At 28.7% G+C, this 68208-nt stretch overlaps 7 protein-coding genes and 1 pseudogene across 10 annotated transcripts; 2 read left to right on the top strand and 6 right to left on the bottom strand.

The window, feature by feature from the left end:
- Positions 1-8485: 8485 nt before the first annotated feature.
- On the top strand, positions 8486-9257 carry LOC114176500 (putative lipid-binding protein AIR1). The gene has a single exon (XM_028061562.2). It carries the CDS (start codon positions 8602-8604, stop codon positions 9001-9003), a length of 402 nt encoding a protein of 133 aa, XP_027917363.1. The 5' UTR covers positions 8486-8601; the 3' UTR covers positions 9004-9257.
- A 6008-nt stretch (positions 9258-15265) lies between these two features.
- LOC114177399 (cortical cell-delineating protein-like) lies at positions 15266-16075 on the bottom strand. Its single transcript, XM_028062724.2, has one exon. It carries the CDS (start codon positions 15997-15999, stop codon positions 15481-15483), a length of 519 nt encoding a protein of 172 aa, XP_027918525.1. The 5' UTR covers positions 16000-16075; the 3' UTR covers positions 15266-15480.
- An 8910-nt stretch (positions 16076-24985) lies between these two features.
- Positions 24986-25730, bottom strand: LOC114176532 (putative lipid-binding protein AIR1). Its single transcript, XM_028061603.2, has one exon. It carries the CDS (start codon positions 25637-25639, stop codon positions 25235-25237), a length of 405 nt encoding a protein of 134 aa, XP_027917404.1. The 5' UTR covers positions 25640-25730; the 3' UTR covers positions 24986-25234.
- Positions 25731-33588: 7858 nt separating this feature from the next.
- On the bottom strand, positions 33589-34343 carry LOC114175593 (putative lipid-binding protein AIR1 pseudogene; annotated as a pseudogene).
- Positions 34344-46753: 12410 nt separating this feature from the next.
- On the bottom strand, positions 46754-50579 carry LOC114176158 (NADH dehydrogenase ubiquinone 1 beta subcomplex subunit). Its single transcript, XM_028061101.2, has 4 exons — positions 50350-50579; positions 50175-50261; positions 49973-50068; positions 46754-47055 (listed from the first exon to the last, which is right to left on the bottom strand). Exons 1-4 carry the CDS (start codon positions 50485-50487, stop codon positions 46999-47001), a joined length of 378 nt encoding a protein of 125 aa, XP_027916902.1. The 5' UTR covers positions 50488-50579; the 3' UTR covers positions 46754-46998.
- A 2030-nt stretch (positions 50580-52609) lies between these two features.
- LOC114178483 (L-lactate dehydrogenase A-like) lies at positions 52610-54800 on the bottom strand. The gene is made up of 2 exons (XM_028064416.2): positions 53903-54800; positions 52610-53319 (listed from the first exon to the last, which is right to left on the bottom strand). Exons 1-2 carry the CDS (start codon positions 54509-54511, stop codon positions 52879-52881), a joined length of 1050 nt encoding a protein of 349 aa, XP_027920217.2. The 5' UTR covers positions 54512-54800; the 3' UTR covers positions 52610-52878.
- A 2762-nt stretch (positions 54801-57562) lies between these two features.
- On the top strand, positions 57563-61781 carry LOC114178263 (YbaK/aminoacyl-tRNA synthetase-associated domain-containing protein). Its single transcript, XM_028064070.2, has 4 exons — positions 57563-58035; positions 58112-58196; positions 59561-59649; positions 61506-61781. Exons 1-4 carry the CDS (start codon positions 57673-57675, stop codon positions 61647-61649), a joined length of 681 nt encoding a protein of 226 aa, XP_027919871.1. The 5' UTR covers positions 57563-57672; the 3' UTR covers positions 61650-61781.
- A 1364-nt stretch (positions 61782-63145) lies between these two features.
- On the bottom strand, positions 63146-66490 carry LOC114178264 (autophagy-related protein 8f-like). 4 transcript variants are annotated; one of them, XM_028064071.2, is made up of 6 exons: positions 66332-66490; positions 65748-65792; positions 65593-65648; positions 64602-64654; positions 63538-63656; positions 63146-63422 (listed from the first exon to the last, which is right to left on the bottom strand). In XM_028064071.2, exons 2-6 carry the CDS (start codon positions 65785-65787, stop codon positions 63319-63321), a joined length of 372 nt encoding a protein of 123 aa, XP_027919872.1. In that variant the 5' UTR covers positions 65788-65792; positions 66332-66490; the 3' UTR covers positions 63146-63318. The 4 variants fall into 4 exon arrangements, with proteins under 4 accessions (XP_027919872.1, XP_027919874.1, XP_027919873.1 ...); XM_028064073.2 differs by having other exon boundaries at positions 66141-66468; XM_028064072.2 differs by having other exon boundaries at positions 66165-66468.
- Between the last annotated feature and the right edge of the window lie 1718 nt (positions 66491-68208).

The following is a 68208-nucleotide window of genomic DNA, read 5'->3' as shown; positions in this document are numbered from 1 at the left end:
TTTAATATACCATAAGTAACAAATACCCACGGATGTCAATTATCTGTCGCGAATTTTATCCACAGATACCTACGTACATGAATATTTGTGTCATTCATATATATATATATATATATATATATATATATATATATATGTAATTGCAAAAACGTCTTATATAATTAACTTAGGGATTTGGTAAAAAGTCAAAAGGACAAGGTCTGGCCATATGCTTAATTTGTGACTATGGCTTGCTTTTATGGTTGACAAGTAACATATTTCTTTGTTTGTTTTTTCCCTTCAACATTTTTTTTAAATGCATTTTTTTACTTAGATGTCAATTATATTAAGAATTTAACACTAACGTGTATACAAGTTCGGATATCTTTTGATCTCTATTACATCCATGTTTAATTTTCATGTATCGTTAATGTAAAATGTCATTGTGCTGTTAATTATTTAAAAGTTACCTTAGATTTAACTTTAAAATAATTTTTACATACTTAATTTGATCGATAACATCAAATAAGGAGTAAAAAATATATTTTATCCACCCAACAATTTAGTATTTCTTTTATCTTTCTAAAATTTAAACACATTTTTTCGATTTCTCTATAATATTTAAGCATATTTTTTCAGATCTCTGTGAATTATAATTATAGATGAAAAACTTATCTCAATGATTGTCTTAACCTAATATTAATTATATATTTAATCAAAACTGTTTTAAACTACTAACTTTACGTGTTAAAATCAACACCACATCAATTTTTCATATGTGGACGTCGTTATAAAAAGACCTTTTTTTCAAAAAAAAAGAAAAAAGTTCAGAACATTCCAGCGGCCAAAACGCGTGGAAAAAATTAGATCTTAATATTGATTCTTAATCACAATTTAAGTCAATAATTACGGACTAGTTCACACAAAATTAATATGTAAAAGAACTTATCTTGAAATGAGTAGTTTAATAAGAAGCGTTAGCCAATTAGCAAGAGCGAATGTGAGGATATGATTAAAAACATAATGATAGGTATAAGCCTATTATCCAGTGGTAATGTGGGGATTTGATAGGGTGTCGGATTCACATTTTTCTTCTTTTAGAAGTTATCGGTGGACTCTGGAACTTCCAAATTTAAGACAAAGACAATTTTATCCTTTATTATCATAATCTGAATCACCATCACGAGCCACAACCATCCAAAACCTCAACATATTCAATTACTTAACGATACTATATTCTTTTTTTCTTTCTGAATGCAAGTGTTTAAAACTCTATCTATAAAAAAAAAATTAAAATATAAATATGCTTTTTGAAGTATTTAATAAAAGTGAATATATTGGTTTGAACCGAAGTATTATAGAAATAAAGGTGAAATTTATATTATATAAATAGACGTAAATCTGAATTTATAAATTAATTTTGTAAGATTAAGTTAAATTAAAAATTCTTTTATATACAAAAATTTATTATTTTATTGGATTATTTTTTTAATGGTTATTGAAGTGTCTATTAATATTCGATTTCAGATTAGATATGGATATGTCACCACATGAATAGAAATAACAAATAAAGATGTTTATTGAATCTGTTACCGATTTGACAAAATTTGATGCATTGACTTAATATAGAAATATATAATTCTAAATTATTTTAATTGGGTACGAAGATATAGATATTTGTCCCATTCTCATAGTTGTCATATACTCGTTTTTATTATATCATTTTATTTATATAAGTAGCTGCAAATTTTAGTTATAATCTAATTTAAAATTTATCTCTTAACAAATTTTAATTATTATTTTATAAAATATGTTGTAAGAAAATAAACTTTGGTTATATTTTATTATTATTATTATATATATATATATATATATAAATTAAAGTTTCTTGATAGTTCATATTAAGCTAGCATTAGTTAAATAATAAAAGCTATTGACTGAAAAGCGTTTGTATGGTTAACATTTAATTTGGTGTGTTTAAGATTTTTTACAAGACTTATTATGTTGTTTTAATTTTTTTTTCTGAATTACATTATTTTTTTTATAAATTTTACTCTAATTAAAGAGTTTCATAAGATTTAAATTTTAAATTAATATTTTATTTAGTTTTTGAATTTTTTTCAAATTCAAAATTTAATTAATAAATATTTTATTTTATTATTGATAATTTTAAGAAAAAAGTAACATTTTATTTTTAGAATTAAGATTTTATTTAAAATTTAAAGTGTTAAATTTTATGTGATATTAATATACTGTAATTAAAATGTCTTAAAATATACATTTTAAATTTGTAATTACGTGCAATTTTATGATAGAAAGGTTCTAATTATATTCAAATATTCTGAAGGAAAAAAAAGAGGTTAAGAAGAGAAAATTTATTTACAAGTTCTAGTTAAGTTGAAAGATAAAGATTAATCTTTAGTAAAATTGGTAAATGTTTAGTACTAATAATATAATTATGAAAAAAAGTATTAAATAGTCAATGATTCGTCCTATATCATATTTTAAGTTTCAGCAGTACATCTATTAAAGAACGCTATTTTTTTTTTTAATTTCATATATATAATTTCATAATATGTTTTTCCGTTTCTCTAATTTATCATTCACTTATTTTTATTGTCCAATACTCTTGCTAAGAAAACTCAGAAAACATTGGTATACAGTTTTTATTTTCTTTTTATTGATAATAATTACAATTCTTTCATAATCAAGTAGATTAAAAAATCTTCCGTAAATGTCATAGTGTCAAGTCTTATTTCTGTGTTATGTAAAAGTTTTCAATAAGTACTAATGAAAGTACCAACAATTGTTGAAAAACAAAATGTAAAGTTCACATTATAGTTGAGAGAATTTTCAAATAAAGCTCGTGCTGTAGTGATCATTCAATTTTAACATCTCGGTTATGTCTAAAATTCAACAATAGACATTACAGAAAAAAAATATTAAAAAAAATAAAAATAAAACAAAACATAGAAAACCATACCAAATCTATAATATAAAAAATACATCTCACAACACATACACAAATAAAATATATTATAAATAAATACATAGAAGTTACTTATAGGATTTCTAATGAATAACATTTAACCTGTCTACTAATTTATTCACGTAATATGAGCAACATGTAACTTAACATTATTGATCATAATAATAAATGAAATAAATCGGTCAATAATATAAAATATTTGAAAATTTACTCAGACACTCTACTAAAATTCATTAGTGTTTAATAGGAGTCTATGCTATAAAGGATTTAATATTAACTTTAGTGATTTATCCTTATGAAATTTTCTAATAGTTTGAACTGATTCTTCAACCGTTTCAACATCATAATCCTTTCTATCATAAATGATATGAATTCATTTAAAAAATAATTTGAATTCTTTAAGAAAAACACAATCTTCCTTGGACATGAAAAACAAAATTCTCATTTCAACACACAAATAAAATGTCAACAATACAATAATGTAACAATTATACAAGAAAATGTAAAAAAAAAATGAATGAAATTATTAATAATTAAAGAAAAAAGAGAACAATGATAGTTATATAATAATTAAGATATGAATTTTGTTAACTTGTTATAGTTTCACGAGTGTACCAATGATTAATTATAAAATTAAAATGAACTAAGTTTAAAAATAATTGATTACAAAGGAAAACTTTTAATTATAAAATTAAAATGAACTAAGTTTAAAAATAATTGATTACAAAGGAAAACTTTTAATCACTATAAGAATTGATTTCACATTTGTTTTTATATAATCTTATCCTTTTCTCTTGACGTTGTTTACTCAATTTTTTTAGGCAGTAAAAATCTTCACTGAACCTAAATCCCCAATCCTTTAACTAATTTAAGAAATTTAAATATAATTGCTAAGCACAATAACTATCGTAAATGAAAAAAAAAAAACAAATTAAGCACGTCTAATTTTCTAATTATGATAAAATTTCATTTGTTCTATCTCTAATAGTAAATAGTTTCAACTTCTCAAATGTCAAATTATTCAAAGATAATAGAAAAGTTTAACAAAGATAAAAATTTGTGAATACTTAGAATAACTTAGCGTCAACACAAAAATTCAAACATATAATTCAAAATACTATATCAATCTTTTAACTACAAAAATATCTAACAGTTCCTAGTATAAAAAAATAAAAAACAACAATTCCTGGTATAAAACTAAATAAAAATATATAATTTTCCTTATTCCATGTCCAGTATTGATCTCATTACTCATTGCATTCGATTGAATAAATGTTTTGAATTTGATAAAGTTGTTGATTTAGTTATTTTTGGTTTGAAACACTAGTGGTGCTTTAAGTTATTAGGCAAGAACAAAATTAAAATATGATCAAAATTTGGCCATGAGTCCTCATGTCATTAGATTTATCAAGAAATATAATCCATACAAAACTAATTTAAATTATTCACGGATATAATTTCCACCTTACATCTTAGTAATTAATTACCAAATATGTAACTGCCAAATGTGTCAAATGTGTCCGTTACATTACATGTGGACTGTATATGTCGATTGTAAACTCACGTTAAAATAAAAAATTAATAAAATTATATAAATTATTATATGTTAATTAAATTAACGTTCACTCAATGGTAATTTTAATATATAATAAATTAATCAACCCTAATTTTAATTTTATATTATTTAAATTAATATATTAGTTTTTTTTTATTTTCAATATCTGATTAAATTTATATTAATTCCTATTTAGTTTTATTATCTATCTAACTTGGGTTGAGAATATTAATGTTTAACTTTATATGTATAAATGATACTTTGGACTCAAATTTTATTTATTTATATTAATGTTAATTTAATTAATTCTAATTTAATTTTTTTATTATTTATTTAAATTACTGTTGATTTTTTTTTAAAATTTAAGATTTACATTGAGTTAACATTAGTTTGATTGCTATTAGTTGTATTTATTTAAATTAATATTAATCAATTGATATTTATGAGATTTTTTTTTAGTTTTGTAATTGCTAATTTTAGTTACTCGTGGTTTAAAATATGAAAAAGATTTCAACAAACATCTGTTATAATTAACATAAATACGGCTGGATCAATGTTTGTGCTCATGTTCTTAGACGTGTTTATTTAATGATGCAGAGTACGTTTGGTTTATTATTATGTATAAATAGGGTTAATTCTTTAGGCATCGTATCTAACTCTATTCATTTTGAGGTTTGACGATATCTGTTTCATGTACTTCTGTCTCAAACTTGTGAATGTGATTCTCTTATGAAATTGCATATTTTAAATAAAAACTTGTGTTTTCTCCTTTGTTATATCATTTAAGATCATGATATCGCATTCAAGCATGATACAACTTTTCCACATGCTAATATCACGTAATTGCTTTCATTGATCAAACATAAAGATAGATCGTAATTAAGTCAAAACTCTAATTAAGACATTGATATGTACCATGTGTTTCGGTTATCATACGGTAGTTATATGAATTAAGATATAAAAAAAAAAGAAATAACTGAGTAAGGTAATTAATAATGCATGAATAATAAACTGCGTGTGTATTATACGTATCTAATACGAGACTTGCTTCACATGAGATTAAGAAGGAAGCACTAAATGTACAATCCCACTTAATTAAAGGTCACATAAATACTGAAAAAAAATCCAAAATACTTTAATTTGCTGTAATAGATTTTTTTTTTTTGCTTATTAATGGAAAAAATAGAAAGTAGAATTAATTCGGCAGGGTATAGTGTTACCACATAATAAATTATACATGCATACGCGTACCGTGTATACAATAAATTAATGATGTACACAGTAATTTCTATATTAAAAAGGTATCTCTTAACACGATGTATTGTATTACTTGTTTACATATTAAAAAAAAAAGAATAAAAAACTTATAAATATAGTACGCTAACATGTTGTTGAGTTTATTTTTTAGGTAAGGTTATTTTAACGAAGAACTCTTTGTTTTTATTCAAATAACTTAGGTAGACTTTAGAAATAAAATTCTAATCCCGAATTTAAAACAATATTTAAGAAACTATGTAAGTTTCCTTCAACTTAATATATAATGAGTATTAACGCTAGTGGTAATGTTGGGATTTGGTTAAAAAAATGATAATAGCTGTAAGCCTATTAGGTAGTGGTAATGTGAGGATTTGGTAGGCGGTCGGAAAACACCTTTTGGTTCCAAATTTAAAACAAAATACAAGTTCATTCATGCATACAAGAATAATTTGGAAAGTTATAACTTGAAAAAGTTGGCAAAACACCAAAAGGGTGTAATAAAATGGGCATGGACAGTTTGGAAAAAAATTGTGGAAACTTGAAAAAGTTGGCAAAACACCAAAATGGTGTATTAAAAAGGACATGGGCAGTTTCGAAAAAAAATATGGAATTGTTAAGTTATATTACTTTGTTATGGAAAGATCTCTAACATATAAATAACATATAAATAAAATGAAATATTTCCAAAATAAATAATATACAAAATAATAAAATTTATAAACAGATAATGGAGTACTAGCAAATACTAAAAATTTTTAACGTGAGAAAAACCTTATCATATGAAGAAAAGATTCATGAGACATAATTTAATAAAATCTTACACTAATAATAATTAATGGTACATCACATGTTCTTTCAAAATTTTCAAGGATCAATAAAGCATTATTCTCTTAACTAACAAGTGGATAACAAACTCCAATGAGTGTTTTAAATAAACAAACCCAATATATGAGATGAGGAATAATTTTTTTTTTCTTCAAGATAGTTGAGAGAAACCTTAATATGAAGAGAAAAAAAAAATCCATAGGATCTAATTCAATAAAATCTTCCACTAATAATAATTATGGGTAAACTACATATTCTTTTGAAGCTTCCAATGATTAATAGAGCACTATTTTCTTCACTAACAAGGTAGATAACAAACACAAACTCCAATGGGTACTTTAAATAAACAACAAAATGAACCCAATATATGAGATGAGTAGTAAAATCTTTGTTTTCCAAGATAGTTTTACTGCATAGACTTGCACAACATAAATTCGTCGTTTTTTTCTTCTTCTTCATCCTCTTTGATGTATTCTTTTTTTTTTGAGACACTTACAACTTCTTTCTCTCTCCCTCACACTATTTTCTCTCATAACAAATTTGATGTAAAAATTATATATATTAAATTGCATGAAGGGATGTGAGCCCATAAAGAAAATACCTATTTTATTTTCGATAATTAAATAAGTATAAATCCAATAAATTGGTGACTCACTTAACAGTTTGATTTAAATATTTTTATAGTGAAGCTATTATTCCGACATATTTTTTTCACAACAAAATTATATTATCTTAATACAATTTATTTATTTTCATTTTTTTTCTAAACTAATAAATTGTGCTAAAATGGTGCTTTTGATTAAAAAGTTAATAATTAAAATATGATTATTAGACATACATATGTAAATAAGTCATATAATTTATCAATTTAATTAAAAAATATATTTCCAGAATTAAAAAGTAAATAAAGTTATTTAAAATATCATAATTTTTTTTTTTACTTCATAATCATAAAAGACATCTGATATAAAATTTTGTAAGAATATAAAAATGGTTATTATAGACTCTATGGCCATTCACAGTGTGAATTAAGTGAACTAATTTGAGGCTCTTGTTTGAGAAGAGTTTGCATTGCATAGATACTTTGGTGAATTCACAGCCACAATTAGTGCGTTGATGATGTTTATAATGGGACCATTCGTCATGCAAAAGTTAGCGATTGAATAATTCTAGGGATTCTAACGGTTTTACCGTGTGTGGAATCAAATGACCAAGGGATCCACTCCTTAATCATGGCACTCCCTACATGACAAGCCACAACCATCCAAAACCTAATTTTAAGCCTTTCCCCTGCCAGCTAAAAATATTCTCATCTTCACACGTCATCATCTACATAATTATTATTAATTTTAGTTCACAAAATAAAAGTAGTGATCATTAACTAAGCTTATTCTCATTCAAATATCACTCCAATTGCATTCCTAATAGAATATATAGGTTTCATTTATTTTTAATCCAAACAGAATCTTTTACACTAATCTCATACATGCTCTTCAATTCTTTCATCATCAGCCAAAATACCATTAAGACTTAACCTAATTCAACCGTTTTCGAGACGAGATGTGCAGTTATTTATATTATAAACTCGTTTTATCCTGAATTAATATAAGAATAAATATTAAATTGTAATTATTTTAGTAGTAAAATTGAATTTCAATTCAATTTTATAAAACTGACTTATAAGAAACTGAAGATGAGGTTTGCATTTAAATATATATTTTAAATTTCACTAACAAAAGTATTTTTTGGATGAATTTTGTTAATATGTTTAATTTTAGGTTTTATGCTTAATCTACTTGCTAATTTTTTAATGAAGTATGATGATATGATCGTTGGCACTTAAGAAGCCGAAGAGCAGTATATAAAGCAAGCATCCATTCCAAATTACTTCCACCATCACAAGCAGTCTTCTCCTAAGCATTAGCAGTTAGCTAACAAAATTTAGCATTTGCTAGTGATTAGGAAGACAAAGACAAGGCAGTAACATCAGTTTAAGATGGGTTCCAAAGCTTGTTCCTCCCTCGCTATTTTCCTCACACTCAACCTCCTTTTCTTCTCCCTTGTCTCTGCATGCGGTAGTTACTCATGCCCCGGTCCAACCCCAAAACCAAAGCCAACACCCAGCCCCAGCCCCAGTGGGTCCTGCCCCCGTGACGCACTCAAACTAGGTGTATGCGCCAATGTGCTGAACGGCTTGGTCAACGCCACCGTGGGTCAACCACCAGTTACCCCTTGCTGCACCCTTCTCGATGGCCTCGTTGATCTTGAGGCTGCCGTCTGCCTCTGCACCGCTCTCAAAGCAAACATTCTCGGCATCAACCTCAACCTTCCCATCTCACTCTCCTTGCTTCTCAATGTTTGCTCCAAACAAGTCCCACATGATTTCCAGTGTGCTTAATCATATCATCTTTACCTACTTTTACTTCTGGATTTCCTTTTTCCTCTGTGTGTGTTCTAATTCATTGTACGTGCATGAGGGTTAACTTCTCGATCCTCCTTATTATTCCCTTCAGTTGCATGGTTAGAGTGTTGTTGCAATAAGTGTAAAGTTCCTCATGCTATTATTTCTGTAAATCGTAGCCTGGGAACCAAACATCATGTTAATTACTTACTTGTTTCAGCCATGATTATATTACAATAATCTTTTCTAAATTGGTTTCTGCCTTTTCCTTGGCCCACTGCTTCACCAGCAACGTTAAAACAAATTCAGTAAAAATAATTAACGGAAAGCGGAAAGCAAACGGAACACACTTAACTGCCATATATATGGATATATTAAGATGACATAATCGAGAATCGGATGAAGATGCTGAACATAAGAGACTCTATTTGGGCAACAAGTTCTGCACCCTGGAGGGAAATTAACTATCATTATCTAATTATCTAATATATCATTTGCATTACTCCTAAATTAAATTATTGCATGTCTGAAACCATTGCGCAACTTGTATGTCGTTTTTCACCCTTAAGGAATCCGAACACAAAACTACATATTGGGCACAAAAACAAGACAAATAAATTAATAAACTACTTCATTACTTTATTAAATTATTGTGAAAAATAGATCGGATGGGAGATCCAACATATGTAACTACGAGCAGAATAACTGTTTTTGTAATAATTTTGAGTTTCATTGACAGCGATATTGACACTTAAAAATATTGTAGACAATTATCGTTTTATCGTTATAGTTTCACTTTTTTTTTCTTCTTACAAATACATGTATCTAAAAAATACCATACAAAATCGAATAACATTGTACCTCAACTTGTTCAAGAAATATTTCCTTATAATTTAGTCTTCACGAGTTAATTGGCTGACTATTTTAAAGATATAAATGGTATAATTGTTCCCATTATATCAACCGAGTAGTAAACAAGTTTGAGTAACATTTTTTACTTTTTTTTTTAACTTCTGAAAATGCATTATTAGTGAATAAAACTATATTATGCAGGAGCAATGTTTTAGTATAGGCAACTACTTGATCCTCCCTTGTTGATTAAAACACCAGGGTGATTCTGAAACACCGTTATTACCACATGACTATAAATCACCATAACTAATTAGGTTGTCCTTACTATTTATCCAGTAACTTCAAAATTGGACTCCATGTGCAAATGACACTCACACATCTCATACAAGACTCATCATATGAGAGACAAGACAATGAGTTCATGATAAATTCTGAGTGGAATGAACAATTCATACATAATAGTTACCATTATTTTGTATAATTAAATTATTTTTGATTAGATCATGGTGCAGATTAATTAAAGGTGAATATTGGGTGTGGTCATGGTTGCGTTTTGTTTGGGCAATACTGTACATTACTTTCACCAAGTCTATGACAACTAGCTTTTCTTTTCAATTATGGGAGCACTATTTGTCCCGTGACACCCAACGTGGATAAACTAGAAAAAGGAAAAAAAACACGCTCTCATTCAACAAAAATATCGGAGGAGTGGATTTCCTTTTCCCTTTCATGTCGCACTTCATACAAACCCAATGATTCCTATTCCCAATATTCGATCAATACAACCAAAAAGAATTTATGAGACAAATCACGTGAAAAATGAAAGTTCGGTAATAAATATTTTATTATGTGTATTAATAAAATAAGGGTTAAATATGTTTTTATCCTTCAAGTTTAAGTAAAATTCAAAATTAGTTCTTTTTAAAAAATTTTGACCAATTTAGCTATTATTTTTAAAAATACGTGAATTTAGTCCTTTTAACAAAATTTTGTTAAGTTTATACGACGTTTCAAGCACATTTCATGATAATATTTGAATTGTTTACACCGTTTGACACATTTTCGCTTTAATATTAACTTAAATATTATCATAAAATGTATTTAAAATGTCGAATAAACTTAATAAAATTTGGTAAGAATGGTTAAATCCACGCATTTCTAAAGATAAATGACTAAATTGGTATAAAATTTTAAAAAAGAACTATTTCTAAAATTCACCTTAAACTTTAGGGACCAAAAACATATTTAACCCTAAAATGAAAAATCAATAATTATATGGAATGTTTGAGTCAAGATCGGGAAAGCATTCAATATTTATCTTTTCTTTGGCCTTGAATCTTCTACTATTTATATATTGTTTTTTAGGTTTTAATTAAGTTTTTGTTAATCAACTCAATTCTAATTTTTTTATTAAAAAAATTATATATCTATCTATAAATATAGAAAATAGAGATATAAATAATTTTTTTACCACGTGTTATAAGAAAAATGAAAAAAAAAAATCAAAATTCAAAACAAAAGACAACTACATGACTTTATCATGGGGAAGATATGTGGTTTTCTTACCACACAAAGCATGACACATTAAACAATTGACGTTTGTTCCAGATTTAAAAACAGAACTAATATTTTCTTCTAGTCGTACATTATTTTTATATTTTTTCTTTCTCGTACTCTCAAGTTGTCTTTTTCACGTAGTAAATACTATCTTTCGTCTTCCTTTCCACCGGATTACAAGTAGAGATGTCAAAAAAATCCGTACCCGTGGATATTTGCGGATAAAACTTGCAACGGGTAGAAAACGGATATTAAAAATAGATATTCGCTATTCGCTACCCGCGGGTACGGGTATTTTTGATATCCGCATGTTAACGGGGCAGGTACGGGTATTATAGTATCCGTACCCGTGGATACTAGGGATGGCAATTAGGGCCTGGCCCGCGGGCCCGGGCCGCAGGCCCGCATAAAAAACGTGGGGCGGGCCAGGATAGTGAGCCCGCAGGCCTGCGCAGGCTCGGCCCGCATAGGCTCGCGGCCCGCAAGCCCGCATAAAATTAAAAAAAAAAAAACTTGCACTTGTGTATATTAATTACTTCTTTTATGGACTCTTGTATTAACATTTTAAATTCTTGTATAATTGGAAAAGACAAGTATTATGTAATTTTTAATGTGCTAAAATTTAAAGAATACATTGTGTATGTCATAGTATGAATATGATGAAAATGTTGAATTATCAATTTACCATCAAATTCCCCAAAGTCTTTACTTAATTTTGTGAACTTCTTAAAGTTTTCCAATTTTTAAACATTGAAAGTTTTATCATAAAAAAATTAAAAAATTAAAATAAAAAAAAGCGGGCCGGCCCGCGGGCCAACGTATATGCAGGGCGGGCCAGAGTATGTGGCCCGCATAAAATGTGTGGGGCGGGGCGGGCCGGCTCGCGATGTGCGGGCCTAAACGGGGCGGGCCGACCCGCATTGCCACCCCTAGTGGATACCCGTACCCGTTAAACTTTAATTCAGAAAAATACCTTTATATATATATATATATATATATATATATATATATATATATATATATATATATATTAGTAAAAAACATTATGAGTCTTTATTCAATAATGGTGGTCGGATTCTTACCTCACAATGTTAGAAGTGAGATTTAAGCCTAACTCAACCCCACAAAACTAGCTTGTAAGGTGAGGTTTGCACCTCACTTATATAATATGAATTGGCCTTATCTCACAACGAAGTAGATTACTTTCAGATACTGTGGAGGTATTGATGTGTTTCCAAGACTGGTTATGGACCAACATGAAAGATAATGAAATTAACACTTTTACTTAGATATTTTAATTAAGTGATTGTTAGAAATTTTTAATGAACTTCTTATGTTTTCAGACTCTTCTAGAATAAAATTGGACAACATTAAACTTTATACAATGTTGCAAGAAGTGGACATTGATGAAGTTAGTAATTTCTTTAATATTTCATTCAAAAATAAACTACAATATAAATTGTTAGTGCTTTTTTATTTGTTTGTTTTTCAAGAATCATTCGGAGAAAGGGAACTTGTTAATCCAAGCACTAATTATGGTTAAATATTTGTTTTTTTAAATATTTTTGTAAATACCCGTGATTATGAAAAAAATAGACGAGTACCCACATAATGGATACCTGATGGATATGGATACAGGTACAAAGCGAATATTTATCCAGCGAGTAGGGTACGGGGAGTTACTACCCGCATCCTACCCGTCCCGTTGTCATTCCTAATCCCAACACTCTTTTTCTCACTTTTTTCTTATACAAGCAGGAAAAATTTATTCGTAAATTACAATAATAGATAAGTCAAAAATTAATTAAGGTTTATATAAAAGTCAGAAATTAATTACATTTTGTTTTTTATTTTTTTATTTTTTTATCCAATTTTCTATACTTTATAGATTTATTTCACACATTTATACTATTTAAAACTTTTTATGGTGTATTGCTATATTTTCTAGAGATCTTTTAGGCTTTAAAATATAAAAGAAAAAACATACTACAAATTTATATTTGTTGACTTTACGGACAAACATAGATTTACATACGTTGTTTATCATGTTTACGTCAGTTATATATGTATCGAATGTAAATTTACATATAATATTTTATTACCTCTCTCACAGGACAGTTATGTCTTTTTTAACTATTTTATAGAATTTGTTAACTAAGTTTTCAAATAAATCAAATAAATTTGTATCTTGTTCTAGTCACTCCACTTAACAAGGAATGTACAATTATTTTCCAACCAATATAGATTGAGCTACCCTTGAAGGCATAAAAAAATCGTTAAAATTGATAAATAAGTAACCATATGTAATATGACTATGTTAAAACAATAATTGATGCAACAGGAATAGTTGTGTTTTATAATATGTAAAAACAATAATTTATGCAGTGTGTAATATGTAAGGACAATAATTTATCATCACTTACAAATGTGATGTAAAGAACTATGACAATAATAAGGCAATAATATTAGTTCCACCATTACCATTGCACAAATATGGTACATATGAGGTTTTAGACTACAAAATTGTTCAGGATATGTGTATTTTACATAATAGTTTTTTTTTTTTTTAAACTACAATGTTGTTCTAAGATGTGTATTTTTAAAATGGTCAAATCTTCATTGCTAAACATTCACATAATGATTCTTTTTCTGGCATCGGAGAGGTATTCTTTATAACAGATGGTAGTGATCGAACTCAAAAATAGACAAAAATAGACAGTGTAATTATTTGTTCGTCCATATATATATATATATATATATTTTGGGTTTGAAGGTTAATTTTCATCATAGATAATAAGTTATGTTTGATGTGTTATTCAAAATGTGATATACGGATTTAATTATGTATATTTTTTTATAATAACTAACTAACTAACTATATATATATATATATATATATATATATATATATATATATTTATAATAACTTATTTAAAGAAATTTTATGTCCACGACACTAAAATGTGTCACGGCAAACAGAATTAACTTTTTCTTCAATCCTTTAATATCATTTAATATTATTATAGGTGTTCCAATTCTGTTACCATTTTAAGAGTTATATTTTACTTAATAGTTAAATTTTAATATTTTATGCCAAATTTTAGTAGTTATTATTATATATTATCTAATTTTATTTTATTTTAATTTTACATTTTCCCATTATTTTATTTCTATATTATTTTTTTTCATTTTTATAAATAAAATATTTTTATAACTTTAATAATTAATTAATTAGAAATTAATTTAGAACTTAATTAAAGTGTCAGTAATATTTTAGATACTAATGTTTATAAATTTGTTACCATAACAACTATTTATTTTTGTTTATAAATTTGTTACCATAACAACTAATTATTTTTGTTGTAAATTATTGTCGTATGTTATTTAATGTAGTGATTTCTCACTTAAATATCACTAACTCGATTATATGATTTGTGATATTAATTTTGTATCCCCAAAATTTGAATACTTTTGGTGATGGTTTCCAAATTCTAAAATTATATTTTTAATATAGGAAAAAAATTAAATTTATATCCAAAACTAAATTTGAAGGATTAGAATTTAATCCTAAAGACTGACATAATTAAACGTTTCCATAAAATTTTAAAAATCTTTTTTTAGAAAAATAATTGTGAACATATATCTTAGCAATCTCATCTGACAATTATAAAATTAACAAAAAAGCACAGACAAAAAAAAACTGTCTAAAACATATACACAGGTGAGGTGATGAACTCTCCCAATTGATAACGTAAACCCTGTCGGTGCGTGTTCGTTTACGTTATCCGAGAGACCGCAGAGGGAGAAAACAAACAGAGCATGAATAAGTGAATAAGACATTGCAAAGAAGTTAACTCGAATCCTTAACTCATTACAAGAAAATTTAAAAGATATGCGCATTGTAATTAAAGCGTAAACCCATACACATAGAAATGCTGAGTTATAACATAAACCCTGAAACCCTAATAGGAAGGAAAGAGACATACATATTAATCTAGTAGTGTAGTACTAAGCAGTAACAAACAAGAAGTAGCCATGAAGTAGTGTATGCATACATGCAGTGGTTCAGTACAGAGGTGGACAAACAAAACCAGGTGGAGGAGTCTTCCCACAAGTGATCAAAACTTGAAGTGCAAGAGGTAAGAAGATATTCAGGTTCAGAAGCTTAGCCCGAATAACGGTGCAGAGACAAATAGCAGCTTCAAGGTCAAGCAACCCTTGTATTACGGGGCAGCACACGTTCTCCACTGGGTCCCCTATCCCCACATGCACTAATCCCCCAAGCACGTCCAAGCAAAGTCCCAATTTTAGGGCATCAATTGGGCATGTCCGATGCGGCGGCGAGTACGGCGGTGAGCTTGGTGGAGGGTAAATCACCACCGGCGGGGGCACCACCGGAGGGTTGATTATGATCGGTGGGAGAGGAGGGGATACTTTTGGATTGCCTCCGCCGTGATGCGGTGGGTGCTTGGGGTGACGTGGCGGAGTGCAAGAAGGAGCACATGCATATATTGGTGGCAAAAAGTTTAACATTGTTATTTTCAAGATGAAGAACATGGCTTTAGCTTTTGATTTTGGAGACATGATGACTTTGGGGTTCTAAATTCTTCTTGTTGCTGTTCTATGTATTGGGTTTGATATTCCCAGACGCGTGAATATGTTGTATATATATGGAGTCTGTGATTTAACTAAGCTTTAGCTGAGAACAAAAATTGAACCCGGTGGTGGTGAGTATTACACGCGGCAGCATGTACATAGAACATCGTCCACGAAGGCTTCTTCTAAGCGACAGATAGAGAGAGAGGTGATTGAAGTTTTTGGAGTTTTGTTTGGGGGTTTTGTAATTTCGAGAGTGACTCCGTGACTTGTTCAGTACAATCCGTGAGCTGCTCAGAGTGTGAAACCTGTGTGCAGTCTCGAACATTTCCATTGTATTTTCACATAATTTGCTTGCAATATTCGGCCTCTCTGATTCTTATGACACAGCTCTGAATATGTGACAGCAAGAGGTAGAGAAAAGGATGAATCACAGTAATCATTAACACTAATCATCACAATGTGAGGTGTTTTTTTATGAACACAATTATACATACATATTAATGAGTTACTCTTGAAAAAGGTATTATGCAATTTCTCTTATAATTAAGGGGAAAGTTTTGGAGGATGGAACAAAGCAGAACTTAGTTATATATGACATCTCACAGTATATATGTTGCTGGTATATAAACAATTCAACCTTATGTTTAAAATTATTTTGTTTCTAAACAAAGAGAAACGTGTATTTTATATTACCTATTACAATAATATAGTCATTTAAAAAAGTAAAGTTTAGTATTAGTAAAAGATAAAGGGTAAAAAGCTAAATGTGAAGTGGGTGAAAAAGATCATAGAGTTTCAAATTAATGGAACCTCTGAACAAACTATCAACAAGATGGATCGATTTAACTAAATTCTTTGGGTGTAAAAACTAAAGCCGTCAAAATGGTCGTTTCACCGATCCGACCTAACCTTTAACCTATTATGTCATTAGTGAGTCAATTCAACTTGATTTATTTATAATTGAGCTGAAAAATTTCAAATCTGACCCAACCTACCACAGGTTGGTGGATTAAACGGATTGGCTCGCTAGTCCACTTAATTAAAAAAAAAATATAATTTTTTTTTCTTAAGTCATAAATTAAAATTCGGATTAAAATTTAAATAAACTTCAATACAATCTAGATATAATCCAAAATGATGTTAAATTCCAATACAAATCACAATTTTAAAAAAATTAATATCTAAGATCAAAGCATTTTTGTAACTTATCCAACTATAATATTAGAGTCTTGAATGGATAAATCTACAATATTTTCATCTCTTGAAGCATATTCTTTATCCCCATCTATTTGGAGTTGAAATTAGGTTTCCATTTGCCAACCAACTAATGTGTTTAGCTAAAAAACAACCCAACATTATAAAGTTCAACATAATGTGTGTGACTATAGGGTTGATGGGCCAACCCGACTCACCACAGGTTCAATCCGGGTGAACCTGGTTCTTGGTGGGCCGGATCAAAAATTGACCTGTACTAAAATTTGTAAAAAGATTTCAACCCAATCCAGCCCAAACCTGTGGCGGGTCGGACGAGTTCTTGATCAAAACTCATGAGTAATTAATTAATTACTATTCAACACAGCCCACAACTAAATTTATTTATTTTAACTTAATTAGTTTTCAATTATTAATTATTGAATTGTATTTTTTATTAGGAATAACTAATATATAAATAAAAGAAAGACCGAGACATTAGATATACTTGTGAATTTTTTAATATTAATCTCTTTTTAGAAGAAAAAAACATACCACATAGAGATGGCAAATAAACCCGTCCCCATGGGTATTGCCCGAATCCGTCTCCGTTTTGACGGGGAATCCCCGCATTGACTGGGTATGGGTATGGGTATGGGGAATCCCCGACTTTTTCAGTTGGGTATGGGGATGGGTATGGGGATGTACATAAACCCGCCATAATACCCGTCCCCGCCATATCTCCATTCTCGTTTAAATTATTAAAATATTCATAATTAATCAAGTAACTCTTATATATATATATATATATATATATATATATATATATATATATATATATATATATATATATATATATATATATATTTTTTTTTTCTTTTAATTATTTCATTTGTCATGAAACTCATTCTCATCTCCAATATATTTTTTATCTTATCATAACCTTTATGTAATTATGTTAAAATGATGTATGTTAATAAAAAAAATATTATGCCTCACATTTGAATATTTATATTATTTTTTAATATTTTTATTTATTATAAATTTTCCTTTCACATGAGAATGTTTATACTCTCAATTTAAGGTAATATAAAAAAAATTCTTTACTTATTATTATTATTATTATTATCAATTTTTGTTTAATTTGAAGAACTCTTTTGTTTCATTAAAATAATTTTCGTTATTTTTCAACCATTAAGTATATATGTTGATATTTGAAAAGTTTTCTTAGTTCTCTAAGATATTTTTCGTCTTATCATACCTTAGTTATACATTTGATTTCCTTTGTGTGATTTTTTTCGATAGTCTCTCAAATTATTTCTAAAACACACATTTGTTAGTTTTTTAATATTTTTATTTATTGTTTTTATTTTTATCATGTAGAATAATATTTCGATATATTCTATCTAATTATTTTTTATTTTATAACTCATTATTAATCATAATGTAATTTTTTCACTTTAAATTCTGTTTGAAGTGGTTAAAATTATATATATATATATATATATATATATATATATATATATATATATATATATATATATAATGATATTTAGGAATAGTATATGATAATTCACTACAAGAAAAACATGAAATGGTGACTGATTTAGTCAGTAACCCATATCAGTCACTATTTTTCGTCATTGGTGGTAGTAGTTGATTTATTGTCTGAATCAATGACTAAATTAGTGACTGATTAAATGATCGAATCGATACTTGATTTAGTGACCAATTTAATTACTAATTTATTTGTAATTTAATGACAAATTTTTTGGTCACTAATGATATTTCTATTTAATTTTAACCACTTCAAACATAATTTAATAATTAGTTCTCTAAGGTATTTTTCATTTTATCATACCTTAATTATACATTTGATTTCCTTTGTGCGATTTCTTTCGATAGTCTCTCAAATTATTTCTAAAACACACATTTGTTAGTTTTTTAATATTTTTATTTATTATTTATTTTCATCATGTAGAATAATATTTCGATATATTCTATCTAACTATTTGTTATCTTATAACTCACTATTAATCATACTGTAATTTTTTTCACTTTAATTGTATAAATAACTTTTATTTACTACAATATAAAAATTTAATGTGATTGCTATGAATATTTTTTTGTCACTATCCAACATATATTGAAGTTCAAAAGATACAAAATCTATGTCAAAATTTTATTATTATGTTTATTATTTGTTCTTTGTGTCATTTTGATGAAGTGATGTATTATAACTTTTATTAGTGTATAAAAAAGAGATTTATTATAATTTAAAAAATTGAAGTAAACAAACATTTAAAATATATTTTAATTTGAATATTTGTTTTCCTTTTATTATTATGTTTATTATTTGTTTTTTGTGTCATTTTGATCAAGTGATATATTATAACTTTTATTAGTGTATAAAAAAAAGATTCATTAGAATTTAAAAAATTGAAGTAAACAAACATTTAAAATATATTTTAATTTGAATATTTGTTTTCCTTTTATATTTTTTTGAAATATTTTTTAATTTTATCAACTAAGTTCATCAATGTTGTAGTTTGCAAATTTAATAAATGTTTTGGTTCACATGAAATTTTATTTGGTATTCTAATATAAAATTTAAACAATTATAATTTATTTTAAGGTATTTGGCATCGAAGAAAATCCTCCTAATATTGAATATTTCATAATATTATGTTTTCTTTACCGTAATTTTTTTCTTTTATAAAAAATATTGAAGTAGTTAGAACACGGGTACGGGTATGGGTATGGGTACGAGATTATACCCATTACCCGGTGGGGATGGGGATGAGAAAAAAGTTTGATACCCGTTGAGTTTGGGTATGGGGATGGGGATGAATTTTTTATGTGGGGATGGGTATGGGATAGCGAAACCCGTCCCCGCCCCGCCCCGTTGCCATCCCTGATACCACACCACATACACAAACCAAAAAAAAATAGAAATGTGATGCATTATATTAATGTTTTTGACCGAAATCATTAATTAAAAAAGAATCTATTTATACATTATTATATTTCAGGATCTACTGTATTTAAATTATTATAAACAAATTTAATTTTACATTTGGTAGATTTGACATTTTGTAAGTAATAGACGATAGTAAATTAGTACCACAAAAATCTTAACCCAAAATTACTTTTGTAGAGCATCATTTTTAATGAAGTGAATAAGAAATAACTTCTTTCAGTATTGTAATTCCAAAATACAGTTACTCCCTTTGCAAAGAGTTGCCTAAAAAACTTAACAACGTAATAACATATAGCATCAGACATCAAGAGGTTAAAATAAAAAAAAGAAGTATATATATATATATATATATATATATATATATATATATATATATATATATATATATATATATATATATAATAGCAGTACTGTGGATATAAGATATTTTTGACTTATTTCTGAATTATTTTAGAACATATAGGATACGTGTTTTTTAACATAAAAATATGACAATTATCTTTTAGTATTTTGTATATCTCATCGTTTAAGCTTTTAAAGTGTTATCCTAAAAAGTTTCGGATCATCCCTTGCCCATTTCTAAATATAATTATATTTTTAGAATCCCATATACTTCTCTTCCTTCTCTTCATAGCTGCTCAAATAACTTTTCAAATCTCATTAGCTTTCTATATTCATATTAAACATAAAAATTGATTTAAATTGCGGTAAAATTTGTTTATATAGTGTTGTTTTATAACAAAGATTTCAATCAAGGTTAGATGTCTCAAAAATAGATAATAAACTGATTGTTAAAGCATAAACGACACATAAATTGCAAGAAAATTATATTATTTTCTTGTCTAAATTTTCTTTTGTGGTTACATAATTCAAATCACTCATAACATATAATATAATGCACTGATATTACTTTTAGTTTTGATATTGTTATATAAAAATCCCCTTTGTTCTCCATTGCATTTATTTTATATAGTATAACCTTGAAAAAAAAAAGTTAACTAGTGATGTGGTAAATGTCTATTTATATTCGAGTAAGATGGAGAATGACTTGAAAAAAAAAGAAGGCGAACGTTAATAGGTGCTCTAAGCACATAATTGATAATCATTTATTTTATTATTTTTATATTAAAAATTAAAATAATTAACTCTATTACTTAAAATAATATAAATTAATATAATAAATTTTATAAAAATAAAAATATTTTTTGAAAATTTTAAATAATATCTCCTCATTCAATAAAGTCTCAAATTTATATTTATTTTTTTTTAACTTTTTAGTATTTTAATATTATTTTTGTTAATTTAATTTTTTACGCTTAATTATATTTTAATTTTAGAACACTAAAATAGAGTTATTTAATTATTTTTTTAATTTTTTATTTGTATATTAAAAAGATATTGAATACAATTATATAATATTTATAAATATTTTTATTTTTTAAATAAAAGAAAATAAGGTAAAAATTCATTTAATATCATAATTAATATGAATTTGTTGTAAAGTTTTATATTAATTATTCTTAAACAAAAACACCTATCAACATGATCCTAACAAAAATTATAAATTTATCAACAAACAACTAAAATTATATATATATATATATATATATATATATATATATATATATATATATATATATATATATATATATATATATATATATATATATATAATACAATGCTAATCATTAAGAATAATAACATATTATAAGAAAAAAGTTTAATCATACGAATTTGTATATTGATTTTTCAAAGAAAAATCATTTTTTCATAATATAATCTTGACAATTTCTTCTTATAATCTAATATAATATAATATTTTTCAAATATTTTTTTACTTTTTATTTTTCAATATTTCTGAATCACTTAAAAATTGATATCTCAAATTATAAAAAAAAAACTATCAAAATATAATTATAAAAATATCATAATTAAATTATCAGAATTTAATTATCAAATAAAGAAAAGACACAAAAGTTGGAAGTGTTGACGCAAGTTAAGAGTCACTACTACCATTTGTTTAGGGATGACAAAAAATATTTGTATTGGTGGGTATTCATAAATAAAATTCATGATGGATAGTTGATACATGCAAGTATTTGTTATTCACAAGTAGCGGATAACGGGTATTTTAATACCCGCTTATAAATGGATCGAGTACAAATATTATACTATTCGTACCTATGGGTTTCCATTACCGTAAAAAATTAAAATTAAAATTAAAATTATGTTTTATTAAGTTAAATTTAATTAAAAGTAAATTAAAATTTATATTTTATTAAATTAAATTAAATTAAATTTATATTTAATTTATAATTTTTTTAATTTTATTTAAATTTAATTTTAAATATTTATAAAATATATTTTTTTAAATATTTGTGGTATCCGTGGTCACTCACTAATTTTAAAATACGTACAAATATTTTTTAAACAGGTACAAATATAAATAAGAGAATAAATAACAAATGGATTTTTTTATTATAAATTAAATTACACATCTTTGTAATCTTTCTCGTAACTTCTTTATGGACGACTCCGATAACAATTTCCGACTAGTATAGTTTGCTACTATAATTTATTTTTCTTTATTTACCGCATCATCATTTTATCATGTAATAAATACGGTGCACGCAATTTAAGACTGCTCACTACGTGTAAAGAGGTTGGTCAACTTTGCATTCGTAGGCATTGTGTTATCGTATCATTTTAAGTTTTAAAGAAAGGAAGTATTTATTTTTTCAAAATTATCATTTGTTAGTATTTTCAGCCATATATGTCAATGTTTAAATTTGTATATTTTGACAGGTTGTTAATATTCAATTAAATGAAATATTATATATATTTATATACATATATAATAAAACACATTGTAGTAATTATTAGATATTTTTTTTCAGGTCAATTTTTACATATTTATTCTGCGATCAAATAATTTATATTTAAAAAATATTAACTCTAAATTTTATATGATTTATTTTTCATGTTTAAATATTTAATTTAATAATTTATTGAAAGTCTCATATTGATTGATTAGAAATGAAATAATCATAATATATATATATATATATATATATATATATATATATATATAATATGTAAACTTTATTTTACACATCAATTTTTTGGATTGAGTTAGATTTAACGAAAGTTATAAAATACGACAATTGTTTTTATTACGTGCTAGTATAAAAAATATGTTGTATTATCAATAAGTATGTATTATTTTGTAAAGACTATTAGTTTAAAATGTAATTGAAAATATTGCTTTTGTAAAATTTAACTTTTCCACATATTTAAAATTTTTAAAACTGTAAAGTTAATTTTTGAAATTTATGATGAGTTAGAAATGACGACAAGAGATGGTTAATAAAAAATAAATGATATAGAAATTAGAGTTATGTGCTCTTTAAATATAACTTATTCTTTCATTCTTTCAAGTAATAAAAGTTATAAATGTACGAAGATCAAACAGAAAATTGGTTTCAATAATTATCAAGGTGGACTAAGGGAATTTGGATTCGTACTATGGACACACCCGAAAAATCCATTATAAATTAATATTTTTTTCTAATATGATTAGGAAGTTTGAGTCAAACTCGTAATACTGCATCTAAAGTTTGCAAATCATAACAACTTACTTCTACTATGACTAACTGAGGGTATGTGTACTAGAAGTGGGAGAGGTGAGGGGAATTAATTATAGAAAGATATACAGTTTATATTATTTCATTAATTTTAATCATAACTATACATTTTATTTTGCGTTATATACATTATAGAAAGATAAATTTTATTGCTGATAAAGAAAGAAGAAAAACTATACATTTTATTTATATGATTAAGCTTCATTCATATTTTTATCTTTCACTTAACAAAGTGGTGTGACTAAGGATTTATTCAAACCTTAACCTAGAAGAATATAATTCAGTGTTATATAATATATATATTCACCATGTCTTGCTCGCTTATGAATATCACTGTACATATTTCAAGGTCAAGCAAGTGGCAAGTGGCAAATGACAATTTCAGGAACAAAATTCCAAAACCAACAAACAAATAATAATTGAGCTTCCACACACAGTGTCGACCACGTTCAATCACCTATACATATCACATTTACTTTCTGCCTTTCACCATTTTTCTACTTTAAAACACTTATTCAGCTAACAATTCAATTTTTTTTCTCCCAAAAAAAAAAGTTATAAATCAATATTCAAAAAAGATAGAGTGAGAAATCCAAGTTGGACACATCTTGTGCTGTAACATTTTCCCTCTTCATCATAACCTTATTTGCTTCTCTAGAAAAAGTCACAAATATCATAGTTCTGTTTAGCTTCAATCAAAGCGAAAAAAGCTCTTCTTTCTTTTCTAACTGCAGTACTCTTGCTATCTCTTTTTTTCTGTGCGAAAGATTATTGAAAACCTTCCGTTTCCATCTTTCTAATAAGGATTCCATGTAGAAGAGAAAATATGTATTAAAACTTAATTTTATTACCCAACACACGATCTGTCACTTCATTAGAGTTCTACAACCGATCCACACTCAAATGAAAATTAAGAAAGAAGAGCGTCAGGTTTACAAGGAGGAGGTTTCATAGGGAGAACAACACCAATGAGATTGGAGTCTAACCATATAAGACACTGACACCATTCTCAACCCAAAACCTTAAGGCAATGGGTTTATGGGTCTTTATTCTTATATAGTGCTCCACTTTCTCAATTCTAACCGATGTGGAACTTAGAATCACACTTGGATTCCTAACGATGAGAATAAAAGAGTGACAGAGGAAACAATGTATCTTATCAGCTAAAATATAAAAATTTTATTGGTAGAAATTTCACATACAATACAAAGGGACTTCCCAGGGAGTCTTTCATTTCAATCATGACAAAGATAATAACAGCAAAAACCTAGTACGAACGAAATGTTCGTTGGCCAAATTTCAAGCAGCAGAGGGAACACTAAGTACACAGAATAGTGATGAATAACGAATATAGCAAAATAGAGAAGCTTAGGACATGGTGATTTAAGTTTATGAAAGTGTTTGTTTAGTTGCAGAGGAAATCCTTAGGAGTTTTCTTTCCACAGTAGTTGAGGAGCAAGTTGAGCTTGACGGGAACATTGAGGTTGATGCCCAAGATGTTAGCTTTGAGAGCGGTGCAGAGGCAGACGGCGGCTTCAAGATCGGCGAGGCCGTGGATGAGTTCGCAGCACGGCGTCTTCGGTGGCTTCCCAAGCTGCACGCCGATCAAACCCAACACATCAGCGCACACACCAAACTTAAGGGTGTCTGCAGGGCAAGTCCCATAGTTTGTGGAAGGTGGCTTTGGCACAGGTGTGTATGGTGGGTGTTTCGGAGCTTTCGGTGGTGGGTTGCATGGCACGTATGTGCAGCTTACCACACTGAAAAACAAGATGTTCAGACACAACACAAGAGCAACCTTTGAAGCCATTTCACACTGCTGTTACAAGTTCTTCACTCTTGCAACACTGTTACCACTCTTGCTTTGGTTTGGTTTGGTGCGTGAGATTGGAGAGGAAGGAGTGGGGTTTTTATAGGGTGAGATTGGTGAGTGTCTTTCAATTTTAAGGTTTAAAATAATTAGGCTTATTTGGAGGCCCATGTGAGTGAACCCATTGGGAGGAAATTGGACACACTGGCATCGGGTCATCATTGAATAAGGAATATAATTAATAATATTAACTATGGAATCTCATGTGCATTTGCAATGTGGTTAGTTCCGAAGTAAAATCATTTCACGCATATGTTAACTCTTATGAAATTTTCAAGGTTTGGCCACAGTTAAAAAAATAATGCACTTTTTAATAACTAAAATTAATTTTAACATAAATATTAAAAAATAAAAATTTAGAAGATGTATTGTGAAAATTATCATGGTAAAAATTTTGTTAAGGTTTCTAGATTGACTAATGCTGTAGACCGTATAGAGTCGTCAATTTAGTCCAATCTATAGGACATATGGATTGAGGCAAAAAAAGTCTACAAGGACAAAAAGTTTTAAATTAAAAAGTTCATGGGATCAAAAAGTTCACAAAAGTCTTGTGGGTTAGGGTTGGCTCATGAATTTTCTCTTTAAATATGAAAAATATATTATTAGTTTTTAAATATACCATAAACTTTTAATTTAGGTCAAACTTGTGGGTTCGACCCTACTCACTCGTGGACCCGACCTGGATCGTCTCGACCATCAGCTCGTCTCAACCATCAGCACATGCTGGCCCGTCTCGACCATGGGCATGGCTTGACCTGTCTCGGCTATCGGCCTGGGCCGGCCGTATCATAAGTCAAGTTGTGTTAGAGAAAGATGTGAGAATTAAAAAAAAAAATAACTCAAATTTCTTTGCTTAAAAATAATTAATGAGGTATTTATAGGTATTGATGGAGAAATCTAAACTCTCTTCATGGAGATTCTCTAATTAAAGCTCCAATAGAAAATTTTCTAAGCCCTTCTTAATTACAAACTTTATACATTTTCTAGACCTTACTTAGGAAACTCAAAAGACATTTTAGACTTTTCCTTATTTTAAATTATAATAAGAATTCTCCTCCTTAATTTGAAATGTTCTTCTCCACAACAATTTTTGCTTTTAGCCTTTGAAACTCTTTAAACTTTAGTGATTTAAGGAAGATATCTCTAACTTTATTTTGTGACTTGACATATCTGAGCTCCACTTCCTTTCTGTAAATAAATTCTCTAATGAAATGATATCTCTTGTTTATATGCTTGCTTCAATCATGAAATACCATATTCTTTATCAGTGCTTGTGTAGACTTGTAGTCTTTTACAACAACTCATGCTTTGTATTTTTTCACTTTTCTAATAGCATTCCGCTTACCATTGTATACTCGTTTTCCTCTAATCGCTTCATGACCTTTGGAAAGGGTTGTTAATTTCCAAAAGTGTCATTTTTCTCGATTGACTTGATCTCCTCTTCTGTGACACGTCTCTACCTTTTATCTTTCATAGTTTTTTAAAAATTTAAAATTTAATGACTCCGAATCTATTTGAAGGCAATTGTTTCCTAGAAAAATGTATATCTTGGACATAGTTGAAATTTATTAACAATTTAATTACTCACATTAATTTGTTGTGTTTTCTTTCTTAACATTTTCTTCCTTAACCATTTAACTATAATTTATGAATTTTATCTATTATCTTTCTTTTCACAACATTTATAAAACAAGTTTTTGTAAATTAATTTTTAAAAATTTTGGATCTCTCATTTTTTAATTATATAAAGGTCTCTCGATTTTTTTTTTCTAGAATTTTTATTCCTTAAAATTTATATATTTGTAATCTTGTATATATTTTTAGTTTTAAAATATATTGAATCACTGTCAAACTAAGATCAATATTATTTTTAGTTGGTTTTAAAATATATTTTTCCGTCTATGATCAATTTAGTTACTTTTAATTAAGTTCTTAATAATTTTTTTGTAGTATATTGAATCCTTAAAATTTTAAAAGTTTTCAATCGAGTTCCTACAATTAGGTGTGACTGTTAATTTTGTAATGTCACAATTATCTTGCATTATCACTCCCCATAATATTTTATTTGAAGAGACCTATCAAATATTTCCAAATATTTACAGTATTTAACAAAAAATATTTTTAAATTTAATTAAAATTTTAAAATTTTAAAAAAGTAAAATAATACAAATTTACAAAAATATAAAACATGTAACAGTAAAATTATGAAAACAAAATTTAAAAATTTAAAAATTTAAAAAATATAAAATTAACAAAATTAACAAAATACAAAATTATAAAAATATATAATTTCATAATTACAAAATCATAAAATTTAAAATTATAAAATTATATAATTATAGAACTAGTTAAAAACTGTTAAATTATGAAATTATAAAATTATAAATTGTAATTTATATCAAAAATTTTATAAAATCATAAAATTAAAACAATAAAAATTACAAAAAAATTAAGAAAAAAATAAAAATTATAAAATTATAAAACTTTAAAATTATAAAATTATAAAATTATAAAATTATAAAACTATAAAATTATACAACTATTAAATTATAAAATTATACAACTATAAAATTATAAAACTATAAAATTATAAATTAAAAAATTATGAAATATAAAACTAGAAAATTAATAAAATTAAAAAATTTACAATTTGATAATTTTGTATTTTCACCTAATTTTACAATTTCACAATTTCTGTTTATAATTTGGTAACTAGTTTTATAATTTTATAATTTCATATTTGTACATTTTATAATTTCACTATTATCAAATTATATATTTTTATAATTTTATAATTTGTTGATTTTTGTAATTTTATATATTTTTAATTTTATTATTTAATTTTCATCATTTAGAGTTATATGTTTTATATATTTTTTTATTTTTACTTTTAATTTTATAAATTTAATTAAATTTAAAAACAACTTTTGTTAAATACCATAAATGTTTGGGAAAGGTGTCATCATTAGGGTCTTTTGCACCGAAATATTATGTGACAACATTTATGAAGGAAAACACCTTAAATATTTTTATGGGGAAAGATTTCTCGGTCATCAAGTCTTTTATAACAAGATATTATATAGCGACATTAATGGAGGGTAACATTGCAAAATAAATGTCACATTACAAAGTGAATTGTCATGTTTAAATATATAGACTCAATTGAAAATTTTCATATGTAATTGTATGGACTCAATTAAAATTTTTTAAAACTTTAAGAATTCAATAGACCATCAAAATTTAATAGGAAGTCAATTGAAAGTTCTCAAATTTATTAGAGACCGAGAAACTTAAACTATAATTCAGCCTTATTCTAAATCTGATGAAAATGTTACGATAATTATGTATGTATCTTATTTTTACTAATATCTTGTCAGATTTAAAGTAACAAAAATATATGTTGAATTGAAAATTGAAGAAACTTACGAAGGATTAAGAATTAAAGAATTACCTTGCGCTAAAATAATTAAGAATTCAAAAAGTTATTATTTTGTAAAATGTAAAAATTCAAATTACAATTAAAGTTATTTTATCTCTAATATTACTTAATAGAAATGTTCATTGGATCGAGTTACCCACAGGATAATTCACTTCGACCCAATTCAATTTAATTTAATTAGATTGAGTTGAATTTATCATGGAATTAATTTCAATTCAACTCAAACAAACTTAATTTAAGTTATTTTACTTTTTTTAGTGAGAACAAATATATTAAATAAGAACGATTAGATCCTTTCAACTCATATACATAGGAGGAAAAAGATGTGATGTTCATTTGTTAACAATCTTTTTCAATTAAGTTTATTGTCTATTTTCCAATTTCAACTCTAACCATTCCAATAAAATATTTTATTAGTGACTAATTTTAAGGATACAAAATAATTAGTCACTATAGTGACTAATTTATTATTGGTAACTAAAATAATTTCAAAATTGGTCTTTAAATTAATTATTATATTGAATTAGTTTTTAAATTGTTCACTAACATTAGTTACCAAGATTTTATCTACTAAAAAAATTGATCTCTAAATTTGTTTCATTAGTGACCAATTTAAAAACAAATTTAAAGACAAATTTTATTAGTAACTAAAGTCTTGATAACTAATGTTCATGACTAATAAAATCCAATTTACTATAACTTATTAAAAAACTATTTTAATTATCAATAACTTTTAATTTATAAATTGATATCTAAATTTGTTAATATAGTAATTAATTATTTTTGTCGTATAAATTAATTACTTTCTATATCTATATCAATATTTATACTAATAACATTACAGATATTATGGCCCAAACTTTTCAGCTACAAAAAAGTGAAGTAACACTGTACTTTCTTTCGTCGCTCATAGTCTTTATTCAACATATGAACCAAATGATTATGCCTTTTAATAATTCGATACTTTTGTCAAAGAAAAATTGGGTTGTGTTTGATTTAGTATATATGAACAAATTAGTAATGACTTGAATTCTTGACTTGAAGCAATGAATTAACTTTTGTCAATATTATGTTATTTTTTAATTAGGTTATTATTTGAAAATTACAACTTTTGAGAAAAAAGTTTTCAAAATAGTGATCCAATGAACTCAACCCAATCTAATTTATCTAAGAGTGAGTTAGATTGGATTAGATTTTAAGATAAAATAAAATATGCAAAATTCTAACTCAACTCGGTATTTTCTTTTTGATTTGGAAACATTCATGCCCATATTTTACCCAATCTAACCTACGAACATCTTTATTAATTTATATATTAACTTTTTTCTTAGTAAAGGAATTCAGGAATACTACCGAATACTCTTTCCTCCAACTTCTTTTTTCACCAAACTAACTTTCTTTTCCTTATTTTTCTCTATTTACATAACAATTACGTTGTCCAGATTTTTCTTATTCATTTTGAGTTCATGGATTATATATATATATATATTAATTATGTTATAAATTCTCGATAATACTCAATAAAATTTAGTTTTTTCAATTAAATTTTCACACTTAACTTTTTCTATTAATATGGTGATGCGGCTATTAAATGACTCACATGGTTCTTATATTGTAATGTTACTTGTCAAATCGAAATTTTTCACATAATTAATTGACTCATGACAGAATCATATTTTGACACGTGGCATTTTTTTTAATTTAAAAATTAAAAAAATTAAAAAAAAATTAAAAAAGGTTAAAAAATCACAAGCTGACACATGGCAAAACCTTAATTTGACACGTGTTAGCTGTTTTTTCAAGAAAAAAAATTAAAAAAACCACGAGTTGACACGTGGCACACACTTAACGTTGTCAATGATACTTTAACGAAAAGGACCAAATTGGAACAAATTTTCAAAAAATATGACCCAATTAAGATAACTTTGAAGTTGAGGACCCAATTGTAGATTTTGTAACGAAAACGGGGACCTTCCGTGTGATTAAACCAAAATTATTTTATAATTATACAATTTTAAATTAAAATAATAAAATTATAATTGTCCAAGGGTTTAATGCAAGATTTTCTCTCTCTCAAGAACAACTAAATCTATTTAGTTAAATAAAAGTATTATGTGAGAAAGTTTGTATGAATTTTATGTGTATAAGAAGTAATGTATTAATTTTATTGAAAAATTTATTAACTACATGATATTTTTATGAATTAAGAGTTTTATTTTAACTAGAAATTTAAACTTTAGGTTTACGTGCTACCAGGAGTTTCTTATAATCACTAAATTAGAGACTAACCTAAATGTATGCTTTTAAAATCCTTATTTTTTAGAAATATTCTTTGAAAACTTAAACATGTTAATTATATTTTCTCATATGTCAGATAAATCGAAAAATTCCAATAGAAGTATAAGTTTATAAGAATTTTTCAAAAAATAATTATTATGATTTTATAAAGTATAAAATTATGATATAATTCAAATAATAAAATCATAATTTTATAATTATACAATTTTAAATTAAAATAATAAAAATATAAAATTGAACAATTATAAAATCATAAATTATAAGATTTCAAAATAATAAAATCATAAAATGACATGTAATGACAGGATAACAAGATGACATGACTAGATAATAATTACATTTTTCCATTAACAGAAAAAGTCAATCACAAGAACTTCAATTTAAAAAAGAATTTTTTTTAGTACTTAATGGACAACAAAAAAATATCGAAGACTCAAGCCAAAGTTGTCAAAGTTTTTCAGAAACTTAAATATAATTAAACCTATATATATATATATATATATATATATATATATATATATATATATATATATATATATATATTCTTATAAACATTCAATGTTGATTGTACCCATTGTTCTTCTCATAAATATACAATAATTCACCTTAAGTTCACTATAATAACCATTCAATTACTATATTGTTGAATGTTTTTGTCGAGAAAGCCGAAACAGCAGTAAGTTTTTCGCTGATAAAAAAATTATTTACGTGTCTTCTCCACACATTTAGGCACTTCTCACGAAAGTTGGTTATAAAAGTTATATTGGAAAAACATTCAACAGTATAGTAATTGAATGGCTATTATAGTGAAATTATGGTGAATTATTGTAAATTTATGAGAAGAATAACGGGTACTATCTACATTGAATACTTTATTTCTTTTATCAATAAAAAATAATATATACAATAAGGAACACTTGAATGTTCCAATCCGTTGGCCATCTACACTCAATACTTAATTTGTTTAATTTATCTTTAAAATAATAAAATAGCATCAAAACAATATTTTTGAAAAACCAATTGGTCGAACTAAAAACAAAAATAAACCATAGAATCAATTTAAGAAAACCGCCCAAAAAAAAAATACTATGCAAAAAAACTAGTTAAACCATTAAAAAAATGTTCACAATACGGATTCATGAAAAGTGATTAATACAGCATCAAATTGACTTTTTCTTAAAAGGACAAAATCGGCACTTGTCATTTTTCTATCTTATTCTAAATGTTAATGTTAATAATTGTGATATTTATGGTTAAAAAACTTTGAGAGTTATGAAAGTTATATTTGAACTTTTTGTTCGAACTTTAAATGTTAAGAATGTAGAAAATCATGTTATACCTTTAGTTTTTAATATTATGTATAATTATTTTATCAATTGACTCCCTCGTACTTCAATCATAATTAAACATTAAATCTTGCAACCATTATATTTTCCTCCCTTCAATAACAAATTCGATGGGACTTTATTGGAACATTTACAATATTTCATCCAATTATTTACAAGGTATAGTATAGGACAAAAATTCTTTCTCCTAGGATCTTCCGCGCTTATTTTCTGAAGGAAAAGATGCCCTTATTTTCAACGAATATTTCCATTTTGAAACGTATACATTACTCATAAAGTAGTATACTTACTGCGACTGTAAATATTATAAACTCTCATAATTGTTATACGTGTAATATGTCGGGATGTGATGAATATACACATACATAACAAGGTGAAGCAGGTTGTGGCAAATGACAATTTTAGAAACAAAATTCCAAAACATAAATCAATTATGATTGAGCTTGCCCACCAAGAGTCTCAATCATGTTCCAACACAAAGGTTAGAAAAACTTATTCAGCTTTTATAATCCATAATTTACCTACTTGAAACACTAAAGTGGCAAATCAGTTCCGTCATATCATTTGCCATAATAATTTCACAGGTGAAAGAAAGTGAAAATCTTCTACTTTGTTCTTTTCCTTCTGTACTCTTTTGCTCTCTTTTTATGCGAAAGATTATTGAAAAGCTCCCATCTCAATCTTTCTATATGCAGTCGGTTTAGAAAAGAAAAAGACGATTAAATTAAGAACAACAAAACCACGCGCCGTCTCTTTCTTTTGTATATATGAAAAGAAAAAAAAAAACGATAGAGGAATACTTAATCTTATAAGCTTAAATGTAGAAATTTTATTGGTAGAAATAGCACTTAGAATACAAACAACTATTGAGGCTAACAAAAAGACCCAGGGAGGAGTCTTTCAGTTTTAAACCATGACAAGGATAATAATAGCCAAAACCAGTAGTACGAACGAAGTGTTCGTTAGGTAAATGGCAATAGCAGCAGAGAGGGAACACTAAGTACACAGAATAGTGATGAATAACGAATATAGCAAAACAGAAAAGCTTAGGACATGGTGATTAAGTTTATGAAAGTGTTTGTTTAATTGCAGAGGAAACCCTTAGGAGTTTTCTTTCCGCAGTAGTTGAGGAGCAAGTTCAACTTGACGGGAACATTGAGGTTGATGCCCAAGATGTTAGCTTTGAGAGCGGTGCAGAGACAGACGGCGGCTTCAAGATCGGCGAGGCCGTGGATGAGTTCGCAGCACGGCGTCTTTGGTGGCTTCCCAAGCTGCACGCCGATCAAACCCAACACATCAGCGCACACACCAAACTTAAGGGTGTCTGCAGGGCAAGTCCCATAGTTTGTGGAAGGTGGCTTTGGCACAGGTGTGTATGGTGGGTGTTTCGGAGCTTTCGGTGGTGGGTTGCATGGCACGTATGTGCAGCTTACCACACTGAAAAACAAGATGTTCAGACACAACACAAGAGCAACCTTTGAAGCCATTTCACACTGCTGTTACAAGTTCTTCACTCTTACAACACTGTGGTTTGGTTTGGTGTGTGAGATTGGAGAGGAATGAATGGGGTTTTATAGGGTGAGATCGGAGAGTGTGTTTGAATTTTTAGGTTTAAAATAATTAGGCTTATTTGGAGGCCCACGTGATGATGTGAGTGAGGTTTGGATGAAAATTGTACAAGCTGGCATTGGGTCAGCAGGGACGAAGGAATATAATATTGTATAATATCTAGTTTGGAGCTATATACCGATTTGCAGTGTGGTTAGTTGTCAACTCCATGAAATCATTTCACGTATACTCGTTTCCGAAATTTCAAAATAGATTGATTAGCTTTTACAATGGATAATATATTTGCAGGTTTTTGTCATTTTTGATAGATTATTGAAAATGAATTATTACACGAGCTAGGGTTGTTCTTATTACTCTGTACTTGTCTCTTCCAACTCAACTCCTGTCGTCCAACAAGATACGAAATTACAGTTAATATGCATATTAGGAACTAACTTATTTGAAAGTTGTGTTCCTGAGGAATCGCTATAAAACTGTGTACACACATGTCAGCCGATCCATGAGGCTTGTTGTTTAAGTAAAATTTCTTTGTCCAATTATGGACACTGGAGTTGATGATGTTCATCGATCTATGAAGGTTTTTTTTTTTTTTTTTATCTCAAATAAATGTGATTAACAGTAACAGTGCAGGTGAAGTTTGAAGATGCTGTTTCTGATCATGTGCAAGACTGAACCCTCAAAATACAAACCTTTGGACTGACCTGATTACAAGAGGTTCATGAACCATCACACACTTGTTTAAGTTTTTGGAAAATGATGAATAATATATCTACATTAACACTCTAAACAGAAAAGTGTTATTAAATTTATCGATATTCACATAATATATCTACATGGACTGGCCTGATTACAAGTTGTCAAGTATTATAAATTTATCGATATTCATAATATAATTATTTTAAAAATATATTAATAATAAATTTTAGTTGTTAGAAAGTAATAATAATAATAATAATAATAATAATAATAATATTATGTATAAATCAAATTACATTAATATAACTTTATCAAATATTACAAAACTAATTTTATACCTTTTGACTGACATGATTACAAGAGGTCCATTGATATAATTTATTAAAAATGATATTAATTTTTTTTAAATAATGCAATTTAAAAATATATTTTTAAAAAAAAAATTAATAAGGGTTAATTTCTAAAACAACAAATATTTAATCATTTTATAATAAAAAAAATTATTTAATTATTTATTTATTAAATAAAAAAATTTATTAAAGATTAAAATTTTCTTAAAAAAATATCATGCCATATACTTAACAATTACTGTATCTCTTTTAAATATAATAATATAAACAAAGTAGTGAAATGATTTATAATCGGATATATCTTTAAAGCATAGGTTATAACTAAATTATCAGTTTAAAATCTAAATATTATAACACAATTCAATTAAACGTGATATAAAATTTAAATATAAATTTATATTATGAAAATAAAAGCTTATATTTTAAGTTTGAAATGTTACCATACAAATAAGACTTATTAAAATGTATCGCTTATAAAATTCTTGTATTAAACTAAAAAATGTAAATAAATATTAAAAAGTATGCCACTTAACATAATCTAAATATTAGAAAAATTCTTACCTGATATAACGAATTGTGATATAAATCTCCAATGTTAAATTAGTGTGAGCATGAAGCAGATACCATATGAAGTTTTGTCCTTGCGGCATATCCACTCTGACCAAATTATGATAAGTTTGTTTGTATGGTGTACAAAATAGCAATATATTTCTCGTACATTGAATTGTTTTAAAAAAAAAAAAATTGGCTTATCCAGTGTCCCCATCTAATTCCGATACACTTTTGAAAACACAATTATAATTAAATATAATGTATTATATATTTATGATAAGTAATTGGTTATAATCGTTATATAACGATTCTTCTTCAATTTATATCTGTATATATGTAGGATGTTTTAAAATATTTATCGAAAAAATATTTAAAATATAAAATAGTAAAATTTTTATAATGATAATAATTTATAATTTTTTATTTTGACAATTTTTAATACATGTAATTTTAATTTGGATTCATATATTATAATAATCAAATATTTATCATATTTTAAATATTTTTTATGTTTTTTAATATACATATATCACATATATCACGTATCACATATTATTATTTTCAAAATAAATATGTTGTCATATCTGATGCACGTATCGTATTCGTGCATCATAAATTATAACTGAAAAATTATATTTTGTATTGATTTGAGTATGAAATAATTTATTGTAAGTGAATTTTCCCTTGAATTTTATAAAAATGGCTTTTATAGTATACAAATCTAACTCCAATATACTTTTGAAAACACAATTGTAATTAAATATAATTATAATATATTTATGACAAGTAGTTGGTTATAAGCAAATAATTATATTTTGTATCAATTTGAGTATGAGATAATTTCTTGTAAGTGAATTTTCTCTCGAATTTTGTAAAAATTTGGCTTGTGTGCATCTTCTAACTCAATATACTTATGAAAATACATTTGTAATTAAATATAATTTATAATATATTTATGATAAGCAATTGTTTGTATCTGAATAATTATATTTTATATCAAATTGAGTGATTTGAGTATGAGATAATTTCATATAACCGAATTTTTTCCTTGAATTTTGTAAAAGATCTGAGAATTAACTTTCAGAGGATTTTGTATAAACTTTTACGAACTTTATTTTTACCACCTCAGTATTTTGTCTTTGTAAAAGAAATTGATGATTACCTCTCAAAGGATTGAGGCTTTGTTTCTTATCAATCTTATTTTTTTCATGGTTGAAGAATAAGATTCACTAAGAAAATTTAAAGTGTACCATCTGATGTTGTCATATCATATCAACAAGTTTCTGGTTGAGCTTTCTTGGCTTGGTTTGAGGAAGAGGTTGACCTCATCAGACCTCATCATATAACGAGATTCACTCTGATACTAATAAGGCATGAATCAAATTTCTATAAAGAATTGATATTACTTCTAACTTGATATTTCACAATAATAAATTTTATTGACAGTTTTATCAACCAATTTTGACAACCGTTAGATATCACAATTTAGTTTTTTTTCTTTATCTTCATTTTTTTTTCTTCTTCCTCCTCTTTATTGTCATTGTTGCCACGTCTATTATCGTTGTTGTTATTGCGTTTGTTGCCTTCCACTTTTCCTCCTCTTATCATTCATCTTTCTCCTTCTGCTCCTCTTCCTCCTTTTCTTTCTCTTTTTATTTCTCCTCCTCCTTTGTGTGACCTACAAGATTGTTGTCCTCACCACTACATCATTTTCCTCTTTCTCCTCCCACGCTCCTCTCCTTCCTCCTCCTACTTTTTTTTCTTTTTTTCTTCATCTCTTCTTCTTCTCATTCATCTTTAATTAGTTTATAACAAATATTTCATCAAATTCAACCAGAAAATTGATATCTATTTTATCAGCGAAATTATCAACATATTTTAAAAATTTGAATTACCCACAAATTTAAAAAAAATATTGAATTATTTATTGACAGATTTTCAAAATTTCAATTACTAATGAATTTTCAAAACAACATCATTATCAAGAATTTATCGATAGATTTTCTACCACATGATCAATGTTCAAAGCCGAAACTTTCGCACCTATAAATATACTCACTCAATTATATATCATAATGGAATAAGATTTTAAACAAGAGATTAATAGTTTTGTTTTGGTTTAACTTCTTCGAGACCTTTTAATTATTTAACTTTTAATTTAACTTATGTTAATTCTTTAGCTTATATTCTATTAAAAATTATTACAAAGAGGGTTTACAATATCTTTATCGTACTTAACAAGGATATTACGAATTTGGATTTAGTTTGATTTTTTTTATGTTGTCTTAAAAATACATTGATAAATATTAATTTTGATAATTCAAAATATATTAAATCAATATCAATATATTTTTGTATCAGGAAATAACAATGCTAAAAAGGCTAACAAAGAATTTCGATTCAGACATATATTGCTCGAAAATATTATAGTATCACATCCTCAATTATGTTGAATGGCATAATTGTATACATATGATAAGATTAGTGTATGATAACTAATTTTAGTATTTTTTTTTTATGTATCAAAATTAGTAAAAAAAAATACTTTAAAAATTTAAAAGCCCATTAAATTATATCAATTGGTGTAAACATATTCAGCTTGATGATCAATTTAATACTTTTGAACAACGAGTTCCAAATATTCTTCCAATTTTTGTTTTACGAAATTTTGTCGATTAAATAGTAAATTGTTATTAATTTCTTTTATAGTTTTTATTATATTAAATATGCTTACTGTCATTTATTTATAAAATATAAGAAAAGGTTTGAGGGTTGAACACTTTAATATTCATTAACTAATTCTGATTATTGATGTTTTTTTCATAAAATCATGGACAATATCACGGGAATCACGGACATAAAAGTGCAATATGGCACATAGCAATAGCCTTGAGTCTCTTCTAATATATAATACAACAAAAATAGTAATTTATACAATAATTCTTGTTATATATCATTTGCCTTTAGAATTCTAGTGCTTATACATAGTTAGTTACCTTAGTTTTTCTAACGTGATGACGTGAAAGTATGTTTAAATAATATAAATATTTTATACTGTTAACGAATTAAATTTTGTTAATTAATGTTTAATTATATGAATGCAATGACAAAAATAGGCCTGATGTGAAATTTTTTGTTTGTTTCATTTATAACTGTCAGTTTTTATATATTCTGGGTCTCAAATTCTCTATTATAGTTATTACTATTACTATTATTATCAAGAAATAATGAACATGTTAAACTCAGCATTTATTACATAAACTAATAATTGAAACAATTATTAATTAAATGGAAAAAAAGAACTTCAGCTTTCTAATCTCCGTACAGAAAAATAATACAAGGTTGCACTCCATCTTTGATTGTTTCAATTGAATGTTCTTCAACCTAACTCATACCCATATGGCATTAAAAACGAAGAGAATATTTAGATCATGATCAACCTGTGCTTGATAACAACTCACAAGAATACAGGATTAAAAATAAGCCAATTGATGACAGGAACATGCTCATAAGAAGCCAGAAAGTCAGACATAAAACAAAATTTGAGGCAGTAATGATGAAACTTCTGGTTTGAGCCACTATGCTTTCCATCCATTCTCAGAATGTTAAACATAAAACAAAACAGCCATACATAGGAATTCGATTTTCAACAAGGTTTTCACTTTGAAGTTCAGAAGTTTTACAAACACTTCCTCTTATAATCCTCAACGAATGTCTTTTAGTGTCAAAAGAGGCCACAAAGTGAAGTAACTTTAAGAGAATTATTGTTCTTCTCAATCACTATGATTTTTTAACCTAATAATGAGATTTAATGACTATTAACAAAAAAAAAATGAAAGGAGTGAAGTCGGCACCAAATCTTGGGTGTGTAGGAGTCATTTTCATTATACAATAATTTAAACGCTAAGCCCGAAATTCAGAAGATGGTTGACTCGTAAATTCCATTAAGGCTGCGGACAAAGAAAGTGCAAATGGCAAAGTTGCAGTCTTGGCATATTATGGGCAATTAGCATGAAAAACAGTGTGGTAGATGATAGTATCTCCAAGAAAAACCATAAAATATGGAGTAAAGTAAAACATTATTAAGGTAGTAGGCCATTCAAACACAACCTTTTCTCCAACACATATCTCCATCCATGACTCTGCTATGCTCCCCAACAACGTTATCTCCTCGTTACAACCACAACTTTAGATATCCTCTGTTTATGTTATCTAACAAAAATGGAACCATCATTTTCATCAAAACTCTACAGAATGTTCATTAGACACGACAATGTACATTGCCTACCACTCACGCGTAAACTCAGAAAAAGTCACCTCGCCCTGTTCTTACAACAAACAAAGTCGTCCCACTAGATTCAGTAGTAAATTTTGGCCTCAAAATTATGCCTAATTAAATATTCATAGTTGCGAAATGGTAGGTTTGTGTGTCTGAATGGAATTTCCTCAATTGGAGAAAACAAAATTTTGTTACGTTTAATCATCCACGCATTTTCTCTTAACCTTTTTCTCATTATATGATAGGTAAGGTCGCCCATTAGGGTTTGTCTAATCATGAAAAAGTTTTATTTAGATGATGCTTTCGTTATTGTCATCATAATCACAGATAATCATAACTTGACGCGTACGGGTCATTCTTAACTATGGTCTTTTATTATGAATATCATTGTTATTAAATATTATGCGGGTTTTCAATTTTTAATAGAGGTATACAAAAATTGCACAGTTTAAAAAAAAAAATACTAGTAATATATGATCTTGTGTGAACATAGTAAAATAAAATAAATGAATGAAATAATTCTTTTTATAATCTTTTATATTAATTTATTTATTGAATTTTGCATGCATATAAGTATTTTATGTGTACAAGTATTTATAAATTCGTTTCATAAGATATCATTAGCATGAAATTAGTTTTCCTTTATTGTCTAGAACAACATCTTCATTCAAGACTAAGACGAAGTGCTGGAGATCACATCTCTTGGGTAAAAAAATTACACTAATTTTATTTATATAAGTTTTTATGTATACAAGTATTTATATATTTACCTCATAAGATACCCTTAGCATGTGATTAGTTATTCTTTTCTTTTGTTTTTCATTGTTGTGAACAAGTTTTAGACTTGTTCCAAATTCATTTAAGACGAAGTGTAGGAGATCATATTATTAAGAAATGGATTTTAAACTTAACTCAATTCCATAAAATCAGTTTGTAAGGTGGGGTTTGTACTTATTTATATTGTGAATTGACCTTATTCTCTAGTCGATGTGAAACTTCCAACACTCTCTTCACACCGAGATATATACATCTCATGCGTGGGACTAGACATTAATTGGTGGTCCGATAATGGGTAAAATAATAGACCTAACAAATATCAAATTTCATTAGGATAGACTCTAATCCATAATTTGATCATATTAAAGAGTTAAATTTAAACTTGCTCAACCCTACAAAACTAACATGTAAGGTGAGATTTGTACCCACCTTGTGAATTAGTTTTATCTTTAGTCGATGTGAGACGTCTAACATACCTTCTCGATACAAAATTTTACTAATTTTGTTTGTACAATGTTTCATGTATATAAATATTTATAAATTTGTCTCATAAGATACCATTAGCGTGTGATTAGTTATTCTTTTTTTTCTTTTCCATTATAAGAACAAGTTTTTAGTTCTCGCTTTATTTAAGACGGAGTCTTAGAGATCATACCTCCACGGTAAAAAATTACACTAATTTTATTTATAGAATTTTTCATGTATACAAAGTATTTATAAATTCATCTCATCAGATATCATTACCATGTGATTAGTTATTCTTTTCTTTCTTTTTCATTTTTTCATTGTGGAGAACAACATGTTCCAACTTCATTCAAGACCAACGGTTGGAGATCATAACTCCTCGGTAAAAAATTACACTAATTTAAAATATATAAATGAAAGAAATCTCATTTTATTAAATCTGTTTATATATGATTGGGATTCATCGAGAAAACAAACTATACTAATGAAATTTGGGTCCAATCAAATAAGGAATTGTCTTTTAACTTTAAATTTTAAGACAATAAATTTATGAGTTTTCTTTTTATAAGATAAAATGTTCAATTTTTCTCATTTCTTTCGATGTGAAACTTAAACTCATACTTGGATTTATAATAATATAAACTCAGTCAAACATAAATTTCAACGTCAAATATGAAAATAAACAAAAATCACATTTTTTCAAGTTGAGTGGTGATCATATTTGACAATTGCTTCCTGCTGAAAATGTGGATCTAGGAAGCCGATGTCGTAAAAATCAGCAGCACCTGCAATACAAATATACTAAATTTCTTATTATAGTCGTAAATATTGAATATGACATCGTAATATTGACTTTCAGAGTTGATTATGATCGTGATATTCATTCTTTTTCCATCATCATTATCGTTTCCAAGCTACAGATGGAACTTTAGCATTAATCAATAATATCTACCTATCTAGTTCAAAGACATAGCACATAGTAAAAACCGTTAATTGATATGTACCACTGCACTGTATATAACCCTATTGATCAAAATTGTTCAAATATCTTTCTGCTCTTCAAAAATGTCTCAAAATGTCAATAATACTAAGAACCATTACTTCCCAAAGATTTAAATAAATAAATAAATAAGATTACATTTAACTCTTTCTCTCGTCCTTTTCTAGCTCCACCTAATTTTTTCATAAAGTAAGTTCTTCAAGCAGTAGAAGACATGAATATATGAGCTGTGGAATCGGAGCAAATCTGAATTAAGAATAAGTGGTTGATCAAGAACCATATAATAAAAAGCATAGATTGTGCTCATTAGTTTGGCACTGATTTTCTCTTGACAAAAACAAATTACTGCTGTCGTTATAAAATATTAAAAAATGTTTTCACATTATCTCGTCATGGTAACCTTCAAGATCAATGAAACAGTAGTCTTAGGCTTCAAATTATGTAACTGCTCACAGAATGTTTTAAGAAGGTATGTTAATTTAAATTGTTTGTTGATCAATTTTTTTTGTACAATACTTTTTACTATTTTTAATTACCAGTATGACCATGCAATCTTTAAGGTTGTGTGAATTGAAATTAAAAAATTTGGAAGGGGATGAATAGAAAACAAAAAGATTTTGTGGATGAGGATAAATTTCAAAACATTTTAATGTATAACGAGTGTTATAATATCTAGTATTTTATTTATTAAAGAAACAAATATATATATATATAAGAAAAAATAATTACAAATTAAATTACATAAAAAATATTATATTTCTCCCTACCAATACTGGCGTAAATATTGTTTAAATATTTATAAATTATTTAAATTTTTAAAATAATAAGTAAAAAGGTAAAATTGAAAAAATAAAAATGCGTATATAATTATAGATATATAGTTATTGATATAGTAGTAGATAAAATAAATTTTAGTTATTGAAATAAAAAATGTTATAAGTAACATTGTGTAAATAATTTTTTATTATGAGTATTTATTTAAATTTGAAAAAGTAATTACTAAAATGTTAAAAGAATAAATAATTTTTTTATAATAAGTAATTATTTGAATTTAGAAAAACACTCTGCAATGATAAAACTGGGAAAATAGATTTTTCTTAATGAATATTACTTAAATTTAAAATGTAACATTAAGAAGATAAAATTAAAAAAAAAATAAAAGGACACAAAAGTGATATATCTTTATATATATATATATATATATATATATATATATATATATATATATATATATATATATATATATATATATATATATATATATTTGATAGTGAAATACTGAGAGTACTTAATTATGAAATTTTGATTAATAATTTTATATTTTGTAAATAAATAAAATAAAAATTGAAAAGTTATTGAATGAAAGATCAATCCTCATTAAAATGTCTAAATGCGAACACGATTTTTTGTATGATTAAATGATATTTTCTAAAGAACTTCAAGATCTGAGATTGGTAAAATAGAATCATTAAAATTAGTTCTGAAGTTCTATTTTGATAACAGACAAGAAACTGTAACGCGTATGCACAAGTTTTCAAACTTTCTTCAAAAGTAAATTAATTGTATGTGTTGTCGGGCGTATTAATTTTTTATTTCAAATGGTTCAATGGAAAATATCCTAATTAATAAAGTTTTGTCAGTTTGTTGATTATATTACTATATTATTATATTATCTATATATAAACAATAATTTGCGTGTAGGGTAATTAATTGATGGAAGCAAGAAACCAGTCTCATAATCACACCCGTATCATGCAAGGTTTCACTGGACCAATAGTGATGTTAAAATAATTATTTCATATTTATTTTATTTTTAAAATTTTATATATTATAATGAATAGATAATATTGATTATTACAGTTTAAAAACTGAATAATAAAAGTAATGTTTGTATTCTAGAAGTAACTTTGATCTATACTGCTAATGGCTTATGGAGGAATCTCCAATCCTCCATAACCTTATCTAAAATGAAGATTAAATGTCCATTTCAGTTTCCATTAATGTGTTAGTCGCAGTATGGGATAACAAAGATTATTGTTGTAAATTTACCTTATTGTTGTAAATTACCAAAAAGCCCTTTAAGTATTTATTTGTTTTTAAGTTTTGATAAAAACTAATTATGGGCTATTAAAGGTGATTGAATTGTGTATTCGTAATTTTTAATTAGAGGGCACATAAAGGTTTGAAAAAGTGATCATGAGTGATTACCATTTGCCAAAAGGACACGAAAATTGGATCACAATATATCTTAAACCACTTCTTTAAAGTGTTATAGTTTTTCTTACTAACCTCACCTGAGCCCAAGACTAAAAAGAAAAAGAACAGAGGTATTTAGCCAGTCCAACCAAAGAGCGCGAAAATTTAAAAAGGAAAAAAAAAACAAACTCAATCAGTTGCCAGATCGATTGGATCAATCAAAGATGGTTTGGGTTTTAAGAATCGTATTTGGGGATATCTTTTTCACACCCCAACGCTTTCTTCTTGTACCCCATGTTTACAAAATTCTCCTACTGTAATTATTGTTTCAAATTGTACAACCTATAAATATTTTGAATAGTATAATTCATAATTTAAATTTATATTCTAGATTATACAATCCATAATATAAATTTTAAAAATAATCTAAAAAACAAATTATATTTTAAATTATATAATACATAATACAACAATCCAAATTATATTTTAAATTATACAATTTACAATATAAATTTACATTTCAAATTATAAATATATAATTTAAATTTAAAATACAAATTATATTCTGAATTATATAATTTGTAATGCAAATTTATATTACAAGTTATATAATCCGTAATATAAATATGTAATAACGCATTTTCCCCTCGCCAATGGGTTTATTTGATCAAGTGTTCACACCTTCCAGAGGAGGGTCATTGAAACTTATATTCACAAACTATACCAAGTATTTCAATTTTACTGCTAGTTTCATATTTTTAAATTTTTCTGACTTTGTTACATTTGGGCTTGGGGGTGGTGATGAAAGGTGAGTATCACATGCTTTTCTAACTTCTAGTATTTTCTATCAGTGGTATCTTGTCAAAGGGAGTGTTAGGATGCAGTGACATAGATCTGGTTTTATTGCTACCTGGGAATTCTACGATGTACACTGAAAGGAAGAATGGAGTTGAAGACCAAACTTAAAAAAAAAAAAAAAACAATACAGTGAAGGAGAAAGATATTGAGAAAAAGTGGGGGAGATGTCGACGGAACAGATAGGGAAGTAGTAGCTCCCCATATTTTATTGGCTGGATAAATATTTGTCTCGTACCCGTATCCATATTCGTCGGGTACCAGTCTATTTTTTCATATCCACAGTGACAGGTATTTACAAAATTATTTTAAAAAAATATTTAATCATAAATTCAAATAAAATAAAATACATCATTGTCATAAATTTTAAATAAAGTTCAAATAAACTCAAGTTCATATAAGTCCACATAATGATAGGAGTAGATATAAAATGACATTCAACACAATGAAATTTTATTTAATTAGTGTTTCGATCAAAAAGTTCATTCCATCATTTGACAACAAGCACAGATGTACTTGAAAGAAGACAACATACAAATACTTAAAATTTAAAAAAAATGAAGACAAGATGTACAACTTAGAAAAAATTAGAAGTACAGATACTATGATGCTCGTACCCGCCCCATTAACATGCATGTATCAAAGATAACCATATCCGCAGGTAACGAATATCTATTTTTAATATTTGTTTCCTACCCGTTACAAATTTTATCGACAGATACCGTGAATACGGATTTTTTTGACATTCCTAAATAATGGTTTGTAATTAAATCTCTTCAATTTCTGCAATTATCAGTGCTGCATTGAGGGAGGCGACCAATAACCTTCAAGAAAGTATAAAGATGCGGTGATGTAAGAGGAAGGAGGGGGGAAGAAGATGAGGACAAATTTATCCTTTCACTTTGCTTATGGAGGTGCAGGAAGAAATACCCTCTTTTTATCTATCAAATAATTTTCGATATCTGTTTTCTAGGGTAAGGGCTGGATGAAAAAATTGCATCTACTTTCAATCTCCAATCGCCGCTGCCTAATTTTATGTTGAATTCACGCAGATTGCTCACATTATAATTAATGACATTACAAAGTTCTTTCTTTGCGATTAAAACTCATAAAGTATTATATATGAACATTGAAACTCATTTAAGTAATTACACAATCAATTTTGATTGCAATTTCCGAACATTCTTTGCCAAAAATCATTTTCAAATACATGATACCAAACGAAAATCACGTTCACTTAAAATTATTTGATAAAATCATGCTTCAAAAATCAATTTCATGAGTACACATCGAAACACAAGCTCGCATAATACTGGCCCACTCCTCGCAATTAAGCATTAACGATCACAAGAACTAGATTCGGCCCTTCCATTAGTTGGATTTAGTAAGTCTTCTCCACGATCCCTTATTTTGAACTACACAGATAAACGTAAAAGAACAATTACATCAAATAATAACTTCCCATCCGATCATTTACCTATGGTTCACCACCAAGCTCCACTCGCAGATTGTCATATGGATATACTTTGGGTGTCTGATACAAAGAAAATAACAGATAAATCAATCAACACAAGTACTAAATAGCTACATAAATAGCATTGAATATGAAACATCAAAAGAGGAAAATATCAAAGCAAAGGTAGCGCAAGCAATATTGCAATTGGATTGGGATACATGGATGATAACAATGACATGCAGGACAGAAACCTCCATTAGTCCATAGACCATGACCATGCTCAACTCTAGCAAACAATCTGTACTTTCCTTTCAACCAAACAGAAAAAGTTAAGTTCAAATTTAGCTTCACGTAAAATTAGAATAAACATGACGAACTAGGTTTGAATCCAGACTTAACCATAGAATCATACATGACAAATTTTGGACAACGAGAACATTGGTTAGTCGAAAATCTACGCAGGGAATTTGATTTCCATTAGCAGCTAGATTGCAAATTTTTGGAAGTTCCTACTTTTGCTACATCTTAATTACATATGAATTGTGAATGCTGTGCTCCTCCTAATATATGATTCTGGAAGTAGTTGCTGTTACACTATGTAAAAGCAAGGCAGGAGAATGGGGAACAATATCCTAACCTCTGAAAGAGCACTAGGAACAGTGAAGGCTTTCTTCAATTTTAAAATGTGTAATAACATCTTCAGTCAGACGCTAGGTTCAAATTATGACATATAATGTCATCATGATTGACAAAATAACCAGCCCAAATCAGAGAAAACCCACAAAAAATAATCCTTGATCCCATGTATCAGAGAGCATCTGAAATTAAACCCAGGAAAAAAAAATCTTAACCCTTGGCTGATCAAATTGCAATGAGCTTAACTAGAAGTCTGGTCTTCGATTTTATAGCTGCCACATGATTCCCTCAACTTCTGGGTTTGTTCTGCCTCCACCTACTGCATTTCTCCCATGTTTGTATGTCCCATGCCAATTGCTTTGTTATTTGAAAGTGGAAGGGAAATACAGGTTTTGGTTCATTATAGCATCAAAGTAAGGGTTCCTATATAGACCCATAATGGCTGATAAAAAAAAGAAATATATAGAACCATAATGAATCAGACCCTTCTCTGAAGACAAGACCCCAACATGACGAAATCTACATAGCACTCAAAGACAATTAATTGATCTAGATTCTACAAGAAGTTTGAAGCTTAAAGTGTCACATTTCAGATCCACCTTAGTTCATTGACAAAGCTATTCTATCCCTTATGCACAAATATGTGTCACAAAAATAAGAGTTCAAAACTTTTCATTAAACTATTAGGTTTATCAAAGTTCGATTAAAAAATAGGTACAAAGGCATTAACTTTTATCATAATAGGTTTCTTTTTCCTATAGGGCTTCTCAGCTAGTGTATAGCTTTATAGCAGGGCTGATTTTTGTTCATGGGTTTTGGTTGGGTTCACCCATGAGTTCTTTGTATCTTTCATTTTGTTTTTAATGATATTTTCATGTGATGGCAAATGATTGATGTCCTTAGGATGTCAGTCTAGCTGAGATGCCAAGGATCATAGTGATGCCTAGCATGAGTTTTTAAAAAAAAAATGGACCAAGTTCGTATTTGTGTACGTGTAAACTTTCTAGATTATGCATACTTCACACAAACATAGCTTTTCAAACCATAAAATAAAATCCCTTCTTATATATATATGTTTCAATGATCAAATACCTCTGCATTTATTATTAACAAATTCTATGATTGGACAGTACAGATTCCTTTGGTCAATTAGTCGAGCAAAGGGATGCCATTTTTTTTGTATTCTCTCAACACATTTTTTGTCTTATTAGACTGAATCAGGAACAAGAAACAAGGAAGCTATACACGTTTATTCAATGCTCATTAGAACAAATATATTTTCTCTTTCAATATCTCTAGTAAGGTTGTTGTTGAAAATTTTCTTACACTCAATCTTGACTGGAAGCTACAATACACATTGTTTCATAACCCTTATTGTTTGATGTGCAGAGTTAAATTGCATTGTGGGTATCCTATGTAGAACATATTACTGAACTGTAGAAAGCTTAGATGGACTTAGGGAACAAATAACACTTGCAATAACAATCTAAGATTGAGATTGTTGTTGGTGTGGCCTAAACTGACAGAGAATACTTATACCATTGTAAAATTAGTATATACATTTGTTGTAAAAGGGATCGGTGTGGCTCAGTTGAGTGAACCACCATAGAAGTTACATTTGGGTGTTTTTTTTCTCCCCCGTGCTTCCCTACCCTTATCAAAAAGCTTGTATAACCATTTCAAATTTATATATCTTGCAAAAAAGGTTTTGAAGTAGTTTTATATACACATATTCAACCCTCCTCTTCTATGTATCTTTTATTCCTTCAGAACACTCTACACTATAAAAGCTAGGATCAATTAGGGTGTGGATGTCATATGCATTTATCCGTGAGTGAGCGCCCTTGTTGATGAGACAAAATAACTAAAGAAAATGCTTATCTCAATACTTAATAGATATGTCCATAATTTAGACATATGTCCATTTAGGTTACGACTTTTGATTATTAATTATGAATTTCTTTCACAATTCTATACCTTTTAATACTTAGATTTGTAATAAATTATGTGTCCCGTGTGTACAAGGTTCAGTACAACAGGCACACAACTAAAAATTGCACAAGGCTCAAAGGATATAAATTAAAGAAACACACAACAACTAAAAGTGCATCGCCTAAGCAACAAACAAGAACAATAGAATCCAATTCAACCAAAATTTAGAACACTTCCTACATTACCACTCATCAAGGTCGACCGTTATCGACTTCCCTTAAAATATTTTATTGAGAAATGCTATAATAGAATTGAAATCAGCAACATCCTAATCGCACACTAAATAGAAAAACAATCAAATCAAAGTCTACATCGAGCATAAATTCAGAAGAACTGGTTAAGAATAAAGTTAAAGCAGAAGACTCACAAAGGGTATCTTGGAAGCTTTGTCATTCCACACAGCCAACAATCCCAGAGACGCAAAAAAGCTCAATCCCCCACACAGCCAGGCCAATGCTTCATACTTATTTCAAAATAATTAAATAAAAGAAAAAGAAAATTCAATGATATACATCAATATTAACGCAAAACTTCCATACGAAAATAAGAATCGAAGAAAAAACAGATACCTTTCCAACAGTGTCAGCAATACGATCTATGCACGGTTCGGGAAATGCTGTCCCGTTGTCCCACAGAAGTTCCTCATTCATGGGAAGCTGAAAGCCCCAAATTCAAAAGAGATGTTGGTTTTTAAGCTTTTATAAAAAATAAAAAATCGAATAAGATAAATTTAGCGAAATATACAGGTTTGTCAGGAACATAGTGCTTGCCGACTGGGAGGCCCATGCCGGATCGGAGGCGAAGAGAGGAAGCAACAGATCGGTAAACGACACCGTTTCCGCCCAAGATCCTTGATGCTGCGTTCGTCAATCTCCCTGCCATGGTTGATGGTTTTTTGCTTCTGATTCTTCTTCTTTCTTCTCCTTCTCCCACAACAACCTAATGTTACTGTCACTCGCTCATTATACGACATCGTTTGAGGTTCATTCGTTTTTACAATTTTACCCTTCAATGTTTCATAAGTTGGGCTTTTCGGCTGGATTGGATTTCTTTTCTTTGCTTTTGCTATTTGAAACTTAGGTCATGCTTTCAACCCAAGCCTAGTCACGTGGGGTTCAACCAAATAATACAGGTCTTTCTTCTTGCACCTCCAAAATTTCTTCTACACCTCCAAATAAATTTTAAATTTCAAAAATATTATTTGACCATTTAAATAAAGTCACGGATATCGCACTCCCAAAATTACTTTCGAAAGTCGAAATATATAACCGGAAGTCGACTTCGATTATATATTTTATCTTCCGGAAGTTGACTTCCAATTATATATTTTAACTTTCGAAAATATTCTTCACCGGACATCAACATCTGGAAACAATTTTGGGATACATGACTTCGCTTAAATAATCAAAAGGTATTTTAAAAATTTAAAAATTTTTGAAAGTGTAAAAGAAATACTTGGAGATAAGGGAAGAAAGCCCCAATAAAACATGCACACTTTTTCTCGTCGGAAAATACTTTTACGGACAAAAATAAGGAAAATAAACTTTACTGGAAAAAACAAAAATAAAATACTTTGTGTTCCATAATTGCATCATCGTTCTCACTTATTATCTTTTCCTGGTCAACTGTTTAGTTTATTTTATTTAAGGGAAAAAAAACTCTTAAGATAATAATATTATTAAAAAAATATGATATATAGATTTGAATCCATTGCAATTAAGCTTTCTTTTTTGCGTATCAAAGAAGTAGAGAAAAGTATGCAGAAATACTTGTTACCACATAGACGTGGTAAAAGTTTCAATACTTACACTTGTTTGCTCGTCACTTTTATCCTAATTTATCCATTGCATGTTAGTTAACGTGTACATTATTTTCCATTAAATATTTGTTTGGCAAACCAATAAAAGATGCATCACTTCATAAATATCAACACTGGAATAAATAAAAATTATTAAAAGTAAAATGTAACTTAATAAAAGAAAATGTTTTAATATGGTTTATTTTTTAAACATGAAAGATCATAGATAAAATTATTTGATTTGATTAATTTTTTATTTAAAAATCAAACTTTAGTGACAAAATATAATGTTTATTATGCTGAGTATTAAGTACAACAATATCCATGTTCATAATTATTTTTCAATAACTTGAAAAAACATGTCAATAGTTACAAATTTCTGAGGAAGCAAATATAGATTGTTTTCTTGTCAATGTCAATTTGTACCTGAAATTATGATGAAAATATTATGGACGTATATATTATAATTTTATGTGCTAAGTTTTATTTATTTGTAATGGTTACTTTAAAAATAATATTTGGAAACTGATAGTCTAAAAACAGATACTGACATACAATGTTTATTATTTTCGTACTTATAATGTTCTTCACAGTATCATCTAAATATAATTTCTTGTTAGTTTTAGCTTTTATTTATAACTGTTTTAAAATTTATATTTAAACAAGATTATAATTATTCAACAATGGATGTCGATTTAACATTTAACCGCAGGAAGCTGAATTATTGTACGTATACAATAATTTTAATGTTTTCAATAACATTATAATCAATCAATAACGGACATTTCTAATAAAATATGAAAGTTAATATCTTAAAATTTTCAAAGAAATGTTATATCGGATGTCGATTTGACATTTAAGCTCATGAAACTGAGTTATTGTATACCTTCTCTTAATCAGAGTTGCACTCCTCTATTTTTTTTTTATTATGAATAGGAAGAAAATGCAAATTTAAATATAAAGTTTTACAATGATTCATGCACACTCAACCAATCAAAATTATCATTTTGGTTTAGAAAGCAAAAAAAAAAAAAGCAGATTATAATGAAAGCAATATTATAGAATTAATAATAATTTTAAAAAATATCAACTACCGTGTTTAATTAACTGGTAGATATCCAGGGTTGCACACAGACATTTTAATTGCAACTTTGATTGAAGTCATGGTCGGGTCAATGTCAGAAGTCCAAAATATGAAAGGGCAAATTAAGTTGGTAAAAGGAAATTTTACTTGGCTGATTATGATCAAAAGCATATGATAGAAAATAAAAGAGTGAAACACATCTCAGATGATCCGGCCAGCAATTGACGCAACAAAAACACTTGCTCTGCAAGAAGGGGGCAAGGAGTAACCCTAACAGTGGCAAGTAATAATTTAGGCCAAACCACATCATGATTGTGGGAAGAACTGAAGATAATAAAAGGACAAAATGCAGTAACCATTGAACCATCGACGTGACCATCACAGAAAAATTTTAGATACCCAATTGAGTCTGCACTTGGAGGATGGTCTTGGCTGAATCTACAAGCCTCTGCGTCTCCTCTGGGTTCAAGTGGATATTGGTGACACCCAGTATCCCTCCTCTACCAAGCTGTGCTGGCAAACTCAGGAACACTTCCCCATCGATCCCGTATAACCCCTTGGCAAGAACAGACACAGGATGGATCTTTCTTTGGTCCCTCAGAATGGAACGGGCCAAGTTAGCCACCGAGTACCCTATTGCCCACGACGTGTACCCTTTCAGCCTGATCACTTCATACGCACTATCTATCACTGACTTGTGTATATTCTCCAGTGTCTCTTTCTCGTATGCAATCTGCTGATTCTCCAAAAAACTCAGCACTGGAACACCCCCAACGCTAATGCTAGACCACAATGCCACCGAACTATCTCCATGCTCTCCTACAATATAAGCCTGCAATCACAACTTTCTTTCATTCCTTCACTTTTCCTACTCTATTCATAATTTCATTATCTTAACTTCAAAAGTTTAAATAACTCACACCAACTAAGACTATCTTTGGTTTTAGTTTGGACTATTTAAATCTACGTTAGTCCAATCAACACTTATGTTTGAATTCTCATAAAAGAAGTGTGTTACATGGCCTGAAACTAGTTTTCAATAGAAAGAGTAAAATACTTGCTTTTACAAACTAGTTTTGCGAAATGAAATCCTCCTAAAGTATAGAAACTTTAATCTAAAGTTGCCCTGATGCGGTGGTAATTTAATAATTTGAATTATAATGTAATTTAATATAGTTTTCTCTATTTCTAGGAGAGATTGTTAAATAGTTCGACGACCACAACTTTTATATTCCCTCTCTGTCTTAATTTTGAATAAAAAGAGTACATTCTTAGTTCAGTTCATAAATCGTGAAGATTAGTTCATATTGAAATTAGTTAAAAAAAACTATAATGCATCAACCTACTTGGTGACTTAATTTTTCACATTTAACAATTAAAAATAAAATAAAAAGGGGAAAGTGAGAATTGTTGACCTGTACGTCCTGGGCGTTGACGTCGAGGTGATCGGCGATGAGGAAACGGAAGCGAGAGGAGTCCAAATTGGTGCCCGACCCAATGACCCGGTTGGAGGGGAAACCGGAAAGCTTCCAGGCGACGTAGGTGAGGATGTCGACAGGGTTGGAAACGATGAGGAGAGTGGTGGCGGGGGAGTGACGAACAAGCGGGGGTATGATGGCGCGGAAGAGGGAAAGGTTCCGCTGGAGCAGGTTGAGGCGGGACTCACCGGCGATTTGGCGGGCGCCGGCGGTGACGATGCAGAGATCGGAGCCGGCAGTGATGGAAGAGTCAGTGGAGGCGTGGATCTTGGTGCGGGGGAGGAAGGCGGCGGCGTGCTGGAGGTCGAGCATCTCGCCGCGGAGCTTGTCGGCGTTGGTATCGACGAGGACGAGCTCGTCGGTGAGGTCCTGGGTGAGGATGGTCTGAGCGATGGCCATTCCGACGTTACCAACTCCGATGACGGAGATCTTGTTGTGTTGCTTGGTGGTAGAGGGAGGGTCAGCGTTGGCGATGGGCTTGAAGAAGGCCTGGGTTAGGTCGAGGCCCCCCGGGCCCAACGTGGAACCTGAAGCGCTCTTGTGCATGATGAAGTAAGATGATTTTTTGGTGTTGCTGTAAACAGGTGAGAAAGAAGGTGGAATTTATAATAGTAGAGTGTGCGTGTGAGCGTGAAGACTAGGAGTAGTATTGTTGAGGCCAATACTGTGGTCTGCGAAGGAAAGAAAGAAAAAGTGTTGCAGAATAGCCAGGTCCACCTTCTTTCTAGATGCAGATAAAGTAAAAGGGACAGAACGGAGTTCCAAGAGGAAAAAGTCACTCATTTCATTACACTCTGAGACCGCTCTGATGCGTTTTAAAGATTAATTAAATACTTTCGTCTCCTTTTTCGTGCTTTCCAATTAACCCATACCTCTTTATGTGTGATGCTTGAAAGAGTTCAAATTTTTTCCATTTTCTAATTAAACAATTTTTAATCTTTTTCTTTTTCAACTTATTTTGTTTTCCTAATATTAAAACATTTTTAATCAATAATTATTAATTGATAATAGAGAAAGAGTTAAACTCATAATTTCTTTTATCTTTTATTTCAATTTTTTTAAATTAATTTATTATTTCTTTTGAATTCTTTGGTTCAACATTATAATTTTCAAATTTAATGAAAAAAAGTTGAATCTCAATCTTTTTCGTCTTTCCTTCTCTCTGAGTCGCTTATAACATTAATTTTTCAATAATCTTACTTGAAACATTTGCATGAAATGAATTTTTAAATAATCTAAAACACTTTATTTGAATTGATTCTTTTACCGTGTTCTGTGGCTTCTGACTTTTTAGGTTGGTACTGAACTTTGAACGTTCACGCGTTCAATTCAAGACCTACTTCAGTTATTTGCCACCGTGGTTTATTTTAAACTTCACCAATTGTTATTATGCCAAATGTGCAGTCACCTTTTGTTCTCACCGCTTACGTTTTACGACTTTAATTAAAACCGGATTTCAAAGATGTAAAAAGGCAATTCTGGAAATCTTCATCAAAAATATTCAACAAACATAAGCCAATGCTGCCTCAGCCTGGCACAGAATTTCAACTCAACATGATTTCATTCAACGATATATATATATATATATATATATATATATATATATATATATATATATATATATCGTTGAATGTTTTTACAAATTGTGTTTGGTAAAAATAATTGATAAATTAGCTGAATCTTTATAAACGGGTTGAATTTTATAAACTATGTAAGTTGTGAATAGAAAGTGTACGAACTAAATCATTGAACTAAAAGTGCGTGTTTATAGTTTAACTATCAAGTTAACTGCAAAATATCATAGAGAAAATGTATATTTTAGTTTATATTTTTTTCTCAAAATTAGTTTTATTTCCTGCACTTTTGAATTGGTTTACATTTTTTTTAAAGTGGGTGGATTTAGTTTGTTCATGTTAAAATGAAAAAAAAAAATATTTATTAGTAGAAATAAATAATATTAAATAGATCGTGTACAAAAATATATAATACATGATATGGTCATAAACTTATATTATATATTCAGAATTTTTGGATTTTATGCTCTTCAAAATATTTAAACATTTTGTTTACATTTACTTTATCAATTACATTAATTCTAAGTTAGTCACATCATTACTAAATTGTCTCTAATTTTCACTTGTAAAGTAAATCTCTTGTCTCCAAGAAATTATATAGATTGATGTATAGTTTCCTTGGTTATAATCGCAAGAAAGAATTTATCAATTTTACTGATTTAGAGTGATGGATGTTGAGAAAAAATTTTCTTCAAATGTGCTGATTTGGGGGTGAATGTAAAATTCGATTTGCAGGGATATCCTTAAAATTTCATTTCTTCAAAATTGTAAAAATTTTGAGGATAAATTAGGAGTGATAATACGGGTCAATCTGGTCCATGTAGACTTGTTCTGCTTAAGTGTTAGCCCTCTCGCATAATTACAAACTCGTAGATCAATTCTTTTTATTTTTTTAATTGTTATGATAAAACTTGTAATGTTCAACAAATTGATAAACTTTAACAAGTTCACAAAATTAAGTAAAGACTTTTGAGACTTTGATGATAAATTGATAATTCAACATTTTTATTATATTCATATTCGTACTTTGATATACACAATGTATTCTTTAAATTTTAGTATATTCAAACATACATAATATTTGTCTTTTCCACTCATACAATAATTTGGAATATTCATACAGAAGTCCAAAAGGAAAGTAACTGATATACAAAAGTACATATTTTTTTTCTTTTTATTCGGGCGACAGACTGGCTCGGGCGAGTTGTAGACTATGCGAGTCAAGCATTTGCAGGACAACGGGCTCAATATCTTAACATGTCTTGTGTTTTTTGGTGGACCTGCAGATTGGCCTATCGGACCAAAAGGATAAATTGTCAATATATTATTATCGAGTTGCCCATTATTAAAATCGTGACTGAAGATCAAGCCGAGTTAGTCATGTCTGAAAGTCGAACGAGAGGCTTATTCGCTTTGTATTTTCTGTGAAAGAGAGAGTGAAAATCGAAAAGACTAAAGTTTTTTTAAGCCATGTACGTTCACCCTCTTTCATGAGACCTAAATTTTAATTTTTACATTTGTCTTATCTAGGTTAGACATAAATTTATGTATGACAAAGAGAGCCATATTTAAATTTTAACATATTATATACAAACATATTACTACACATTTTTTACGTACGTTTGGTGTCTCTAGTTAATTGTCGATGTAATACATTGATAGTGCAATCGTTTTTTCTCATAATAATATATATTTTCTATAATTTATATATATATATATATATATATATATATATATATATATATATATATATATATATATATATATATATATTTAATATAATAATAACCGATGTGTCAAAACTGATTTTTTTTTAAATTAACAAAGTTACAATTTAATAATTTATTTTCTTATTTTTGTAAAATTATAATTTAAATTTTGATTGATTAAAATCATTTATATAAATTTAAATATTTTGAATTTATTGAATTATAAGAAAGAAGAATAAGTGTACAATTTAATTTATATTAATATTTTAAATTTACATAAAGCCTTGCTATATTAGTTTTATTTTTCTTATAGGAATCCCACAGAAATGGGACGGAGCAGTGGGGGCAACAACGAGTAACGAAAGAGCAACCATTGGTGAAGCAGCAAAAGAAAGATTGCCGAAAACGCAGCTTTTGGGTGAGAATGGGGGAAGCCCTTGTGGAGCTGGAGCGAGTCCAAACCCAGCTCTTGCAACGCATATCCAAACTCGAGCATTCCTATATTCCTTCATCGCCCTCTCAAAACGACACCGTTGACGACGCTGTCACCGACACCGTGGCTCGCCTCTCCTCCATTTTGCGCAGCAACGGTGTTCCCGAATTCTCCTTTAAGAGAGTCCCTTCTGATTACTACGATTGGCCTCTCGAAGCCCGTCGCGACGCCCTCTCCGCCGCTTCAATCCACCATCTCTGCAAAAGCATCGTTCTCGTTAATACGCAAGCCCCTGCTAACGTCGTCGATTGCACCAACCGCAATAATTCCAAGTATTACGTCGTTGTCGTTCAGGTTCCCACTCTCTTCCTCTCACTACCTGCTTCACTTAACTCTCCCACTGCTTGCTTATGGAGATCGTTTGTTTCAGTACACGGCTCGTTTCAACGCCGAAGCTGTCAAGAATTTTCTGTATTCGCTCAACAATGGAAGTATTGCGAAGAAGAAATTCAACAGTAAGAAGTTCCCGAGTGATGGACTATTCTTTAATTATTATAGCGTTGAATGAATTCCAGTTTAACATTGTGACATTGAGAATTCTATTCGTTTGCGGACGAATGGTTGTGAGTTGCGACTAAACTAAATATATTGGAAACATCAATGTGGAGACTCTCGTGTTTTCCATATCAAACACTGTCCAATTGGTTGGTGTATTTGCGAAATCGACAACTTTTTTGACATCTTAGCTGTTCTAGTTGACAATTTAATGAAGGAATTTTAAGGTAGAGTTGGTTTAAGAAGATTCCCCGCTAACTATGAGTATGATTCTTTGAAGTCGTGAAGGAGAAATAATGAATTGGTGGGAAATGGGATAGGCAATTACTTGTTTGCAACAGTTTATAGTGTAGATTTTTCGACTTACTAAAAGTTTAAAATAATTCAGAATTGAGTACAGCGACCAAAGCTGCGTATAATTTTAAAATGATAAATGTAATTGAAGGTATTTGTCAAGTAGCAGACTTTAAGCTTAACTCTATGTACAAAACTGATGTGTAAGTTGAGGTTTACACCTACTTATATACTTTAAACTGATCTTATCTCTAATCAATATGAGACTTCCAACAGGAATGATTCCAAATTGGTTGGATTTTTTTAGAAGTGAAATTTAAAATATTCTCTTAAGGCATTGGATGGTCGGAATGAGTTGTTGGGCAGGACTGTGTTGAAGCAATTCTTAGATTTGTGTGATAGGTTGTTGGCGTAATTAGAACACTGCTAAGGTTTAAATTCTTTAACTTAGTAGTGTGTGGGTCTATGTTGGTGCACGAGAGCTGTCAAGTTCAATGCATGAAACTTAATGTTTAGTTTTGAGACCATCAGGCAATTTTAAGTGCTCCCCGGCAAGAGATGAAGTAAATATTCACAAGCATTGAAATAGTCTTTAATGTACTGCATCATCTCAATTTTCTACATTGAACTTCTGCAAACTGCAGTTGATGAGATTTGCATGGGAGCTGGGCCAGAAACATTCGACCATTTAATGTCTGTTACATTGAAATTCTTACCACTAGATATAAGAAGGAAAGTTTAAGACGAAGTGAAAGGCAATCCACACTTTTGATAATCATCACTTCGTAGAATCACTTTCCTGAAATATATTTTCTCCACTTGAAAGTCTCTTTTATTTATAATATGTGCCCATGTGGTAATGCTGTCTCCCTTGGTTAATCTTTTCTCTTTTATCCCTTTCGTTAAATATTCATGGACAATTTTCTTATTCTTTATTTTCCAATAATTTTTAAGTGTTTGTTAATGATATCTATAACTTGCTATTGCTTGGTAGGAAATAGTGGTTGTTAATTTATTATTAATTATGCAGTGAGGCTAGCTCCTGAGGAGACATCAATGGAATTAACTGGATATGGGCACAATGCAGTGACTTGTATTGGCATGAAAACAGATATTCCGGTAAGACTGGACATGTGGAGTAGTATAGGGTTCTTGTGATATATAGACACTCAAATATTTCATCATGATAATAAACCCAAAATAAGTGCTTATTCACACTGTTTAGGGTAGTATTCAACATTTTTTTGTCATGCATATCCGCACATGAATTGATGATTGATACAGACAAGGATCAGTTGGTAAAATAGCATAAAAATTGAAATGGATTTGTTTTCTGGTTTGCTCTTTTGTGATTCATGATCTCCTCACAGTCATGGTATTGATTATTGCATGCTATGTTGACATAGACTTTTACTGATATGTGGTTGCCATGTTCGGCCAATGTCTTGGACTAGGACATAGACGTGCTTTTAGGTTGTCGACAATAGTGAGCAGCTTCTTTTGCTTTACCCTAACATATTGGTAGAGGGTCCATCTTTTTCAAGCAGTTTCACTGTTTTGTAACTCCAAAAATTTCTCTCTCTCTCTCTCTCTGTGCCATTGTATCTGAAAACAAAGTCCACATTGACAGGAGAAAATATGTAATTTTTAGGATGTGGTTAATAGTTGACTCTAAGTATTGATTGTCTATAAACCTTAGCACAACTTTATGGTTTTCACATCAAGAGAGCAGTCTCCAAGAACAAATCACAAATGCACTGATTTATGTAGCTCTACTTATCTTGCCATAGTGCCAACTGTTGGGGAAGGTTGTTCTTCACATTATCTCAGGTGTTCATTTCTAAATTATGGCTAGGGTTTTGTATGTCCAAGTCAGACTTCTATTATCACCTACCCTAAAATTCTTTTTGCAAGTTTAAACTACAATTTCAATCTATTTGAAGTGCGTGGCTGTATGGATTTTTTGTTGCATTGGTACTAGAATTCCATATTGATACTTCAAACAGCATGAAATTGGCGAAACACCACAACTGTTGTGATTCAACCCAATTCCTTGTGTGATGTTATAGTGTAATTTGGTACCTTACATCTTAGATATCCCATTTGAACACAAGGCATAAATTATGTCTGGTAGATACTCAAGAAACAAGGAAGTGGATACGCAGTATTATGGTAGGAAGATGGAAATATCAGTTCTGTAGCTGATTACCAAAGCGAAATGGAAATGCAGACAAAGAAAACGATCACCTAGGCATTTTGCGAGCCTATATCTCTTCCAGTCACAAATTCTAACTGAATTCCCTTCCGCGTATTCCCCTATGAGAGGCATAGTTTCTCCTATGCCTACGAAAAATGTTTAAGTTGACTTAGCATAACAAATAAGATCAATATTTCATATTGATTCTTCTGGGCACAGTTATATATTTTGCAGTCTTGATGAAGAGGTTCAAAGACATCATCACCATTACATGGGAGGGGCCAATCTCATTTAAGATTACTCACGCTTATCAACATCTTTATTTATTGTTATTGTCTCAATTGACAATTGTACTTGACTAACGGCATTTAAAATGATGTTATGATTTTATCTAATAGTCATACACTTGATATCGTCATTGAAATTGATATTCTATAGACCTTACTACGTTCAACTAATAAACAAATAACACAAGTAAATGCGTCACACTCTAGTAAATAACACTGATGTAAAATAAACTAGTATGGTCAACACATAAACTTGGCCTCAGGGAATATACATGAACAATTAACCAGATTGGAATTAATAAAACTGAACATTTTGTCCTTGAACAAGTGCTGAGGCATACCCTGTCCACTAATTAATTAAAGCATTTTTTCTGTTCCAATATATTCAAAATATTATTTCTTTCTCTTTTACTGTATAGATGGCATGATGGCTTGTGTATTGATGCACTCAACTTGCTCCTTGGCTGATTATATATTTTGGATCATTTCAGGTGATTTTGGATGAGGCAATTGTAAAGCTAACTCCAGATTTCTTTTGGTTGGGTGGTGGTGAGGTTGATCTGAAGCTAGGGATCCGAACATCTCAATTGATCAAATTTATCAACCCCTTCATTGTCAACTGTAGCAATAATTGATTTTGTTGAGGAGCATGTGGTCACTATAATTTAGTTTAGTAGGAGAGTTGTCATTTTCAGCCTTCCATTTTTGGTTTTAATATTATTTGAAATATTGCCCCGTCAGGATTATATTTATTTTCTTACCGCTAAGTCTGTGGTTTGGTTATGGCATTACCATTAATGTTTTACCGATATTTGAATGCAACCAACGTCATGGGTTCATGCTTTATGTTTGTTGAAAGTCAACAATATCATTAGAAAGGATCGAATAATTTCATATCAGGATAGTAACGGTATAGGCCACATTGATGAATGTCCAAACGAGTGTAACAATATGGAGAGGAGGTGGTGATCCTGGAGTGTTAGATTCAGTAGTAATGAAAGGATAAACATCAATCTACTTATTAAACAAGCAGCAAAAAAGGGAATTTGAGTGAATAACTGAAAAATCTTATAAATTATTTGTATTTTCTTCTCTTCTTGCACTCAGCCTTCATATTTTCATATACTATGCATAATCCATGATATGTGCTTGAAGCTACGGTTTATCCTGCACAAACAAATGCCACCCAGTTGAAGTAAACTTCAAGTTGCTAACATATTAAATGGATACAATTTCTTAACATCAAATTTTTCTTATATTCTCATATCACGTTGGGTATCAAAGCAGACACATCGTATCCTTGTCACGAGAATGTAATGAATAGGGATTGTTTTGTGAATGAGGAAGAAAATAAAAAATAATAACACCTATCGATTTTTCTTTCCAGCAATTTCAACTAATATAAAGTGAGGTTCATTGTTTAAGTTCATCGCTCACGTAAACAATATCCACCACTGAACCAAAAGTAACTTTTGGTGGGAATTATTGTGGCTTTTAAAAGAATTATTGCTAAAACATTAACCGACCGTTAAATCAAGAGTATCTGGTTTATATTATTCAAGATCCTCCTCCTGTGGATATATTGCAACTTCAACGTGGGTCCTACGCTTCATAGTCAGTGGTAGCTTGTTTCAGTCTTTTTCTTTGGTTTTAATTCCCTTGTCTCTTGTAATATATACATGCATCAAGGCACGTGATTACTCGAGTTACAACCATCTTTTCCCAGAGAAAGAAGAACTGGTTCAAGTTCAGCATCATTGTGATCTGGTGAAAAGACTTAAAAATCAGTTGCCTTCACGATGAAAAATGTGACAGGTCTACAATTGAGATTCCAGATTTCTTAAGAACTTCAGTTCCCTACCTCAAGCCCTTTCCAATTTCTTTGGTTCACTAAAATATAAAAATTTAGAAGATTTATGCAAAGAAAATTCTATTTATACATAAACTAAAGTTTAACTCTAAAAAATTATTTTATTTTTTCTCTCCTATAAATCTGTACAAAAGATTTCGTTCAAATGAGTCTTATCTCTACATTCCCTGATCGAAACACTAAACTACTAGAAACTAACAATGCATAATTAACACAAACATCCCAGATAAGCAAAATGAACAACCGATAAAAGAGTTGCAATAATGAAAAGGAGGAAACTTTTAACATTAACAGGTTCTTCTTAGAATTTATATACAGCTGTACATAGTATTGAGAGCAATGTCGTTTGATATCGAGTACCGATACAAATTTATGAGACTGGTCAATGACGAAGCAATCATTATCAGATTATTATTGTGCCAATCTTTAGAATGCTAGTGAGAAGTCAGATCCCCAAAGGTGTTCTCCCCACTGTATGTAACATAAAGAAAACCATCCTCTTCCTTCTTCTCCTCATATATAGCAGACATAATTGCTCCTGAAAAAATTGAGAAACACAGAAAATTTATAGGCTACTGCTGCTACCCTCTATTAGAAGGCTAAAGAATCATATTGCAAAATTAAGAAAACACAATTGGAGAATATTATTTTACCAGTAGGTGGAAGCACGTTGTCCACAAAGATAAATATTGCCTTTTCTGCACTTAATTTAATCCTTTTGCGGATAACATAGACAAATTGTCCAACTGTCAGATCAGCGGGTACAAGGTACCTACAAATAATTCATTCATGTCAAAAACTAAAAACATCGGACATACGACGGCTGCCAGTTATACACCTCAGCAAATTTCAATATCAACTGGAAAGCATTTGACAATAGAAATATGACAACAAATGATATGTAGTAGACCCCTCTATCACTTTGTTATCATCAGGCAGAAGATACAAAATCCACCAATTTGTTGTCAACACTCAAACAACATTAAATTCTTCTAAAAATAGATAAATAACCAATTCTAATTCTGTTTATCCGATTCATAATTCAGGCATTATCACAAAATAAGAAATGTATATACAATAGAAGGAGCAACTATGGCTTTAGCTACTTAAATTATGATGATCTGAGTTATTCATACAACTCATAACTTACCAATATTAACAAATTTCTCAACTGTGGAACCAAAGTCACTACAACGTTTAAATCAATTTAGCACGTCAATAAGTACTTACACAAAAGTAAATCTGATCAATCTATCTATTGATCGTATGTACTTAGCAGCTAAAATTTCATATCAAATTTTAGAAAATTTAAACAAAAACAGGAGTATGATCAAATACTAGAATTATCTTTTCTTTGATGAGTAAGTTAAATGATAATTTTAAAGGGTATGCGGAACATTTTGAGCATTTCTTTTACTACACAATCCAATGTGGAATTTTTGAAGGTCATCAACTAGAACATATTTATTGGAGTGAGTAAGCTTCTAAACCTACAAACTTTACCTGTAATGGATGCAGTCATGTCAAAAAAAAGCTTTTTATGAAGATCCATATATCTTCTTTCTAATAGGAAAAGAACCATGATTTCTCACATTCCACTTTCCCTAATGATCTATTCTTTCAAAATTTTTGCTACATCCATTTTCTTTTCCTTTAGAAGATAGAACATATGAGTAGATGTTTCCAGATTATATTAAAGGTATGGAAAAAATCTTACTTCTTCTTGTCAATACTTGGAATATCACTTCTTTCTGCCTTCTCCACAATCACCTTCAGACACATCAGGGGAAAATTTAGTACCATAACTAGAGGTATATCAAGATGTATATATTCAAGAATCACACATACAGCAGGCAGCAAGTAGAGGGACAAGTGAACATCAATTTCACTGCATTGACAGATATAATGAAGAATAACTAGTTCAAAGCAGCAGATAAAACAGCTTGAGGGCATAAGCTACTCCATACGTGCATAACTGTTGTAAATAACCTTCGGAGGTCACATATTCAGTTTCGTAAGTAAAATTATTTGAATTCATTCTATAATTCAGTGGACTCTGTAATCGGTTATTTAATCTCTAATAAAGGATTTCAGTATAGAGATAATAGAAAATTAGTAAAAAAATGCAACACAAGATAATTTAGCATGCAATATATTTCCAAAATGTTCTAAAAACCAAACTAGATCAGACAGTCTGGAAGAAATGGTCAAATCTTGAACCTATCATGTCTCTTGTCTGAAAACTATCCAATTCAATCACAAATTAACAGACCAAACTGATCAAACCATGACTTTGGGATATCGATACTTGTTTTTACGACATTTTTAGTCTTCCAAACAGTATACCACCACCATAATGAACACCTGCACAACACTGAATCCAATATGAAATCTGCAATTAACTAATTATGCAACATAGTAACATGCATTTATTTCTATTAACATGGAAAGTTGCAAAATTATGACATGAAAGTGCTACTCAGTTACGCTGCCAAATTATGACATAAAAGACGCAACAGATAAAAGACAAAGTTCAAACATCAGAAAACATTTATAGCGTTGAAAAATAGTCAAATAAAAGCATTGATCCTGAAAGGCCAAAGTTAAAACAGATAAAGGAACGATGCTTCTTGTGCCACAGATATATGATTCACATAGACAGCATCAGTAACAGATAGTTGCAGAGGAAAATCGGAACTAGTTCTCACAGGGATACGGTCTGGGTATTTCTCCCTGATTCTAGCAGCCTCAGCTCTTCTCTTCTCTACACACAAAATGAATCATTTATTTTTATATTATTCAGCTTTCCACACACCTACAATTCACCAACAAATAACAATATAAATCAAAATACATCATATACCAAGATCGTGCTCTTGTTTGAAGTAGCTCTTTGACGCCATTCTTCCTGGAATTACCATCAAACGGAAAGTTAATAAAAAGTAAGATGATACACCGTCCATTCTTCAGACAAAGGATACATAATTCGTTAATCGCTAAAAATAAATAAATTAGAAAACAAAGTTTATAAATGAATAAATAATAAAGGGGCAATGTTTAGAGATAATAAATAATAACAAACAGCAATAATCACAAAATACAAGATGAAGATTGAGAATGGACCTACACCCAAAATTCTTATTTAACAAAAAGGGTATGCAACGGAACAATAATCTTTACCATATGATATAAAATTAAAAATAGCCCTAACTTTCAGATAACTATTTTTATGGAATTTCCGATCATCAACTCTTACTTGAATTTAGGAAAAGAGAAAAACCTCAGATTGCAGACAATCTTTCCTTAAAAAAGCAGGGAAAGAGATACAAAGCGGTTCTGATAATTTACTTGTTATCAGCGAAGAAATTTCTTGGCCGATTAAAAAAAATTTTGAAACTCAACCTTAAGGCTTACGAATTGGATTGTATATGATTGAGAAAACTAAACCTCGTTAAGGTGATCCAAAAATAGAAGAAAATCAACGCTGTGGTTTCTTGCTAACGACTCCAATAAGGCTGTGTTTGCTTCAACAAACTAAATATATCGCTTCTTCGTTCCTTGGTTGTCTTTCTCAACTATTCCTATCGTGATTTTATTTTTATATACTTATATACCAAATAATATAGGAATTTTATATTCTCATAATCATCCTTTTTCCCTTCCGGTCTTAACTAAAACTCGTCTAGAATAAATAAAAAAATATATTACCAGAACATGTTTATCTTGTAATATTTAATGTTTTTCTTTTTCATAATCTCATTTCAGCTTAAAGATGTTTACACTATTAACTAAAAGAAATAAATAATTATGATGTTGTAAAGAAATAAATAATTATAATGCATTTTGTAAAGAAATAAATAGTTATCAAATGTTGTCGGTTCTGAGTTAAATTATATAAATATGTAAATAAGGGTTAACATTGATTTAATTCTCGCTTTCTTTTTATTATTTTTTAGTTCAATTTAGTTTTTCATTTTTCTTAAAATGTTCAATTTAGTGTTTAATTGAATAAAAAATAATAAGTTTGATACTACAAGCAACGCAAGTGGAAATTCAAAATATATGAAGATCATGACTTATATCACTTTTGAATGATAGTTATTAGGAAATTAGTTTATATTTTTGGACTTTGGGTTTTCTTTTAGAAATTAGTTAAGTTCTATGTTTTTTTGTTTTGGGGTTTCTTTTATAAATTAGTTTATGTTTTGGTATGGCCTTCTTGTAAGGTTCTTATGTTTTCTTAAACTCATGTGCCTATATATGGAGGTACAAAAAACTATTGTAAACACTTTTAGTCATATATTGAATTTGATTTCATTAAAGAGAGGATTCTCTTTGTTCTTAGCTTAGGCTTCCAGTTCTTATCAAAAATTAACATCTTTGTGGCGAATCTTAACTTGACTTATCAATCTGCTACATTGTGGCATCCTCCATCTTTGTCTTATCCCGCATTCTTCTATGATTTATTCGTGTCGTGCCTCTTGAAGATTCAAATTCAGAAACGATCATACTTTTTCCTAGATAGGATCGTATCAATTTGGCCAAATTCAACCAAGTCAAGCCTAACCAAAAATTTGTCGGAGTTGGCCACGATCGAAATTCAACCAAGTTGGACCGATTGAAAGTTGGCTAAGTCGGCCACAATCATAATTTGACCAAATTTGACTGCGTCGGTGTGTCAAACTTCTGTCAAGTCGCCCACGTCCAAAATTCAACTAAATTTAATTGTGTCGGCCTACACAACACAAATTTTAGAAAATTCAATTTAAAATTCTTTTGTAAAAAATGTATTTTAAATTTTGAACTTGATCCAAATATTTGGATATAGATTTAAATCTTGATCTAAATATTTGGATCTGGATTTTAGAAAAATTCAAACTAATTTTGCAAAAAAAGATGGATTTTGATCCCAAATTTGATTCAATTATTTGGATCTAAAATGAATATGAATTTTATCTTTAAAAATCCTTACCATGATCACCTTGTTAAGAACTACTAAAATCAATAATCAAGAATACTTGTTAATCACATCTTCACAATTATCTTCCAAAATTTTCACAACTAAAGTAAATAGCACTTCAAGGGTGTAATGTTCTCCCATCGATTCAATAATAACTAAATAAAAGTTCTTGGCAGTGAGCATAGTGAATATGAGTAGTAGATAAGAACTTGTATAGTTTTCAGAGAAGGCTACATGACCAGGTCCAAGTTTAGAAAATACGATATCTCAATTAGGGATGTCAAAAAAATTCGTACCTGCGGGTATCTGTGGATGAAATCCGCAACGGGTAGGAAAAGAATATTAAAAATGGATACCTGCTACC

This window comes from Vigna unguiculata, chromosome 3, assembly GCF_037176805.1.
Source record: "Vigna unguiculata cultivar grain cowpea cultivar isolate G323 ecotype 2 chromosome 3, ASM3717680v1, whole genome shotgun sequence".
NCBI lineage: Eukaryota > Viridiplantae > Streptophyta > Magnoliopsida > Fabales > Fabaceae > Vigna > Vigna unguiculata.
The sequence above is the reverse complement of the archived record's forward strand: the minus strand, read 5'-3'. Positions and strand labels throughout refer to the sequence as shown.

Coding starts and splice junctions, on each gene's coding strand:
- LOC114176500 (XM_028061562.2), top strand. CDS start 8,602: ATGGGTTCCAAAGCTTGTTCCTCCCTCGCTATTTTCCTCACACTCAAC.
- LOC114178263 (XM_028064070.2), top strand. CDS start 57,673: ATGGGGGAAGCCCTTGTGGAGCTGGAGCGAGTCCAAACCCAGCTCTTG. Junction 58,036..58,111: donor ATTACGTCGTTGTCGTTCAG/GTTCCCACTCTC, acceptor CGTTTGTTTCAG/TACACGGCTCGTTTCAACGC. Junction 59,650..61,505: donor GCATGAAAACAGATATTCCG/GTAAGACTGGAC, acceptor GGATCATTTCAG/GTGATTTTGGATGAGGCAAT.
- LOC114176532 (XM_028061603.2), bottom strand. CDS start 25,639: ATGGCTTCAAAGGTTGCTCTTGTGTTGTGTCTGAACATCTTGTTTTTC.
- LOC114177399 (XM_028062724.2), bottom strand. CDS start 15,999: ATGTCTCCAAAATCAAAAGCTAAAGCCATGTTCTTCATCTTGAAAATA.
- LOC114178483 (XM_028064416.2), bottom strand. CDS start 54,511: ATGCACAAGAGCGCTTCAGGTTCCACGTTGGGCCCGGGGGGCCTCGAC. Junction 53,320..53,902: donor TCAACGCCCAGGACGTACAG/GTCAACAATTCT, acceptor TTGTGATTGCAG/GCTTATATTGTAGGAGAGCA.
- LOC114178264 (XM_028064071.2), bottom strand. CDS start 65,787: ATGGCGTCAAAGAGCTACTTCAAACAAGAGCACGATCTTG. Junction 65,649..65,747: donor CAAACAAGAGCACGATCTTG/GTATATGATGTA, acceptor TTTTGTGTGTAG/AGAAGAGAAGAGCTGAGGCT. Junction 63,657..64,601: donor CCAAGTATTGACAAGAAGAA/GTAAGATTTTTT, acceptor AATTATTTGTAG/GTACCTTGTACCCGCTGATC.
- LOC114176158 (XM_028061101.2), bottom strand. CDS start 50,487: ATGGCAGGGAGATTGACGAACGCAGCATCAAGGATCTTGGGCGGAAAC. Junction 50,262..50,349: donor ACTATGTTCCTGACAAACCT/GTATATTTCGCT, acceptor TGGGGCTTTCAG/CTTCCCATGAATGAGGAACT. Junction 47,056..49,972: donor AAGCTTCCAAGATACCCTTT/GTGAGTCTTCTG, acceptor TCTTTGTATCAG/ACACCCAAAGTATATCCATA.